Source organism: Hypanus sabinus, chromosome 2 (assembly GCF_030144855.1).
Source record: "Hypanus sabinus isolate sHypSab1 chromosome 2, sHypSab1.hap1, whole genome shotgun sequence".
Classification (NCBI taxonomy): domain Eukaryota; kingdom Metazoa; phylum Chordata; class Chondrichthyes; order Myliobatiformes; family Dasyatidae; genus Hypanus; species Hypanus sabinus.
In genome coordinates, this window is record NC_082707.1 from 6,625,864 (window position 1) to 6,697,952 (window position 72,089).

Genomic DNA, 72,089 nt, shown 5'->3' on the forward strand with positions numbered 1-72,089 from the left:
CCCTCAGCTTCCGGCAATTACATTTACATTGTCAATGAGGACGAGGGAGTTTCTGGAGGATTGAAGGGTTGCCGATGTCGTTCCCTTATTCAAGAAAGGGAGTAGAAATAGCCCAGAAATTTATAGACCAGCGAGTTTTATTACAGTGGTTGGTAAGCTGCTGGAGAAGATCTTTCGAGGCAAGATTAATGCACATATGGAGAGACATACTATGATTAGGAAAAATCAACTTGGCTTTGGCAAAGGTAGATCGTGCCTTACGAGCCTGCCTGGATTTTTCCACGATGTGACTAAGAACACTGATGAAGGTAGAGCAGTTGATAAAGCGTATATGGATTTTAGGAATGCATTTTAATACGGTTCCCCATTCAAGGCTTGTCGGAAATGTAAGAAAGCATGGGATCCAAGGGAACATTGATTTGTGAATCCAGAACTGGCTTGCCCATTGACAGCAAAGAGTGGTTCTACTTAGAAGTTTAGAAATATAGAACACCTACAGCTCAAGACAGGCCTTTTGGCCCACAGCATTGTGCCGAGCATGTCCCAACTATGGAAATTAAGAGGCCTGCTTATAGCCCTCTATTTTTCTAAACTCCATGTGCCTATCCAAAAGGCTCTTAAAACACCCTGTTTTATCTTCCTCCACCACATTTGCCGGCAACCTATTTCACGCACTCACCACTATCTGAGTGAAACAATTTAATGCTGACTCTCCTTTGTACCTATTCCCCACCACCTTAAACCTGTGTCCCCTTGTGGCACCATTTGAGCCTTGGAAAAAAGCCACCGACTATCTACACGATCAACGCCTCTCAACATCTTATACACCTCTATCAGGTCACTTCTCATCCTCCGTCGCTCCAAGGAGAAAAGGCAGAGTTCACTCAACCTATCCTCATAAGGCATGCTCCCCAATACAGGCAACATCCTTGTAAATCACTTCTGCACCCTGTTAATGGCTTCTACATCTTTCCTGAAGTGAGGTAACCAGAACTGAGCGCAGTACTCCTAGTGGGGTCTGCACAGGGCCCTGTATAGCTGCAACATTACCTCTCGAATGCTAAATTCAATTGCACGATTGATGAACGACAATATACCATACGCCTTCTTAACCACAGTGTCAACCTGCGCAGCTTCTTTGAGCGTCCTATGCACTCGGAACCCAAGATCCCTCTGATCCTCCACACTGCCAAGAATCTTAACAATAATACTATATTCTGCCATCATATTTGACCTATCAAAATGAACCACTTGGCACTAATCTCGATCTGCCACTTTTCAGCCCAGGTTTGCATCCTATCCGTGTCACATTGTAAGCTCTGACAGCCCTCCACACTACCCACAACACCTCCAACCTTTGTGTCATCAGCAAACTTACTGGCCCATTCACTCAACTTCCAGAGACATGGCATTTATAAAAATCACAAAAAGTGGGGTTCCAAGAACAGATCCCTGAAGCACACCATTGGCCACCGGCCTTCATTCTGATTATGACTCATTAAGACTTTCTACAAGTTTGTGAAGATCAAGAGGATAAGACGATCGGATCTATCAAGTGTGACAGTGGTAAAACTGAGCAAAAACTTAATGATGTATTTAATGAGTACTTTATTTCAGTATTCGCTATGGTAGGAGTTATCAGTAGGTAGTCACACCAAAAATCCAAGAGGCAGACAGATGGGTGACGGTCCAGAGACGCAGGGGGAGCAGGCAGAGAGAGCAGAGCACCCCTGCGGCCATTCACATTAACAATAATTATACCGTACTGGATACTGTTTATGGGGATGACCTACCAGGGATATGTTGTAGTCGTCCTGCCTCTTGCACAGAGGTTGAACCCTCAACTAGAAAGGGGAGAAGGGAAGAGAAGAGAACGATAGTTTCAGGGGATTCTATAGTCAGGGGGGCAGATAGGAGATATTGTGGGGCAGATCTGGAGTCTCGGATGGTATGTTGCCTCCCTGGTGCCAGGGACCGGGACATCTCAGATCGGGTGCAGGCTATTCTTTCGAACGAGGGTATGAACCCAGATGTAGCGGTCCATGAAGAGATCAACGATGTAGGTAAGGTGAGTGAGGGGATCCTGCTTAGAATGTTCAGGGAGTTAGGAGTGAAGCTGAAAGGCAGGACCTCCAGGGTGACAATCTCGGGATTGCTGCCTGTGCCACGTGCGAGTGAGGCGAAGAATAAAATGATTATGCACATTAATACGAGGCTGAGAACATGGTGCAGGAAGGAAGTGTTCAGGTTTTTGGATAATTGCTCTTTGTTCCAGGGCCATTGAGATCTGTTTCGAAGGGACGTTCTGCATCTGAACTAGAGGGATACTAACATTCTTGCAGGAATGTTTGGCAGTGCTGATCGGCGCGGGGGGGGGGGGGTTAAACTAGATGTGCAGGGGGCAGGGATCCAGGTTACGAAAGAAGATGATATGATGAAGGATAAGGGACAGGTTTCCCAAATATTAATTGTGTAAAGGAGAAAGGTGAGACAGAACATGTGTTGGAAAAGTTACATGTACAGAGGGTTGGTCGGAAGGAGCATGGGGTTAAATGTGTAGAAGGTTTGGGTGATCTTGAGAAGGTCATCAAAATTCAAGGTGCAATTAACCCGACGAAAGTTCAAGGAGCTGGGTTAGGTACAATAGACAGTGTTTTAAGCAAAGAGAGGAGGAATGGGCTAAGAATTCTATACTTGAATGCGCGTTGTGTCAGAAATAAGACAGATGAGCTTGAAGCTCAGATGAAAATGGGGAACTACGATATTGTTGGGATAACGGAGACATGGCTGCAAGGGGATCAGGCCTGGGAATTGAGTGTACCAGGGTATACGTGCTATCGTAGAGACAGAAATAGGGGAAGAGGGAGTGGGGTGGCCCTGTTGGTGAGGAATGAGATTCAGTCCTTAGCAAGAGGTGACTTGGGAACAGGGGAAGTAGAGTCTGTGTGGATTGAGCTGAGGAACAGTAAGGGTAAAAAGACCCTAATGGGTGTTGTGTACATGCCCCCAAACAGTAGAGTGGATATTGGGTACAAGTTGATTAGGGAGTTAACATTGGCATGTGCTAAAGGTAATGCGGTCGTTATGGGAGATTTCAACATGCAGGTGAACTGGGAGAATCAGGTTGGTGCTGGACCCCAGGTTAGGGAGTTTGTGGAGTGTCTAAGGGATGCATTTTTGGAACAGCTTGTGCTTGAGCCAACCAGGAACGAGGCTATTTTGGACTTGGTGATGTGTCATGAACAGGAATTGATAAGTGATCTTGAAGTAAAGGAGCCATTAGGAAGTAGTGATATTAGCATGATAAGTTTTTATCTACAGTTTGAGAGGGATAAGGGCAGATCAGAGGTGTCAGTGTTGCAATCAAATAAAGGAGACTACGGAGCCATGAGGGAAGAGCTGGCCAAAGTTAAATGGGCGGATGCCCTGGCAGGAAAGACAGTGGATTAGCAGTGGCAGATATTCTTGGGGATAATACAAAAGATGCAAAAGCAGTTCATTCCAATGAGAAAGAAGGATTCAAAGAGGGGCAAGGGGCCACAGTGGTTGACAAAGGAAGTCAGAGATTGTATAGCATTAAAGAAAAAGAAATATGACAGGGCTAAGATGAGTGGGAATACAGATGATTGGGAAAGTTTTAAGGAACAGCAGATCTTAACTAAAAAAAAAGCAATACGGAGAGAAAAAATCAGATATGAGCTCAGTCTAGACAGGAATATAAAAGGGGATAGCAAAAGCTTTTTTAGCTATGTGAAGAGAAAGAACATAGTTAAGAACAATTTGGCCCCTTGAAGAAAGAATTGGGAGAAATTGTTATGGGAAACAGGGAATTGGCAACAGAATTTAATGCGTACTTTAGATCTGTCTTCACCAGGGAGGACACAAGCAATCTCCCAGATGTATACATGGGCCAGGGTCATAAGATATCAGAGGAATTGAGACAGATTGACATTTGGAAATAAACTGTGATGAGTAGACTGGTAGGACTGAAGGCTAATAAATCCCCGGGTCCAGATGGTCTGCATCCGACGGTTCTAAAGGAGGTGACTCAGGAAATTGCGGATGCATTGGTAATCATTTTCCAATGTTCCTTAGATTCAGGATCAGTTCCTGAAGATTGGAGAGTGGCTGCTGTTATCCCACTTTTCAAGAATGGAGGGAAGGAGAAAACGGAAAACTATCGCCTTGTTAGCCTAACATCAGTCGTGGGGAAGATGCTTGAGTCCATTATTAAGGACGAAATAGTGGTATATCTTGATGGCATTAATAGGATTACGCCGCGCCAGCATGGATTTGCCAAGGGCAAATCATGCTTGACTAATCTGTTGGAGTTTTCTGAGACTGTAACAAGGATTTTAGACGAGGGTAAGCCAGTGGATGTTGTGTACTTAGATTGTCAGAAGGCATTCGATAAAGTGCCACATAGGAGATTGGTGAGTAAAATCAGAACTCATGGCATTGGGGGCAGGGTTTCAACATGGATAGAAAGCTGGTTGGCAGATAGAAAGCAAAGTGTAGCAGTGAATGGGTGTTTCTCGGACTGGCTGGCGGTGACTAGTGGGGTACCACAGGGCTCTCTATTGGGACCACAGCTCTTTACGATTTATGTCAAAGATTTAGATGAGGGCACTGGAAACTATATCAGCAAGTTTGCTGACGATACTAAACTGGGTGGCAGTGTGACATGCGAAGAGGACGTTAGGAGAATTCAGGGAGACTTGGATAGGCTGGGTGAGTGGGCAGATACTTGGCAGATGTCATTCAATGTGAATAAATATGAGGTTATTCACTTTGGAAGCAGGAACAACAGGGCAGGGTATTGACTGAACGGTGTAGAGTTAGGTAAGGGAGAAATGTAAAGAGTCCTAGGAGCCCTAGTTCATCGGTCAATGAAGGCGAATGAGCAAGTGCAACAGGCAGTGAAGAGATCAAATGGAATGTTGGCCTTTATTACAAGGGGAATTGAGTACAAGAGCAAGGATGTCCTTTTGCATTTGTACAGGGCCCTGGTGAAACCACACCTGGAATATTGTGTACAGTTTTGTTCTCCAGGTTTAAGGAAGGACATTCTGGCAATTGAGGAAGTGCAGCGTAGATTCACTAGGTTGATTCCTGGAATGGCAGGGCTATCTTACGCAGAGAGATTAGAGACATTGGGCTTGTACACACTGGAATTGAGGAGACTGTGAGGGGATCTGATTGAAATGTTTAAGATAATTAAAGGATTTGATAGGATTGAAGCAGGAAATATGTTCCAGATGTTGGGAGAGTCCAGTACCAGAGGGCATGGATTCAGAATAAGAGGTCAGTTATTTAAAACAGAGTTGAGGAAGAACTTCTTCTCCCAGAGAGTTGTGGATGTGTGGAATGCAGTGCATCGGAAGACGGTGGAGACCAATTCTCTGAATGCTTTCAAGAATGAGCTAGATAAATATCTGATGGATAGGGGAATCAAGGAATATGGGGACAAGGCAGGGACTGGGTTTTGATAGTGAATGATCAGCCATGATCTCAGAATGGCGGTGCAGACTCGAGGGGCCGAATGGTCTACTTCTGCACCTATTGTCTATTGTCTATTGGAAAAGGGTCTTAATAATTGTTGTGATGAATGCAGCAGACTGAAAAACCAGAGCAAGTAGATATTAAGAAAGTGGATGTGCTGGAGCTTTTGGAAAGCATCAAGTTGGAGAAGTCGCCGGGACCGGACGAAATGTACGCCAGGCTACTGTGGGAGCAACTGAGGAGATTGCTGAGGCTCTGGAAATGATCTTGCATGCTGCAAGTGGCAGATGGAAGTCACCCAGATAAGTGTGAGGTGGTGACATGAGGTGACATTTTGGTAAGTCAAATATGATTGCAGAATATAGCATTTATGGTAAGACTCTTGGCAGTATGCAGGAACAGAGTAATCTTGGGGTCAGAGACCATTGGACACTCAAATCTGCTACGCAGGGTGACTATCTGGTTAAGAAGGCATATGGTGCATTGTCCTTCTTCAATCGTAGGATTGTGTTTAAGAGCCGAGAGGTAATGTTGCAACTATAAAGGACCCTGGTCAGAGCCCACTAGGAGTTCTGTGCTCAATTCTGTTCGCCTCACTATAAAAAGCACGTGCAAACTATAGAAAGGGTGCAGAGGAGATTTACAAGAATGTTGCTGGGATGGGGGCGCATGCTTTCTGAGAATTGGTTGAGTGAAATCGGCCGTTTTTCTTTGTAGCGACAGAAGATCAGAGGGTACTTGATAGAGGTGTACAAGATAATGAGAGGCATTGATTGAGTATAAGGTCAGAGGCTTTTCCCCAGGGCTGAAATGGCTAGCACGAGAGGGTATACTTTTACGGTGCTTGCGAGTAGGTATGGAGGAGATGTTAGTGTCTTATAAGAGACTCTTGGATGAGTAGATAAAGCTTAGAAATATAGAGGGTTATGGATACAGGTAGTTCTAAGGAAGGGACGTGTTCAGCACTGCTTTGTAGGCCAAAGGGCCTGCTTTCTTTTGTATGTTCTTTTTTATGTTTCTATGTTTCTAAGACCGGCAACGGGGTTGAGGAGGAAATAAAGAAAAATGATCAAACGATTGAATGGCGGAGCAGTCCCAATGGGCCAATTGGGCCAAAGTTTGACCTATCTGTATTTGAATGAAGTAAATTAAGTTGCAGTGGCATGAGAGCAGAATTTTGCTCCTATGTCCTATAGTCTTATGGTCTTAGGTCTTCCACCTTTTATAGCGGTTTCTGTCTCGTAATAGTAACTGCACACACGTCTCTTCCTCCGCACACTACACTTCTGACACACTGCTACTGTCATTCACAGTAAGGACTGATGCCAAATATTCATTTTGTTCAACTGCGAACACATTGTCTCTCGAAATTATTTATCCTGAATAATTTTATATTGGTCCTATATCCATTCTCTTCACCCCTCTGATTTTGCATACTTCAGAATGCTTTTACGATCCAGTTTGATATTGTTTGCTTTCATGCTTTTTATAACATCCTTTTCAGTTCTAATCATTCTGTTAGTTGCTCTCTGTAGGTTTTTAAAATCGTCCCAATCTAATATCTTCACGCTAATTTCTGCTTTAGTCTGTGCACTCTCTTTTGGTTTTGCTTTAGCTTCTAATGCCCTTGTTAGCCACGGTTGTACTATTTTGCCTTTTGAGTATCGATTCTTTATTAGAGTATATCTGCCTGCTCCTTCCTCATTTTTCCCAGAAACTCACGTGAATGCTGGTCTGCTGTGATCCTTGCCGGAAATTCCTTCTGATGTAATTTGGGTAAATCCTCTCTCACGTCACTGCAATTTGATGTACTCCATTCAAATACTGATAGATCGTAATATAGTTGTTCCCTATCAAATTTTATGTTGAACTCAACCATATACTTAACATTGGTTCCTAATGGCTGTTTACCTCAAGCTCCCTGTCAGCTGCAGTTCATTAAATAGCACCCAATCCAGAATTGCTGATCATCTGGTAGGTTCAACGACAAACTGTATAAAATGCCATCTTGTAGGCATTCGACAAACTTACTAACTGCAGATCCATTCCAATCCGATTTTCGCAATTGACCTGAATGTTAAAATCTTCCATGACTATAATATCATTGTCCTTTTGCTACCTTTTCTGCGTTCTGTTTTAACCTGTTTTCCAGGTCTCAGCTACAGTTGAGAGGCCTGTATATAACTGCCATCAGAGTCAATTTACCCTTGTAGTATTGCATCTCCACCTACGGCTTCAATTTCTTCTGAACTCGATGGGCTGATTGGTCTACTAATGCTCCTATAGCATATGGTCTTACGATCCTATGTCAGATCTTTACACACACTTGATGCAATTCTTTACCAGCAGAGCCACACCAGCCTCTCTGGCTAACTTCCAATTACTGCGATATAACGTGTAGACTTTGACTTTCAGCTCCCAACTACAACAATCCTTCAGCCATGATTTAGTGGCGGCCACACAATCCTTAATCGTGCAAGAAAATCGTCCACTTAATTTCGTAAACTCTGTACATTGAGACATAACACTTTGAGGGCTTTTTTTAAGTTTGTCTTTTTCCTTTTTGATTGTGCACTTATACTCTTCCGGCTGCACTTTTTTCTCATCATCTTCCTGCCCTTCCAGACAGTCAGACTGCACGCTGTCCGTCCTCTCCTCAGTCCCTTCATTCCGGTCCACAACCCCCACACCCCGATATATTACGTTAAACACTCCCCAGCTCCAACAAAGCAGACCGCGAAAATATTGATTCTTCTCGCGTTCAAGTGCAACCAATCCCGTTTGTACAGCACATTGATCCCCGAGAAGTGATTCTAAAGATCCAAGAACCTGAAGAAATGTCCCCAAACCTCCTTCTCAACCAGGCATTTATCTGCCAAATCATCCTCTTTCTACCTTCGCTAGTTCATACCCATTATGCTAAGAGGTAAAGTACCCCCATTAAATTCATCTGCCTTTTCTTAGTTACCCATTAATGCTTCACCAGCATCATTTCCAGTGGTCCAATATCAACTTTCAACTCAATTTTACTCTTTATATAACTGATAAAAAAGAAACATATAAATACAGAACATTTGCAGTACAATACAGGCATTTCAGCCAACAGGGTTTTGCCGATCAGGTCCCTACCCTAGAAATTACTCGGCTCACATATAGCCCTCTAATTATCTAAGCTCCATGCACCTATCCAAGAGTTTCTTAAAATAACCTATCGTATCTTTGATACGACAAACAACTTTGCCGGCAGCCCATTTCACGCAATCACCACTCTGTTTAAAAAGAAAACTTTCCCCTAACATCTCCTCTGTACCTACTCACAAGCACCGTAAAATGGTGTCCTCATGAGGCAACCATTTCAGCCCTGACAAAAAGCCTCGGACTATCCATACGATCAAAGCCTCTCAACATCTTATACATCTCTATCAGGTCACCTCTCTTCCTCCATGGCAACAAGGGGAAAAGGCCGAGTTCACTCAACTTATCCTCATAAGACATGCTCCCCGATGCAGGCAACGACTTTCTAAATCTCCTATGCATCTTTTCTAAGGCTTCCACATCCTCCCTGTAGTGAAGCGACCAAACCTGAGCACAGTACTCCAAGTCGGGTATGACTCGGTTCCTATATAGCTGCACCATTACCTCTTGGCTGCCAAATTCAGTTCCATGATAGATGAACGCCAATACAGGGTCCGCCTTCTTAACCACTGAGTGAACCTGCGCAGCTGATTTGAGGGTCCTATGGACTCGGATACAAAGATCCCACTGCTCCTCCACACTGACAAGAGTTTCACCATTAATACTATATTCTGTCATTATATTTGACCTACCAAAATGAACAACCTCACACTTATCTGGGTTGAACTCCTTCTGCCTCTTCTCAACCATGTTTTGTATTATATCAATGTCCCGCTATAACCTCTAACAACCCTTCACATTATCCACAACACCTCTCACCTTAGTGCCGTCTGTAAACTTACGAACACACCCCTCTACTTCCTCATCCAGTTCATTTATAAAGGTCACGATGAGTAGGGGTCCCAGAACAGATTCCTGAGGCACTCCACTGGTCACCGACGTCCATGCAGAATATGATCCGTCTGCAACCACTCTTTACCTTCTGTGGGCAAGACAACGAAGATCCACGAAGTCATGTTCTCTTGGATCCTCCTTACCTTCTCAATAAGCCTTGCAGAAAACCTTATATATTATATCTAATACTCTCCCTTTATCAATATGTTCAGTCCCATCCTCAAAAAATTCATACAGGCCCGGAAGGCACGACCTGCCCTTGGCAAAGCCGTGCTGACTATTCCTATCATATTATACCTCTCCAAATGTTCATAAATCCTACCTCTCGGGATCTTCTTCATCACCTTAACAAACACTGAGGTAACACTCACTGGTCTATAATTACTTGTTCTATCTCTACTCTCTTTCTTGAACATCATTCGCAACTCTCCAATCCTCTGGAAACTCTCCCTTCCCGATTGCTAATACAAAGACCATCGCCAGAGGTTCAGCAATCTCCTCCCTCGCCTTCCACAGTAAACTGGCGTACATCTCATCCGGGCCCGGCGACTTATACAACTTGATGCTTTCCAAAGGCTCCAGCATATCCTATTCCTTAATATCCACATGCTCAAGCTTTTCACTCTGCTACAAGTCGTCGCTATTATCACCATGAAAACAGAAGTAATGTATTCATGAAGTACCTCTTCTATTTCCTCCGATGCCGTACAAACCTTCCCACAGTCGGATTTTATAGGTTCCATTCTTTCAGGTTTTATCCTCCTGCTCTTCATATACTTGTAGAATGCCTTGAGGATTTCCATAATTCTGCCCACCGAGGCCTCTTCTATCTCTCCTAATATCCTTCTTAAGCCCCTCCCTGTTAGCATTAAAATCTTCCAGATATCTAACATTACCTCGCGCTCTAAATCTTTTGGAGGCTTTTATTTCTTCTTGACCAGATTTATTGCAGCCTTCGTACCACACGTTACCTGCACAGAACCGTAACTACCCTGTCCCATTGAAACGTACCTACACAGAACTTCACTCTAATATTCCATGAACATTTGCCGCCTTTCTTCCGTACGTTTCCTTGCGACCATCCGTTCCCAACTTAAGAATCCAATTTCCTGCTAGAGAGCTTCATAATTCCACTTACTCCAACTATATAACCATATAACCACATAACAATTACAACACGGAAACAGGTCATCTCGGCCCATTTAGTCCGTCCGAACGCTTACTCTCATCTACTCACACCGACCTGCACTCAGCCCATAACCCTCTATTCCTTACCTGTTCATATACCTTTCCAATTTCTTTTTAAATGACAATATCAAACTTGCCTCTACCACTTCAGCTGGAAGCTCGGTCCACACAGCTACCACTCTCTGAGTGAAAAAGAACCCCTTCGCGTTACCCCTAAACATTTGCCTCTTAACTCCGAACTTATGTCCTCTTGTTTGAATCTCGCCAACTTTCATTGCAAAAAGCCTATCCACGTCCACTCTATCTATCCCCCTCATAATTGTAAACACCTCTATCAGGTACACCCTTCTTCGCTCCAAAGAATAAAGACCTAACTTGTTCAACGTTATTTTATAACGTAAGTGCTGAAACTCTGGTAGCATACTAATAAATCACCTATGTACTCTCTTTATTTTGTTGACATCTTTCCTATAATTCGGTTTCCAGAACTGTACACAATACTCCCAATTTGGCCTCACCAATGCCTTGTACAATTTTAACATTACATCCCCACTCCTATACTGAATGCTCTGATTTATAAAGTCCAGCATACCAAAAGCTTTCTTCACCACGCTAACCACATGAGATTCCACATTCAGTGAATCATCACCAATATTCCTATATCACTCTGTTCTACTGCATTTCTCAATGACCTACCATTTATCATGTATGTCCTATTTTGATTAGTCCTACCAAAATGTAGCACCTCACACTTATCAGCATTAAACTCCATCTGCCATCTTTCAGTCCTCTCTTCTAACTGGGCTAAATATCTCTGTAAGCTTTGAAAACCTACTTCATTACCCACAACGCCACAGATCTTAGTGCCATCTGCATACTTCCTAATCTAATTTACCACCCCATCATCCAGATCATCAAGGTATATGACAAACAACATTGGACACAGTACAGTTCCTTGAGGCACACCACTGGTCACCGGCCTCCTACGTGACAAAGAGTTATCCACCACTACTCTCTGGCATCTCCCATCCAACCACTGTTGAATCCATTTTACTACTTTAATATTAATACCTAACGATTCTGGCCTGGTTCCGGAGGACTGGAAGATTGCAAATGTCACTCCGTTATTTAAGAAGGGGGCAGGGAAGCAAAAAACAAATTATAGACCTGTTAGCTTGACATCGGTGGTTGGGAAGCTGTTGGAGTCGATTTTCAAGGATGAGGTTACGGAGTACCTGTGAGCATATGACAAGATAGTCAGAATTCAGCATGGTTTCCTTAAAGGGAAATCCTGCCTGACAAACCTAGTGCTATTTTTTTAGGAAATTACCAGTAGACTAGACAAGGGAGATGTAGTAGATGTTGTGTATTTGGATTATCCTTCTCCTTAGTTAATACTGAAGAAAAGGAATTGTTCAAACTCTCCCCTATCTCTTTTGGCTCCACACATAGCTGTCCACTCTGACTCTTAAGGGACCGATTTTATCCCTCCCTATCCTTTTTTATTAATATAACTGTAGAAACACTTTGGATTTGTTTTCACCTCACTTGCCAAAGCAACCTCATATCTTCTTTTAGCTGTTCTATTTTTCTTTTCTTAAGATTATTTTGACATTCTTTATATTCCTAGAGCACCTCGTTTACTCCATGCTGCTTGTAATTAAACGTTTTAATAACTTGTCTGTTCATATCTCTCCCCAATTCTATTGTGAAGGAGATAGAATTATGATCGCTATCTCCAAAGTGCTTTCCCATTCAGAGATCTAACACCTCACCAAGTTGATTTCCCAATGCCAAATCAGGTGCAGCCTCTCCTCTTGTAGGTTTATATACATATTGTGTCAACAAATTTCCCTTAACACAGCTAAAAAGCTGTACCCCAACTAAACACCTAGTTCCAGAGAGATGTCAATCGATATTAGTGAAATTAAAATCTCCCATCACGACAACTCTGTTATTATAACACCTTTCCTGGATCGGTTTCTCTATCTGCTGCTCGATATCCTTGTTACTACTGGTCGCCCTATAAAAAACACTCAGTAAATTTATTGACCCCTTCCTGTTCCTAATCGCCACCGACATAGACTCCGTAGACAATCCCCTAATGACGTCCACGTTTTCTGCAGCCATGACGTTACCCCTGTTCAACAGTGCCACGCCCCCACCTGCTTTGCCTACCTCCCTGTCCTTTCTGAAACATCTAAAACCGGGCACTTGAAGTAATCATTCCTGTCCCCTTACCCATCCAAGCCTCTGTAATGGCCACCATATCATATATCCAAGTAGTAATGAACGCCCTAAGTTCATGTGCTTTGCTCGCAATACTCCTTGCGTTAAAATAGATACATCTCAAACCGTCCGTCTCAGGCCATCCCTTCTCTATAACCTGCCTGTCATCCCTCACACGTTGTCTCCTATCTTTCTCTACTTGAGAGCTCAACGCCCTTCCCCTGTCTCTTCAGTTTGGTACCTGAGAACTTTTATATCACATACAAACCTTTGATATCTGTCCGCACCAGATGTCCTCGCATGACCTTTATCGTCCTCCACCTCACAATCTGCTCTAACACTCTGGTTCCAATCCCCTTGCAAATCTATGTTAAACACCCCGGCAAGGCACTAGCTAAACTACCCGCAAGGATCTAAGTCCCCTTCCAGTTCGGGTGCAAACTGTGCCGTCGGAACAGGTCCCACTTTCCCTGGAACAAAACACAATTGTCCAGAAACATGAAGCCCTCCATCCTGCACCATATCCTTAGCCACGTATTTATCTGCATTATTTTCCTGTTTCTAGCCCCGCTAGCACATGGCACGGGGAGCAATCCTGAGATTGCAAACCTGGAGGTCCTGCCCTTCAACTTTGCACCTTACTCCCTACACTCTGTTTGCAGAACCTCCTCCTTCTGCCTATCCACGTCATTGGTCCCTACATGGACCACGATATATCGTTGCTCACCATCCGTCCTGAGAATACTTTTGAATCATTTACATTACTGGATAGTATGCCCTCATATTGCAACTTTTACCTTCTTATTGATTTGTTGTTGCCTTTTGTTAGATCTTCCAAATCATCTGTCTTCCCACTGATCTCCGCAATCTTATATCCCGTTTTCTTGGCTTTCATGCAGTCTAACAGCCAGTGATTACCTTTTGATTGCAAGACACTGTTGAATATAGTTAATGTAGAATACTGCAAATCTGATTCACCAAGTCATTGGTGGACAGAGTGGGAGTTGGGTGGCCTTGGTTATTGAGAAGACAAGAGCCTAAGCTGCAGCATTGTCTATTTAGCTCTGCACAAGAAAGAGATGTCGGAGTCAGTGCGCTCCACCGGAAGCAATATGACGCGGCCGATGTTGGTGCTTCCCAACAACCACCTCACCTCCACCACCCCCCGCCGTGTTTGCTCAGCAGAAAACAAGACTTATTCTGTTGTACTGCAGATTGCCACAATGTTCATGGGACTTGGTCTTGGATTATATTTTTCCATGACTCTATTTTACTGATACCTTATATGTGCTCTATCTGACTTGTACTGTGCATTACCTTTAAGCCAACTGGGCTCCAAACAGTCCTTCAACAGGAGAGGCAGCACTCGGTCATCTAGTATATCCGATGCTTCCGTTGTGTCCTCCTACAATGGTCAGACCCAGCACAAGTTGGAACACCGCCTAATCGAGCACCTCCACTCCCTCCGTGAAAAGCAGAAATACCCATTGGCCAAAAATTTTAATTTATTTCCCCATTCCCATTGAAAAATGTTGGTTCATGACCTCCTCTTCTGCCACGATGAGGTCACTCTCCAGATGGAAGAGCAACACCTCATATTCCATCTAAGTCGCCTAAAACCTGATGCCATGAATATTGAATTTTCCTTCCTGTAAAATAAAAACTTCCCCATTCCCTCTTCTATACCTAGGTCTCTAGCCCTTTACCTCTTTTCACCTTCCTATCATCTTCCAGGGGGTCCCTTCCTTTTTCCTCTTTTCCTATAGCCCACTCGGCATTTGATGAGGCATTTGATAAGGTTCCACACGGTAGGCTTAAGGCATGGGAACCAGGTAAGTTTGGCCAGGTGGATTCAGAATTGGATTGCCTGCAGAAGGCAGAGGGTTGTGGTGGAGGGAGTGCACAAAGATTGGGTGGTTGTGACTAGTGGTGTCCCACAAAGATCTGTTCTAGGACATTTACGTTTTGTGATTTTTATTAACGACATTGATGTGGTGGTAGAAGGGTGGGTTGGCAAGATTGCAGATGATACAAAGTTTGGTGGTGTTGTAGATAGCGTAGCGCATTGCCGAAGATTGCAGAGAGACATTGATAGGCTGAGAAGTGGCAGAGGGAGATCAACCCGGAGAAGTGAGAGGTAGTACACTTTGGAAGGACAAACTCCAAGACAGAGTACAAACTAAGTGGGTACATGTCCACAGATCCCTGAAAGTTGCCTCACAGGTGTATAGGTTAGATAAGGAAGCTTATGGGTTATTCTCTTTCATAAGTCGTGGGATAGAGTTTAAGAGACCCGATGTAATGACGCAACTCTATAAAACTCTAGTTAGGCCACACTTGGATTATTGTGTCCAGTTCTGGTTGCCTCACTACAGGAAGGATGTGGAAGCATTCGAAAAGGTACAGCGGAGATTTAACAGGACGCTGCCTGGTTTAGAGAGTATGGATTGTGATTAGAGATTAAGGGAGCTAGGTCTTTACTCTTTGGAGTAAAGGAGGATGAGAGGAGACATGATAGAGGTGTACAAGAAATTAAGAGGAATACGCAGAGTGGACAGCCAGCGCCTCTTCCCCAGGTCACCACTGTTCAGTACAAGAGGACATGGCTTTAAGGTAAGGGGAGAGAAGTTCATGGGGGCTAGTAGAGAAAGGTTTTGCAATCAAAGAGTGATCTCTGGGTGGCATACACTGCCTGAGTCAGTGGTGGATGCAGATACACTAGTGAAGTTTAAGATACTACTAGATAGGTATATGGAGGAATTGAAGGTGGAGATTATATGGGAGGTAGGGTTTGTGGGCCGGCACAACATTGGGGGCCGAAGGGTCTGTAATGTGCTATACTATTCTATATTCTATGTTCTATACAGTCCTTGACATCCACGGTTGCCTTCTCCGGCCATTTGAGAACTTCTTCCTCTGTGGGACGTAACTTTCCTGCGCTTTGTGAACTATTTCCAGAAACTTAAGTCATCTCTGCTCTGCCGCCAACCACCAGTATCCGTCTCCAATCCGTCTACTCTCTTTTGTTTCTGCCTGTTCCTATATTCCATTGCGACACTGATTCATATGTACTTTGCTTCGCTCCATCAGATTGCAATATTAGGTATGAATCGAATCATATTATGATCACAACATCTCAAGGGTTATTCACATTAAGCTCCCTAAAAGTTCTGGGCTATTGCAGAGCAACAAATCTAAGACAGCCTTTCCGTGACTGAGCTGAAGCACAAATTGCTCTGAATAGCTAGTTCGTGGGCACTGAACAAGTTTCCTCCCTTGCGATGCTTCAACAACCTGATTTTCCCAGTCCCCTTGTACATTGAAATTCCTGATAATAATTGTGTCATTGTACTTATATGCATGCAGTGACCCTCTCCATTTACAACCTCAAACCTATACCATGCCCATTATTTGAGGGCTGTATCTGCTTGCCATTCTGTTTTACATTTCACCCATGCAGTTTCTTAACTCCAGCCACAAAGATTCAACATTCTCTGACCCTATGTCAATAAAGATATAATTCCATCCCTTACCAACAAAGCCATTCTACCGCCTATGGCTTTCTACCTATTCCTTTGTACAAAATATATTATTTGATGTTCTGATCCCAAACATGGACTTTTCTTAGACACGACTCAGTGATGCTAACAACGTCATACCGACCAATCTTTAACTGCGCCACCAGTTAGTCCACCTTATTGCGAACGTTATACGCATATAATACTGCATTATCAGTCATCCATGCATTACTTTTTGGAATATCGCTTCTCTAGTGCAATCCACATCATTGCTCTGTCTGGATTTGTACACAATCCTTACATATATGTTACATCCACTATCCGCTTGCAAACCTTATATATTCTTCCTAATATAAAACATGTCCAGCATGCGTGATCACATAGATAACTTCGGTTGGAAAACGGTATTTAATCTCGTTAAATCTGCTCAACATAGCACATTTTACTGAAGATCATTTACCTTGTGCCAATAATCCGCAGGACACAGAGAGCCCAGACTGGTTGATGGCTACGACAACTGTTCTGGAAGACTAGAAGTACAACATGGAGAGACTTGGGGAACGGTGTGTGATTCGCATTTCGATTTGCAGGACGCGCTTGTGGTGTGCAGATCGTTGAAATGCGGCGACGCGACACGAGTAATCGGAGGGGCATATTTTGGAGAGGGCAGTGCTCCCATGTGGCAGGATTCCTATGAATGTCAAGGCAATGAGACGTTTTTATGGGATTGTGCTACCACGCGAAGGAATGAACCCAATTGTTCACGTAAAAGGGCTGTCAGCGTCATTTGTTCAGGTAGGCGCTTCTTTCGTTTGTTTTTAACCTGGATTTAGGTGGCGGTAACAGGCAACAGCAAGAGTAAAATTGCTTATATATGCGGCATAGTATGTGATCTTTTTGACAAATCAAAATATCAGCTTGGAACTTTAAACCATAATATTTGTAAAGAGAAGAATTTACCCATCAAAAGATACAGACTGCATAATCAATCTTATATGTAGGGTATAAAAAAAAGCTGTAATCTATTGCCTTGAAACAGTTTTATTAATTCGATCGGTGGAGAAATTTGAGTCTTTGGAGTAGCACAATCGTTTTGTCCAAAAGCAATGGAATTCAAAGCAATAACATCGCACCTGTAACACTGGTAGTCTACCAGTTTCGTTCATCTGGCGAAAATTAACCTTATATCAAGTATCTTCCATTTCAAGCTGATTTGCTGTTCTGCGGGATGTTTGTAAAACCTGTTATTTTAGCTTTTTGGGAAGTTCTCCTCACTTTTTAAAGTACATTGTTTGTTTGATTGCACTATCTTTTTGTGCTGCATAGTGCCTTTAATTTTCAGGACCCTCTGTGTTACTTATCCCCAGCAATCCTTTCTCACCAGTCCTTTACCATACCTACGGACCTGGATTCACCTGTCACCTTCTCGGTTGTACTATGTCCCTGGTTCCCACCTCTTGATTCTAGCGTCTTTCTTTCCAGACCTGATGGAGGATCTCGGCCCGAAGCGTTGACGTCAGATTTTACTCCATTCTATGAGTGTGCTTGACCTGCTGAGTTCCTCCAGCAGATTGTCAGTGTTGCAACGATGATCTGGCTTCTCACAGTGCATTCCCCTAGAAGCAAAAAAGACGCAATGTTTTCCAGTTTCGAACGAATTCCCCCTACAAATGAAGTAGCTCGTGGCTGGCCGAAAAATAGCTTATACTACACTCGTGTATGGACTGATAATTACATAGTTAACTGAACACAAAACTGCCAAAGACAGTGTAACGAGAATTTTTTTTTTATTGTAAGATTTATGTGAACGCAGAGCTCCACCGCCCAGAAGCTCGCATAGTTAATACTGGCCTAACCACAGACTACTTACAATGACGAATTAAAGTAATAAACTGTAGGTATTGGAGTGGGGGGGGGACAAACTGGAACATGCGACGGAAAACCACGCACTCACAACGGTCTTACAGACAGCATCGGAATCGAGCTCCGAACTCCGCAATTTCTCTCGCTGTAATCACTTTACGCTAACCGCGCTAAAGGGCACATATGGGGTATAATGGAACATTTACATACACTGATGCAGATTTGATATTACCGGTAACCAACTTCCGTTTGCGTTCAAACATTAGTGACCTCTGGTGTTCGTGTTTTCCTTTCACTTTACTTCTCTGATGACTAAATGTGGTTTTACATTTATCCTCTATCTATTCAGATTGCATAAGCGTTTCAATGGCAACTAACTAACATTGGCAACATTTCCGAAGCTGGCTGTGCTGAGGATTTTCGGGATTATCTGATTCTATTCCATCTTAAGCTGTAGCTGAACAGTTTTGATTTTTATCTATTTGCAAACTACCACCTGGTGAGCTATAAGTTCCGTTATTCATAATATTCAGGCCATTCTGCACATTGCAGCATGAACTGTCTTGTTCACCTTTCTCTTGCATTTCGCAGTATCATTTTTGTTTGCATTTGCGCTGTAGAATGTTGTTCCTCATGAATGCATTTGAGAAGTGCAAGGCTTATTTGAGGTTGAACTCATCTAAAGACGATGTAGAAATATGACTTCTGAAGTTCAAGTTCAATATTGTTTAAAATCATTTCTTTTGGTGAGTGAATGTGTGGAGGTGTTCACCAGCCTTACGTCTTAGGGGAAGTAACTGCTTTTGAGTCGGCCTGTTCCGGCGTGAATGCTACGTCAACCTCTCCCTGATGGGGAGATCAAAAACAGTCCACGAGCAGGACGGCTGGAGCCTGTAATTTCTGCAAGCGAAAGACAGTTTGCCATTGTAACAAATCATTGTTTTCGTTGTTACTACACTTAAGGTCAAAAAGGGCCGCGACTGGTTGGTGGCAAGAACGCCTGTTCAGGTAGAGTGGAAGTGCTACGGGGAGACACCTGGGGAACAGTCTGCGATGCTTACTGGGATTTGAAGGACGCGGCCGTGGTCTGCAATCATCTCCATTGTGGAAAAGCCTTATCAGCGCCTGTTGGAGCATTCTTTGGTCCGGGTACTGGAATGATATGGAATGATATAAACGAATGTCGTGGCAATGAGATGCGGTTGAATGAATGCCTCATTGCGTCATGGGGCCAACATCAGTGCACGCACGATCGGGACGCCAGTGTGATCTGTTCCGGTAGGTGATACACCTTTCACTCTCAGACATGCTTAAACACTTATGCGCTTTAGTCTTAAATGTGGAAACGATTCTTGTTAACAATCTTCATTTTAAAATTGTACCGATATTGGCACCTGCTCTGTTAGTGGGTCAATGAAGAAAATCTTAAATATTGTAAATCGTCATACAGAAATTCAATTCAGCCTCTTAACAAGGGTGACAAACTTCCAGTTTGAAGTTTGGCCAATACAGTAGTTTGTAATTCGTGTCAACATGTAAATAAAATTGTTTAAAGAACGTTAGTGGGAATTACATTACAGCCACGTGATGGGCTGTGATAATTTTTAAATCGAAGTTATGAAGTGACAGGTAAAATATAATAAAGGAATCTCTGCGCTGTTAATGTAAGTACACTGTTGGAAAGAGTTACAGATAGATTGAAGCTAAAAACCAAATGACCGTAATAGCTGAATACTTCTCGATCCTGCAGAATTATTCGTCCTATTATCAATGCCCTATCCAAAATAGCTATGGAGGTAAAGAGCGCATTATGGACTTATGACGTGTTCCATGCTTCGTACCAGTTCCAAGAAGTTAAGGTTATAATTTCTCACCAGAATATCTGTCGATATTCGACGTACCCCTGCTTTTTTGCTGCATCATTTATTTTTTTCATTCGTCAGTTTGTTTAGTTTTTACTGATTTATTAATTTATTTAGAGTTACGGCACGCTTCCGATCCTCTCAGACACATAGCCAGTAATCCCTACCAATCGATAGCCTTATCACAGGACAATCTACAATGACCAATTTAGCTTCCAACAAATACCTCGTTGGACTATTGGAGGAAACTGGAGGAAGTCCAAGCGTTCCACGGTCAGAACATACAAACTCCTTAAAGATAATGTCCATATTGAACTGCGAACTCCCAGACCCCGAGCTATAATACCGTCGGAATCACCGCTACGCTTCTGTAGCACTTCATATCCAATATCATATAACTCCTAAATAATCCCTACATTTTGCGTTGAGCAAGATATCATAATAAACAACCAAGATGATAAGAAGGATCGACACAATGCACTGACCACTATTACCCACACCGCCAGGACAAAATTACTAAAGGGGGGATCATAATTTTCGGATCATTGGATTAAAGTATAGGAAAAGTATTAGATTTGTTACTTTCTGAAATCGACGCTATAGAATAGTTGAAAAGGCTTCTATTTGATTATTTTCGGCCAACGTATACTTCCCAGTTATGTGCACGTGCATTTTTTTCACAAATTACTGAATTGAAACCTTAAATTATATGGATTAAACAATTGTAATTTTACAGAAGACCACTGGCAGTTGCGACTAGTTGGTGGAGAGGGCAGATGCGATGGTCGAGTGGAGGTGTATCACAGAGGTGTCTGGGGCAGAGCAATTGATACTCTGTGGGATTTCAAAGAGGCAGATGTGGTATGCAGACAGTTGAACTGTGGCTCCGCAGTAAATACTTACAAGCACTGGAAGCATGGAATCGGGAAAGGAAATGTGTTGATGAGCAACGTCAGTTGCAATGGGAGTGAAACTTACCTTTGGAACTGTAGTTTCACACAACCAGACAACTTAATTATCGGTGATGACGTTAGCGTATATTGTTCTGGTAAGAACTTTTAGTCCTTCATAAAATTCACAGTGACGGTGCATATTACAGTGATTAAGACTATTGTCGATCATCTGACTTTGTTGAAAATGTGAAATACAGCATAAACTTTGGATATTTTCAGCGTTTCCGGAGACACGTGGAAAGATATGCCAAGCTTAACATACAGGGGAAAACTGCATTATTTATCTATTCTACATTTCTTTATCCATCTGTGTATCTATCTATATGTATATCTAATTGTGTGTTTGTTTGTTTATTTATCTGTCCATTTATTTATTTATTTACAGATATAGCGCGGAAAATACACTTTGGGCCCACGATCTGCACCACCCAACGTCTCACTTACAGTACTTAACGCTAGTTGAATCCCAGGACAACTTACTAGGACCAATTAATATCCTAACCATCCGACTTTGGACTGTGCGAGGAAGCCAGGGCCCCTGCAGAAACACGTGTGGTTGCGGGAAGACCGTCCAAATTCCTGATAGGAAAGATTAGAACAGACCTCTGACCGCAGACACTCCGATCTCAATTGTTTTGTGCTTATCGCTATATTGCCATCGACCCTACACAATAAATCGTTTTATCTCCAGCAGCTGTTCTGCAGTCATTCTAAATATCACTACTCAGTCTAATGGACATGCCACTTAGCTGCTCGTCAAACTTCCCACCTTCCCCTTAACCTCTGTCCCCATCTCTGTTCAAAGTGCATGAAGCTCTGTTCTGAGGATATGACCTCTGGTGTGAAAGTTTCCCACTATCGAAGACAGGTTTGCCACATCCACGTTATCTTCCCCTTTCAATATTCGATGGATATTTATGAATGTACAGCACCTGAAAGGCCCTCTCCCCATTTTTCTCAACTCCAACTAGTTCAGGTCCAAAGCTTCTTGGGATCACACTTGTGTAATTCCTCTGGGCTTTCTGCAAAGTTGGTACATCTTTTCTGGTATAAGTGGCCTCGAGCTGCTCACAATACTGATTGGAAGTGTTAATCAAGATGCTTTCAAATCATTTAATTCATATCATTTCGTGTTGCAGATAACATTCCCGTAAGGCTGATGAATGGCGGAAGTCGTTGTGCCGGAAGGGTAGAAGTTTATTACAATGGATCGTGGGGGACTGTATGCGATGACATGTGGGATTTAACAGATGCTCATGTTGTTTGCAAAGAAATGAATTGTGGGTTTGCTGTTAATGCCACTGTTTCCAGTTGGTTTGGCCAAGGTGCAGGCCCTATTTGGATGGATAACCTGAACTGTTCAACCAGCACTTCCGCCTTGTGGAAATGTCCGTCGAGACCATGGGGTGACAACAATTGCATTCACAAAGAAGATGCAGGAGTTATCTGTTCGGGTAAGGAATGACTTCAGACATGCATGGGTTATCACAACAGTTGAAGGCCAAGCTCCAACATGCATGTGAAGAAGAGATCAGGCCATGTTCATCATTGGATTTCATTTTATGATAGTGGAACCTTTGCAGGGTCATAAATTGTACAGCTGTTTATAAGTGAATAAGCCATGCATTTTTTGACGTTAGGAAAGGGCTGCATGGTAAACGATAGTTAGTTCTATTCGTGATAATGGACTATTTGATTTTGATCTATTGTTAGTGCAAACGACCCAATAAAGTCTGAATTAATATACATATATACAAAATATAAAAATATATTGTGAGCGAATATTGAATTGAACCCTATCCGGTTTGCCTCAACGGATCGCGTCCTTGCATGCGTATTTCATATACAGTAAGATCATGCCCCAAGCCAGCGATTTCAACAGAGCGGTCATATCCAAACTTAATGCTTTCTTACCTTTGGATAGTCTGCTTTGGGATGAGCCATACTGCACTTACTCTACCATTCCTTTTAGTTAGTTGAAAAAAATATCCTTTGTCCTATTTTGCAGACTCTATGATGAATGCAGTACGAGTCGAAATTTATTCAGCAAAGAGGAAAGTGAGAGGATCTTATGCAGTTAAGGTTTAGGTCTTCGATCCTCCTCAATTTCGAGATGGACAGACTTCTGCAAAACTGCTACTCCTATTCAAAATCGAGTTCTTAGAATGTCATCAGTATTTCAACATCTGTTAAAATTACATTTTAAAAGACAATTTCAGAATCAGAATCAATACTATGTTCAAAATCTTGGGCATATGTCGTGCAACTTGTATTTCCCAATTTCCCACACATTTACCATGTGTGTCCCAGGGTCGTCTGATAGTGCCTGTGGAGAAATTGATTCTTAAACATTAAACCTTTGAAACATCATAACTCTCTGCCTTTTTAAATCATATCTTTCGAAGATCTCCTCTATGCTGGTCAAACTAACGTCCAGTGCAGCAGGCAGAGAGAGAGAGAGAAATATTAATTGTTTATACACTCCATTATGTTAGAATTTAAAGCAATATTTTTATTATTCTTTTTCTTCAGAACATAGGGACATAAGGTTGGTTAATGGGAAGAATCCCTGCCAGGGCAGACTTGAAGTTCTCTTTAACGGAACATGGGGAACAGTTTGCTCTGATTTATTTGGCATTGAGAATGCACAAGTCATTTGTTCCCAGCTCAACTGCGGCTCAGCAATATCAGTCGTAGACAAAGGCACATTTGGAGAGGGGACTGGACCGATCTGGTTGGATGACATTAGATGTCGTTTTGAAGATTCATTTTTATGGCAATGCCCATCCTCAACTTGGGGCCAACACAACTGCAGACACCAAGAGGATGTCGGGATCATTTGTTCAGGTAATTATCTGCAAACCTATTGACCTGTATCTGGAACATATCACTCAGATGATGATGCCAATTCGTTTTGCAGAATTATGGCCGCCGAAACACAGAATTGACTGGGCCAATGTGAAAGAAGTATTCGACCCATTTCCCGAAGATTCCGGTAATTATAATCATATAGCCATATAACAATTACACCAGGGAAACTGTCTATCTCGGCCCTTCTAGACCGTGCCGAACGCTTACTCTCACATAGTCCCACCTACCTGCACTCAGCCCATAACCCTCCATTCCTTTCCTGTCCATATACTTATCCATTCATTAAAAATGACAAAATCGAACCTGCCTGTACCACTTCTACTGGAAGCTCGTTCCACACAACTACCACTCTCTGAGTAACGAAATTCCCGATCGTGTCACCCCTAAACTTTTGCCCATTAACTACTCAACGTTTGTCCTCTCGTTTGAATCTCCCCTACTCTCAATGGAAACAACATTTATAAAGGCCAGCATACCAAAAGCTTTATTCAACACCCTATCGATATGAGATTCCACCTTCAGCGAACTGTGCATCATTATTCCTAGATCACAGTGATCTACTGCATTCCCCAATGCCCTACCATTTACCATGTGTGTCCTATTTTGATTATTCCTGCAGAAATGTAGCACCTCATACGTATCAGTATTAAACTCCATCTGTCATCTTTCATCCCACTCTTCTAACTGACCTAAATCGATCTGCAAGCTTTGAAACCCTCCTTCATTATCCACAAAGCAACGTAACTTAGTATCATCTGCTTCCCTACTCATCCAATTTCCCACCCTATCACCCAGATCATTTGTGTATATGATACACAACATTGGACCCAGTACAGATCCCTGAGGCACACCACTAGTCGCCGTCCTCAAAGCTGACAAACAGTTATTCACCACTACTCTCTGGCATCTCCCATCCAGTGCCTAACAATTGAACATTCCTAACTAACATTCTGTGTGGAACATTGTCAAAGTCCTTATTGAAGTCCAGAATTACAACCTCCACTACCTTACCCTCGTCAACTTTCCTAGTAACCTCTTCAAAAAATTCAATAAGATTTGTCAAACATGACCTTCCATGGACAAATCCATGTTCACTGCTCCTAATCAGACTCTGTCTATCCAGATAATTATATACACCATCTCTAAGAATACTCTCCTTTAATTTCCCTACCACTGACGTCAAACTTACAGGCCGAAAATTGCTAGATTTATCTTAGAACCCTTTTAAAACAATGGAACCTCGTGAGCAATACGCCAATCTCCGGCACCTCCCCGCTTTTAATTACAATAGGCAATAGGCAATAGGTTCAGAAGTAGACCATTCGGCCCTTCCAGCCTGCTCCGCCATTCTGAGATCATGGCTGATCATATACTATCAATTCTCTGTTCCTGCCTTGTCCCTATATCTCTTGATTCCCCTGTCCATAAGATAGCTATCTAGTTCCTTCTTGAAAGCATCCAGAGAATTGGCCTCCACTACCTTCCGAGGCCGTGCATTCCAAACACCCTGAACTCTCTGGTAGAAGAAGTTTTTCCTTAACTCTGTCCTAAATGACCTACCCCTTATTCTCAAACCATACCTTCTGGTACTGGACTCTCCCAGCATCTGGAAAATTATGTCCTGCCTCTTTATTGTCCAATCCCTTAATAACCCTATATGTTGCAATCATATCCCCTCGCAATCTCCTTAATTTCAGCGTGTACCAGCACTGCCTCTCTAACCTCTCTGCGTAAGACAGTCCGGACATCCCAGGGAGTAACCTCGTGCATCTATGCTGCACTTCCTCTACAGCCAGGATGTCCTTCCTTAACCCTGGAGACCAAAACTGTACACAATACTCCAGGAGTGGTCTCACCAGGGCCCTGTACAAATGCAAAAGTATTTCCTTGCTCTTGTACTCATTTCCCTTTGTAATAAAGGCCAACATTTCATTGGCATTCTTCACTGCATGCTGCACTTGCTGATTCACCTTCAGTGTCTGATGAACAAGGACTCCTAGATCTCTTTGTATTTCTCCCTTACCTTACTCTACACCGTTCAGATAATAATCTGCCTTCCTGTTCTTACTCCCAAAGTGGATAACCTCACACTTATTCACATTAAACGTCATCTGCCAAGTATCTGCCCACTCACTCAGCCTATCCAAGTTACCCTGAATTCTCCTAAAATCCTCATCACATGTCACACTGCCACCCAGCTTAGTATCATCAGCAAACTTGATGATGTTATTCTCAATGCCTTCATCTAAATCGCTGATGTAAATCGTAAACAGCCGAGGTCCCAATACCGAGCCCTGTGGCACCCCACTAGTCACCACCTGCCATTCCGAGAAACACCCATTCACCGCTACCCTTTGCGTTCTATCTGCCAACCTGCTTTCTATCCATGTCAATATCTTCCCCCCAACGCCATGAGCTCTGATTTTACCCACCAATCTCCAATGTGGGACCTTATCAAATGCCTTCTGAAAATCGAGGTACACTACATCCACTGGATCTCCCTTGTCTAACCTCCTGGTTACATCCTCGAAAAACTCCAATAGATTAGTCAAGCATGATTTGCCCTTGGTAGATCCATGCTAGCTCGGCCCAATCCTATCATTGCTATCTAGATATGTTACTATTTCATCTTTAATAATGGACTCTAGCGTCTCCCCAGTACTGATGTTAGGCTGACAGGACGATAGTGCTCTGTTTTCTCCCTACCTCCTTTCTTAAAAAGTGGGATAACATTAGCCATTCTCCAATCCTCAGGAACTAATCCTTAATGTAAGAAATATTGGGAAATGATTACTAACGCATCCGTAATTTCCAGGGCCACCTCCCTTAGTACCCGAGGATGCAGACCAAATGACCTGGAGATGTGTCAGTCTTCAGTCCCATCAGTCTACGCATCACCGTTTCCTTCCTAATGTCAATCTGTTTCATTTCCACTGTTACCCTATGTCCTTGGCCCATCCATACATCTGGCAGATCGCTTTTGTCTTCCCTAGTGAAGACAGATATAAAGTACTTATTAAATTCTTCTGCCATTTCTCTGTTCCCCATAACAATTTCACCCAAGTCATTCTTCAAGGGCCCAACATTGTTCTTAACTATCTTCTTTCTCTTCACATACCTAAAAAAGCTTTTGCCATCCTCCTTTATATTCCTGTCTAGCTTGCGTTCGTGCCTTATTTTTTCTCCCCGTATTGTCTTTTTAGTTAAGTTCTGTTGTTCCTTAAAAATGACCCAATCATCTGTCCTCCCATTCTCCTTAGCTCTGTTATACTTCCTTTTTTTTAATGCTATGCAATCTCTGACTTCCATTATCAACCACTGTGGCCCTTTCCCCCCTTTGAAACCTTCCTTCTCCGGGGAATGAACTGATTTTGCACCTTGTGCATTATTCCCAAGAATACCTGCCATTGCTGTTCCACTATCTTTTCTGCGAGGATATCCGTCCAGTTAACTTTGGCCAGTTCCTCCCTCATGGCTCTATAGTCTCCTTTGTTCAACTGCAACACTTGCACCTCCGATCTTCCCTTATCTTTCTCAAATTGCAGATAAAATCATATTATGGTCACTACCTCCTAATGGCTCCTTTACTTCAAGATCGCTTATCAAATCTTGTGCGTTACACAACACTAAATCCAGTATAGCCTAGTCCCTGGTTGGCTCTCGTACAAGCTGTTCCAAGAATGCATCCCGTAGGCACTCTACAAGCTCCCTATCCTGGGGTCCAGCACCAACCTGATTCTCCCAGATCATCTGCATGTTGAAATCCCCCATAAATACTGCGACATTACCTTTGCCACATGCCAATGTTAACTCTCTGTTCAACTTGTACCCAATATCCATGCTACTGTTTGGTGGCCTGGAGACAACACCCATTAGGGTCTTTTTGCTGTTACTGTTCCTCAGTTCTATCCACACAGACTCTACTTCTCCTGACCCTATGTCACCCCTTGCAAAGGACTGAATCTCATTCATCACCAGCAGGGCCACTCCACCCCCTCTGCCCATATTTCTGTCCCTACGATAGCACATATACCTTTTTACATTCATTTCGCAGGTCTGATTTCCCTGCAGCCATGTGTCCGTTATCCCAACAACATCATAGTTACCCATTCACACTTGAGCTTCAAGCTCATCCTCCTTATTCCTGACACTTCGCGAATTATAATATAGAATTTTGAGCCCAGTTCTCCTCTCTCTGTTTAAATCTCTGCCTTTTCTGCTTAACCCAGCTCCCCGAAAACCCTTCAGGGTATACGCCACTTGAATTTTGTTGTCCTTTCTAAATTTACTTATTATTTCAGCACATTTAACTCCATGTTCCGTCAGAACATCTCTCTGTACATCTGTCCTCCTTATAAATTGTTCCGCCTCCCTTTTCTCTACTACACCCTTAATATTCCGGAACCGTGGTCTCCCCACCTTTCCTTTATTCTTAATCTCACTATCCTCTCTCGCATTCTGGATCCCAGCCCCCTGCAAATTTAGTTAAAACCACCTCCCCCCCCCCCCCACCCCGAGAAGCACTAGCAAACATTCCTGCAAGAATGTTATTACCGCTCCAGTTCAGGTGTAAACCGTCCCGACGGAACAGATCCCAACTTCCCTGGAAGAAAGCCCAATTATCTAAAAAACTGAAGCCCTCCCTACTGCACCATCCTCTCAGCCACGTATTCATCTGTGTAATCCTTCTGTTCCCTGCCTCACTCGCGCGTGGTACTGGTAGCAATCCTGAGATTGTTACCCTGGAGGTCCTGCCCTTCGGTTCGCACCTAACTCCCCGAACTCACTACGCAGGACCCCCTCACTCATTCTACCCACGTCGTTGGTCCCTGCATGGACCACATCATCTGGGTTCTTGCCCTCCCTCTCGAGAATAACCTGCACACGATCTGAGATATCCCGGACCCCGGTACCAAAGAGGTAACATACCATCCGAGACTCCCAATCTTCCCCACAAAATATCCTATCCGCCCCCCTGACTACAGAATCCCCTATCACGACCGATCTCTTCTCTTCTCTCTGCCCCTTCCTAGTCGAGGGTCAAACCTCAGTGCCAGAGACAGGACCACTGCAACTTATTCCTGGTAGGTCATCCCCACCAAAAGTATCCAAAACGGTATACTTATTATTGATGGGAACGGCCACAGGGGTGCTCTGCTCTCTCTGTCTGTTCCGCCTGCCTCCCTTGATTGTCACCCATTTGCCTATCTCCTGACTTTTCGGTGTAACTACCTCCCGATAACTCTTATCTATCTCTGCCTCTGCCTCCCGAATGATCCGTAGCTCATCCAGCTCTTGCTCCAATTCCCTAACTCGGTCTGATAGGAGCTGCAGTTGGATGCACCTTTTGCAGGTGTGGTCATCAGGGACAACTGTGTTGACCCTGACCTCCTACATACTGCATACGAAGCACACCACTGCTGTAACTGTCTCCCCCATTACTTGATCCCAGATTAGTCAGAATAAATGAAAAAAGTACCTACTGACCTTACCGTTTTTGCCTCAGCGAGCACGCACTCAGGCTCACTGATTTCCCCTCACCGAAGTCCCCTGACACCGAAGCCCGCTGAGCCAAAGCCAAGAACTCTGCTCCCACGCGCTCTGCTGTCCGCACCGACGCTGCGCGCTCCGAAAAGTGGTCCTCTTTTTAAACCCCGCGCTCACCGCTGACGTCACCCGCGCCTGCGCAGTTTACCTTCTTCCTCAGGTACACTCCAGGTAGGTCCGAAGGGCTCGGCCTACCTGCAACGGCTGATCATCCGATCCTCCGATCTGCAGTCGTCTGTCGAACTCGAGCACTCCTTGCTCCCGCTCCGCTGCCCGCACCTACACTTGAAATACATTTGAAATATTTCTGTCAGCATTCCTGCTATTTCTACACTAGCTTCCTTCAAGGTCCTAGGGAATAGCCTGTCAGGACACGGAAGCTTATGCACGTTTATATTCTTTAAAAGCTCTAATACTTCCTCTTGTTTAATCATCATAGTTACCATAAGTACCCTACTTGTTTCCCTTACCTTACACTATTCAATATACTTCTCCTCAGAGAATACCGATTAGAAGAAATTGTTCAAAATCTCCCCCATCTCTTTTGGCTCCGAACATAGCTGTAAGCTGATTCTCTAAGGAAATAATTTTATCCCTCACTATCCTTTTGCTATTAATTTAACTGTAGAAACTCTTGGGATTTATTTTCACCTTACGTGCCAAGGCAACCTCATATCTTCAATATCTTCACTATCAATTACTGATATTTTAATTGTTCAATGTACCTAAATATTTATTTTCGTTTTCATGCACCTTATTATGAGGTGCTTTCCCCATTCGTGGTCTCAGAAAGATGAAAAATATTCCTCGGTCACTTGCCTTCTTGGGGCGTCTCTGCAAGGTAACATTTGAGTGCAAAGCATGTCATGCAGTGGTCCTCCACTGCTTCGGATGAAACAATGGTAAGTGTTACTGATGGCATTGAATCAGAAGTTGCTGAAGGGCGAAATTCTGAAAGAATTGGCAGGCTTAACTGCTGAACGACAGTCAAGTGTGCGCCAGGCAATACCATTGCCTCATGTGAATTCATGGTTAAATAAAAGAGAAAAATGATGCAAGTACAAATCCTGCTGCGTACAAGAGTTAGATCTGAATTCCGGAGTGATAGGGTTACTTTTCACCTTTGCAATGCAGGATATTACTTACCGCAATGCAGTTTGCCTTTGCTTAACATCGACCTGAATTCTAAATCGCATCTAAATTTTGACAAACACATGGAATGATGATAACTCCCACAGAACATGTTGATCCCATACTGTTTTGACCAAATATAAACGGAGAAGTTTGGATTTACAGATATGTTTCATCACAAATAGTTTGTATGGTACATTAACTGATCCAGTACTAGTGACAATTTCCAAATATGAATGTGTGCCACATTTCTTTCAGATCTTCGGCTCGTGGCGGGGTTCGATAATTGCTCAGGAAGAGTTGAAGTTTTCTTTCGTGAGACGTGGGGAACGGTGTGTGACGATTCCTGGGACAGTCCCGATGCCGTTGTAGTCTGTAGACAATTAAACTGTGGAGATCCAGTCTTGTCTTCTGGAGGGATGATGTTCCCCCAAGGAAACGGCACTATTTGGATGGACGAGGTTAAATGCAAAGGAAGCGAGAGCTTCCTGTGGGATTGCCAATCTTCTGAAAAGGGTCACCATAACTGTGGACACAGAGAAGATGTTGGGGTGATATGTTCTGGTCAGTAAACTAACTACGCTGATCATTTTATCAACTTTACCCATTGTCTCGAAATATCTCTGCACCACAACCCTACAAGAGACCCCGATGTCTTTTAATGGGTGTTTTCCACTCACCTTTGCAGAATTGTCTGTCCCACTCCTCGGTTGCTTTTCCATTTCTACGGATATGCTTAATTCGATATTCTTCCTCTGCTAGGTTGTTTTCTTCTTTGGGAGTTATCTCTTTGAAGCCCACCTTTTTACATCCAGCTAATAACAATTGAAAATCTGCAGATTCTGAATTTCGGAGCAACAAATACAAAATGAAGAAGCTTGTCGGAGATTCGTATTTACATAACACTAACTTAATGTGTGGCCACTGGGAGATCCTGCTTTCTCTAGCGGACCGAGCATAGGTGTTCAGTGAAACGGTCTCCCAGTCTGCGCCTGGGGAAAAAAGAAAAAGCAGGATCTCCCAGTGGCCACACATTTTAATTCCACGTCCCATTCCCATTCTGATATGTCTATCCATGGCCTCCTCTACTGTCAAGATGAATCCACACTCAGGTAGGAGGAACAACAGCTTATATACCGGCTGGGTAACCTCCAACCTGATGGCATGAACATTGACTTCTCTAACTTCCGTTAATGCACCTTCTTACCCCGCTAATTGCGTTCTTACCCCATCTCTGACATATTTAGTTGTTTGTTTTTTTTTTCCTCTTTCTCGCTGCCCATCACACGGTCTGTTCTCCACCTCCGGTGCTACCCCCTCCCCCTTTCTTTCTCCCGGCCTCCCGTCCCATGATCCTTTCCCTTCTCCAGCTTTGTATCACTTTCGCCAATCACCTTTCCAGCTCTTAGCTTCATCCCACCCCCTCCGGTCTTCTTCTAGCATTTCGCAATTCACCCCCACTACTTTCAAATCTCTTAGTATCTCCCTTTTCAGTTAGCCCTGACGAAGGGTCTCGGCCCGAAACATCGACAGTACTTCTCCCTATAGATGCTGCCTGGCCTGCTGTGTTTTACCAGCATTTAGTGTGTGTTGTTTGAATTTCCTGCATCTGCAGATTTCCTCGTGTTTGCTCTCTGAATAAAGATCTGGCCTCCATTCTGAATACAGTAACAAATTCCACCGACTCACCAATCTCTGGCTTAAGAAATTCCTCATTATCTTCCCATTATAAGGACGCCCCTCTGTTTTGAATGTATGCACTCTGGTTAGACACCCTCAGCATAGGAATAATCCTTTGAGCATCCACTTGATGAATGTCGTTCACCGTATGATAAGTTTCAATTAGGTCACTACACATTGTTATAAGTTAGAGAGAATATAGGTCCAGAGTCATCCAACTGTCTTCATAAGACAAGCGGTTTATTCCAGTAATCAATTTCGTGAACCTCCTTTCACCCTCTCCAGTTCCATGTAACTTACCTCACAGTTCAACCCATAATTCCTCATTAAACGAGTGTTCTATTCTGTCCTGAATGAGCACTGCGTAACGTTTTCGCCGATTAGTATTAACACCCTTCTTTCTTTTTAAGTCAACGTTAAAATAAATGAATCATGGAATGTTGTGCTGTCTCCCCTGCAACTGTGTCTCACTAACTGTTAGAACATCATAAATCATATTTTGATCAATGTCCTGAGCTTATCTGCGTTGTATTGAAGTAGACACAGCTCAGGGCACTCAACACACCACGCTCAAACTTTTGATTCATTACTTTGACTGAGGTGTTAATAGCACCTGACTCCACAAACTCTCCATTTCTTCTTCAGACACGCAGGTTCCCGTACCCTTACAACGCTAGTTTAATTCCCACAAGCAAACCTTCCCGCTGGGATATTAGCCCCTTACAGTTCGTGTGCAAATCCTCTCTTCTGTGAAGGTTCCACAATCCCTGGAAGAGAACTCAATCAGCCAAATATATATTCCCCTCCCTCCTGGACCAACTCCTCAGCTATGTGTAAAAATGTCCAATCTTCGCAGTCCTCATGAAGGGTCTCGGCCCAAAAAATCGACTGGTTATTCATTTCTATAGATGCTATCTGGCCTGCTCAGATCCTCCAGCATTCTTTGCATGTACTCTTCTTTGCTCTGGCCTCCGTCATACGTGGAACCTATAGCAAACCTGAGATCACAATCCTAATGGACCAGAACTTGAAACAAACATCTATCTCCCTGAACGCGCTTTGCAGAATCCTGTCAGTCTTTCCACCTATATCATTGCTCTCCACATGGACCATGACCTCTGACTCCTCATCCACCCACTTAATAAAGAACATGTTCAACATTACACTGAGCAGAATTCGAAACAATTTCGTGTTACTTAATGTAGTCCGGTCATTTTTTTTTTCTTTTTTTGCCGCATCCATGCTTCAAGGAACGAAAGGCTTTGCTCAGTGCTATTTATATTTAATGGAAATAAGGCACAGAAGCCTGTTTTACGACTCAGCAAATCTGCGGCGCCCAATTACATCCGTGGCCAATTAACCTACTATCCCGAATATCTTCAGAATGTGGGAGGGAAAACAAGTGCATCCGAACGAAACTCAGTAAAAGGAAGAAACTACAAACGTACAATATTTTTACAGACAGCGGCGGGAATTGAGCGCTGGTCGCTAGCGTTATTACACCGTTGTGCTTACCATTATCCCTCCGTGACACGTCTAACACAATACATCTGTATTTTGTTTATCGTCTTTATCCCAGGTTATCTGCCGAAAGCTGCTCCTTTCAGTTATCTCAGGGCCTTCATTTACGTTATACCTTGCATTATTGGTTCTCTTTCGGTCATCGTTTCTCTCTACCTGGTCAAAGTACTACGAAGACACTTCTGGGATGGTTGGTAAATCTTTTATTATAAGTCCTTCTGAAAAGTGGTGAGCTAATTTGGCATTCATCTTATAGATTTCTTATAATATGGTAGGTTCAATGAATTGGCAGTCTACAAACTCGTAAGTAGACTACAAATAGTCTATTTAGTCTTGCAGAGTGGTCTTGGCTTTTAGGTGTAGCTTGCAAATGCATTTTTCTCTGGCACACTGAGCTAGAAAATCCAAGCTGGTATAGCAACGCAGCTTGGAATGTGCTGTTTAATGTACGGTGCTCACGTCCAGATGTTTCTAGAAATCCATCTGTTGGCCAAGGTGAACGAAGTACAGAGTTCAGGGAAGTAACATTAAGGTTATTCGAGAAAAGAATACGTTAGGCTGTGTGGCTGATATTACATGTTGAAAATATAACAGAGAACGTTCCATCACAGTATAAGCCCCTCGGTCCACAATGTTGTGCCGAACATTTTAGTTACATTATCATGATCGAACATGTCGGTACTACACATCCCTACACATGGGGGTAGAAGGGTGGGCTAGCAAGTTTGCAGACGACACAAAGGTTGGTGATGTTGTAGATAGTGTTGAGGATTGTCGAAGATAACAGAGAGACATTGATCGGATGCAGAAGTGAGCTGAGAAGTGGCAGATGGAGTTCAACCGGAGAAGTGTGAGGTGGTACACTATGGAAGGACAAACTCCAAGGCAGAGTACAAAGTAAATGGCAGAATACTTGGTAGTGTGGAGGAGCAGAGAGATCTGGGGGTACATGCCCACAGATCCCTGAAAGTTACCTCACAGGTAGATAGGGTAGTTAAGAAAGCTTATGGGGTGTTAGCTTTCAGAAGTCGAGGGATAGAGTTTAAGAGACACGATGTAACAATGCAGCTCTATAAAACTCTAGTTTGGCCACATTTGGAGTATGTTACCAGTTCTGGTCGCCTCACTATAGGAAGGATGTGGAAGCATTGGAAAGGGTACAGAGGAGATTTACCAGGATGCTGCCTGGTTTAGAGAGTCTGGATTATGATCAGAGATTAAGGGAGCTAGGCCTTTACTCTCTGGAGAGAAGGAGGATGAGAGGAGACCTGATTGAGGTGTGCAAGATATTAAGAGGAATAGACTGAGTGCGCAGCCAGCCCCTCTTCCCCAGGGCACCACTGCTCGGTACAAGAGGACACGGCTTTAATTTAAGGGGATGGAAATTCAAGGGAAATATTAGAGGAAAGTTTTTTCACTCAGAGAGTGCTTGGTGTGTGGAATGCACTGCCTGAGTCAGTGGTGGGGTCAGACACACTACTGAAGTTAGAGAGACTACGAGACAAGTATATGTAGGAATTTAAAGTGGGGAGTTATTCGTGAGGCAGGGTTTGAGGGTCAGCACCACATTGTGGGCCGTAGAGCCTGTAATGTGCTGTACTATTCTATGTTCTATGTTCTGTTCTACCTTATTATTTGTCATCAATCTATCTATTAAATGCCACTGTATATCTGCCACTACAATTATCTCAAGCAAGGCGTTTCTTGCACTCATCACATACCGCCGATATTAGCCTTACACCTTCCTAAAGTCACTTTAAAATTACGGTCCCTCTTGTTTACCTTTTCCCCCTGGATAAAGTCCCTTGCTCTCCACTCTATCTGTGATCATTATAATTTTTCAACTAATGCAGATGGATTCCGTGAAGATATGGAATGCCTAGCTGCTTTATTTTTAATTTCCATACACAAAAAATAGGTCCAAACTGCATTTTCAAAACAACGTGAAAAATTCATAAAATAGAATTATATTAAAGCAGTCAAAGGCTATTTGTCAACTGGGTTATTAAGTGCGGAAACGTGCAGTTGTGCAATTCGTTAATGGTAACACCTTCTATTCCGCCCTGCTGTTCTCCAGCCTGATGGCATTAATCTTGATTTCTCCATCCATGACACATTTTGCACCCTCCCTCACTTCCTCTATACCCATTATGAACTTTTGCATTCTCCTCACCTGCCCCGTGTTTCGTTCTTTTTCCCTTTCTTCTATGCTCCACTCTGCTCTCCTGTCAGGTTCTGTCTTCTGCACCCATTGAGCTTTCACGCCCCATTTGGCTCCACCGATCACTTCCTCTATCCTTGTATTCTGGCATCTTCCATCTGCCATCCCAGGACTGAAGAGGGCCTCGCCCGAAACGTCTTCTGTTTATTTTTTTTCAACAGATACTGCCAGAACTGTTGAGTTCCTCAGTGTTTTCTGTGTTTGAATTGGATTCCCAGCATCTAAAGGCTTCCTCATTTGAGAGTGTCATCTTACTTTTTTTAAATGTGGAGAATTTGGATATGATGTGCAGACAGAAATGCTAGTCTAACTGGAGTTCGCACGTTCTACTTTTGAAATAGCGAATGATGCTGCAAATCCAGAGAAACAAACTCAATGTTTGATGAACACACCAGGCAAAGCAGCATCTATTGAGAGAAATAAACAGTCTGTGTTTCGTCGGAGATCATTCATCTGCAATGGAAAAGAAAATAGAAATAATGTAAGGGCTATGGGAAGGTTTACAGTTTGTCAGGTGACTGATGAGAACAGATGAAGCGGAAGATAAGTCGGCGGGACAGGGCTAAAAATGCGAAACTGTGATTTATCAATTTTTTGTTTGTTGTGAGTCCCGAAGCTTATTCACCTTTATATCAAATATCAAGACCATATTGAACACTCGGCAGGATAGCAATAACAGACATTTAGAGATGTACTTCCTGTTTGAAACATTAATATAACCAGAACATAGAGGCATGTGTTCGTTCTGTCATTCCACTGGATATATTGAGTAAATATTTTATACAGAAAAGCAGAACGGCTGTACAGTTCCATTATAAACAGTCAAATAAGCATCAAAAGTTTTCAAGAGGTGCATTTAAAGTCCCATTTAATATACATTTAGGTACATTTCTTCGCAATCATCCACGAAGAGAGGAGTGCCCCAAAGTATGAATTAGAGTTAAATCTTAGATCCCAAAAGCCTATGTTGCTGTAGGTAATGAAAAAGAAAGCTTTACAGGTGACATTTCTATCGGCTTTGATTCAGCTGGTAATTTAACTGATTTCATATTTCAGGCAGTAGGAAGTTACATCCTTCTATAACTGAGGCTCCTGGGCCGTTTTATGAGGAGATCGGCTTTAAGGAAACTGGACCAGGACTCGGTAATTGTATTTAAACTGGATGCATGAGACACCATTCAACGTAAGTAAATTATTTTATATTAAGTCAAGGTTTTTCTTTCAACAGATTCGCCATCCCAAATCACGGCACAAAGTGTGGAGTATGATGTGGACGATTATGTGAATGCTCAGAAATATGAAAACGAGGAAGGTAACCTCGGAAAAATTTTACTCGATAATATTTTTATTTGAATAATGAAAAAGATTCATGGTCTTGTACTCATGACGATGTGGCAAATACGCTTGGAACTATGATGCTGTGGCCATTACGGGACTTGGATGGTTCAGGGGCAGGAATGGTTACTTCGAGTGCCAGGCCTTAGGTGTTTCAGAGAGAACAGGGATGGAGTTAACAGAGGTGGGGACGTCACACTGTTCATCAGAGATAGTGTCACGGCTGCAGTGAAGGAGGAAGTTCTGGCGGCATTGTCTACGCAGTCTCTGTGTTTGGAAGTTAAGAGCAGGAAGGGGACAATAACTCCACTGAGTGTTTTTTATAGAGCACCCAAGAGTAACAGGGACATCGAGGAGCAGATGGGAAGACAGATTCTGGATAGGTCTAATAATAACAGGGTTGTTGTGGTGGAAGATTTTAATTCCCCAATATGCATTGGCATCTTCCTCGAGCTAGGGATTTAGATGGAGTGGAGCTTGTTAAATGTGCAATCAGCAAAGTTTCACGACACAATATATAGATAAGCCTACAAGACGAGAGGCTGTACTTGATTTGGTATTGGGAAATGAAACTGGTCAGTTGTCAGATCACTCAGTGGGAGAACATTTTGGAAATAATGATCACAATTATATCCCCTTTACTATATCATTGAAGAGGGATATGATCAGGGATGTTAGGAAAGCGTTTAAGTAGAGTAAAGGAAATAAGACTATCAAGAAGCATAAATTGGAAACAGAAGTTCTCAACGAAATGGACGGAAGAAACGTGTCAAATGTTCAAGGGATATTTGCGCAGAGATCTGCATAGATACAGTGACATGCAAAAGTTGGTGCACCCCGGTCAAAATATCTGTTACAGTGAATTGTTAAGTGAGTAGAAGATGAACTGATCTCCAAAAGTCATAAAGTTAAAGATGAAATATTTTTCTACATTTTAAGCAAGATTAGTGTTTTAATTTTGCTTTGTACGATCTTAGAGTGAAAAAAAAAAGAAAAGAATGACCATGTACCCGAAGGGATTTGAGCTCTCAGATAACTTTTACCAAGTTTTCAGACATTTATTAGCTTGTTAGGGGTTAGGCCTATTCGCAGCCATTGTTAGGAAAGGCCTGGTGATGCAAATTTCAAAGTTTTATAAATACCCCGACTCCTCAAACCTTGTCCCAATAATCAACAGTCATGGGCTCTTCTAAGCATCTGCCTAGCACTCTGAAAATTAAAATAAATGATGCCCACAAAGCAGGAGAAGGCTACATGAAGATAACAAAGCATGTTCCGTTCGCCATTTCCTCAGTTCCGAACGTAATTAAGAAATGGCAGATAACAGGAACGGTGGAGGTCAAGTTGAGGACTGGAAGACCAAGAAAACTTTCCGACCGATCTGCTCGTAGGATTGTTGTAAAGGCAAATCAAAACCACCGTTTGACTGCAAAAGACCTTCACGAAGATTTAGCTGACTCTGGTGTGTTGGTGTAATGTTCTACTGTGCAGCGACACCTGCACAAATATGACCTTCATGGAAGAGTCAACAGAAAAAAAAAAACACCCTTCCTGCGTTCTCACCACAATGTTCGACATCAGAAGTTTGCAAAGGAGCATCTAAACAAGCATGATGCATTTAGGAAACAAGTACTGTGGACTGATGAAGTTAAACTAGAACTTTTTGGCTGCAATGAGAAAGGTATGTTCAGAGAAGAAAGGGTGTAGAATGTCATGAAAATAACAGCTCTCCAACAGTTAACCACGTGGGTGGATCGATCTTGCTTTTGGCTTTTGTTGAATCCAGTGGCACAGGTCATTCACTGGTAGAGTGTAGAATTAATTCAATCAAATACCAGCAAATTCTGGAAGCAAACAAAACATCGTCTGTAAAAAAAAGCTGAATATGAAAAAAGTATGACTTCTACAACAGGATAATGATCCTATACACATCTCATATCCGCATTGGACTACCTCAAGAGGAGCAAGCTGAGGGTTATGACATGGCCCTCACAGTCCCCCGACCTAAACATCATCGAAAATCCGCGGATTGACCTCAACAGAGCAGAGCATGGAAGACGGCCCAAAAATCTCACAAAACTAGAAGCCTCTTGCAAAGAAGAATTGGCGAAAATCCCCCAAGTAAGAATTGAAAGACCTTTGGCTGACTACAGAAAGCGTTTACAAGTTGTGATAATTACCAGAGGGGGCGTTACTAATTACTGACCATGCAGGGTGCCCAAACATTTGCTTCGGGCACTCTTTATTTTTGGTAATTTTGAAACAGTAAAATATGGATTTTTAAAAATATAATAATATTGCTGAAATTATTAAAGAAATGTGTCATCCTTAAATTAATGCCACTTGGAAATCAGGAAATCTTTCACTCGCTTAGCGATTCACAGTAACAGAAATTTTGGCCAGTGGTGCCCAAAAGTTTACATGCCACTGTACCTAACAATGAGATAGTGGAAGGATGGCAGTGTGCAGGAACCGTGGTGTACGAAGGCTATTGTAAATCTAATCAAGAAGAAAAGAAGAGTTTACGAAATGTTCAAAAATCTAGGTAATCATAATGATCTAGATTCTGAGGCCAGCAGGAAGGAATTTAAGAATGAAATTAAGAAAGGCCATGAGATGGTCTCGGTGGACAGGGTAAAGGAAACCCGAAGGTATTCTACAAGTATATGAAGAGCAAGAGGGAACTACGTGAAATAGAGGACCAATCAAGTGAGACAGTGGAAAAGTGTATTTAACCGTAGTAGAGCAGAGATACTTAATGAGTACTTTGCTTCAGTATTTACTGCAGAAAAGGATCTTGGCAATTGTAGGGATGATCTGTAGCTGACTGAAAAGGTTGAGCATGTAGATATTAATAGACAGTAGACAATAGGTGCAGAAGTAGACCAATCGGCCCCTCGAGTCTGCACCGAGATTCTGAGATCATGGCTGATCATTCACTAACAATACCCAGTCCCTACCTTGTCCCCATATCCCTTGATTCCCCTATCCATCAGATATCTATCTTCCTCCTTCTTGAAAGCATCCAGAGAATTGGCCTCCACCGTCTTCCGAGGCAGTGCATTCCACACCTCCGCAACTCTCTGGGAGAAGAAGTTCTTCCTCAACTCTGTTTTAAATAACTGACCTCTTATTCTCAATCCATGCCCTCTGGTACTGGACTCTCCCAACATCTGGAACATATTTCCTGCCTCAATCATATCAAATCCTTTAATTATCTTAAACGTTTCAATCAGATCCCCTCTCCATCTCCTCAATTCCAGTGTGTACAAGCCCAGTCTCTCCAATCCACAATCTCCAATTAAGGAAGAGGATGTGCTGGATAAGTCACGGGGACCAGACGAGATATACCCCATGCTGCTGTGGGAACGATGGAGGAGACTGCCGAGACTCTGGCGATGATCGATGCAAGATTAGTGGGAACGGGATAGGTAGCGGAGGACTGGACGTCGCTCCAAAGAGAAAACAAAGAGTTCACTCAACTTTTTGTCAGGAGGCATGCTCATCAATCCAGGCAGCATCCTTCTAACATCTCCTCTGCACCCTATCTAAAGTTTCCACATCCTTCCTGTAGTGAGGCAACCGGAACTGGGCAAGTACTCCATTTCGGGGTCCAAAAATGCTGCAGCCTTACCAGCTGAGCAGAATTAGGCCATTCAGCTCATCGGGTATGCCTCCAGGAGCTGTAAGCCAAATACCGACGAACCCAATTAGCAATAAACATCTACAGAAACAAATAAGAAGCACAACTATACAAACAGAAGCTAAGATAATATTTCGGGTCGATTCACTTCAATTCAGATTATCTCAGTCGAAATACATACTCTTTCTGTTACGTACTGATCTCGTTAGAATAGGTACAATGTACAGAACGTGCAATGCGTCCCGTTTTCTTAAAATATTGCGCGATTTACTGTTACCCACATTGAGATATTTTTGTCACTGGTATCTTAATGTGGACTTTGAAGTAACATTTAACTCCTCGAACTCCCCAACTCGGAAAAATATATGTGCGTTACTATAACACGAGTTGTTGATAGATTTAAATGCTGGGCCAAGAAAATTCTCTCTTCATCACCTGGCAACTGCAAATGTCTCAGAGTTTAACCTCGTCACGCAGACATCTATGGAAATGAACGCTTCATGCCGAGGCTCTTCTGCAGGATTGGAGAGGAAGAGGGAAGAATGGCTGAAGTGCAGGAAGATAGATAGAAAGTGATAGGAGCTGTGATATCCCTAACCTATTTATCCCTAACTTTATCTCAAGACCGTTTTAACCAGCTATCGAACCTACAAAAGAATATTTATTTTGAATGTGTGACGAAACTGGAGCCCCGAAGTAAACCAATGCAGACACCAGGGAGAACGAACAAAATCCTTGAAAACAGCAGCAGATATGGAACTAATTTCGCTAGCTCTGTGATGTCGTAATGCTAAAGTCTATGCTACTTTGCTGAATATTCTGGGGATTAGCAATTTAAGAGGTTAATTTTGTTCCTGTCTAGTCAATTGCTGTCAAGCCTGCCGATGATTACCAGACATGCCGAAAGGTCTCGGACCGAAACATCGACAGCACATTATTTCTTTCTTTAGATGCCACTTGCACTGCTGAATTCCTCCAGTATTTTCTGTGTGTTGCTTTTATTTCCAGTACCTGCAGAAGTTCTCTTTTTCGTGTCCAGCTTTTCGTTCCTTATTTCCAATTCCTAATATATTCATAGTTTAGATCGCTTGAGGTAATGAACTATTTTGTCCAGACTACGTCGAATTCATGTTCAATCTCTAGCTTAATGACAGTTAACCACCCTGTGTATTATCCTGTGCCAGCTTTTTCCGCAATGTACTCATGAATTGTCTGTCATTTTTCAGAATTCCCTTTGACGCTTGAAGAATATTCCAGTGAAGAATACGACGATACTGCATAATTCTGCTTGATGATCTTATAATTATAATGACTTGGGTTAATCTTCTTCTGGTGTGTTGTAACCATAGTTCCTCGTACCTCCATGTTTTGAAATTCATTTGCTGGTAATATTGTAAATAATAATCAAACTCATCTGTGTTTTGCAGTGAGATTCTTGCGTGAGAGTGAAGCAAAACATAACTCCTGAATGACTCCTGTCTTTGAGGAGATTCTTAGATATGTACATGGAGCTATGCGGTAGTGAAATTCCAGGCAGTTCTAGAGTAGGTTAAATGGTTAGCGCAACATTGTATGTCGGAGGTCCTGTAATGTGCTGTGCATTTACGTGTTTTATGTTCTATCTTCCATGAATAGTTTGATAAATGCAGTGGCACAAAATGTGAACAGCGTTCGAATGAGTTTAATAGTTGCTAAATTTTGGCTTTTGACGCACCAAGTTGTACTTGGCCGGATTTATAAATGGAACGATGACAATTTTCTTCTTATTCCTCCTTGAACGTATCAAGGCTTCGATTAAATACATTTGCCGCAATATTGTTTGTAATTTTCACCCATTGCCTTTTTATTGAATGCTTAACTGTTATAACGCACTGACCTAATGACATAAATATGTGAAGATATAGGTTTGACCTATCTGAAGTATTGATTAATGAAGACAATCGTTAAATGTATCTGGGAAATAATTAATGATAAATTCGTCATTCCTTCATTGTTGGTTTGCTTACATCGTTGCCAAATATACACAGCAAGGTATTTCCAATGATTATGAGTTATATGCAAGTAATAAGTTTCTGAGAACTGTACTCAGATGTTTATCTCTTTTTAAGTTGTACTAGTTTGCCCTTGAGATCCATACAGGTGGACACATCTGAAACTGGTTTTCATAAATCCAAAATAAAAATAAGTAGCTGGACATTCTGTTGGTTCTGCTTTCCTTCAAAGATCTCTGCATGTTTCAAATGTATCACAAGCTATATGCACAAGGAATTGGTTGTTCTTGCACATAATTAACTGAGCTGAAATAAAACCCAACATAAGAGAAATGATAATCGTTGAATCTTTGAACATTTCACATTAAAACTTTTCTAATGAGGGAGCAATTTTAAAAATGTTAGCCCATCATTAACTTCAGTCAATAAGATCTTACAATATTTGTAAAATCTGTGAAAGTTGCCCAAGAAAGTTTCCTTCATGAATAAGTTAAGGAACATATACACGACAGTACTCCATCTTCTCCTTGAAAAATGGCGGAAGTACCTGCCATACAGTATAACACATTGGGTGGAACAGGAACAAATGTCTTCGTTTCAAATTAATTATAGTGAAATTTTCAATTGGTTTATAAATTCATGTTCTGAAGTGGCAAATTAAATTTTGAATCCTGAAGAAAGGATAGTGTCGTTAACCAATTGGCGAGGTTCTTTGCCGGATTGCAGCGATTGCCAAGTATGAAATCTTTCAAAGCTTCTAATTCGACTGCTTCTTCTAAGCTGTTTGAGAGGGTGTGCCTGACCGTGTAGTATCTGAAATATTCCCGCGCAAATAGCTTTTGTGGCCGCGAAACTGGAATTGGATGCAACTAGAAAAAAAAGTTGACAAAAGGTTGCAAAATGTTCTTTGTCGTACTCTATTTCAGTGTATTCTTCAATTTATAAATAAACTCAAAAGTGTGTGATTTTTTTAAATTTTATTTTAAATATTCAAAGTATGAATATAACAAAAAAAACCTTATAATTCAGCTCAGATTTTATGCAATGTGAAAATTTCCGGCGCAGAGGAATGGTTGGTCCGGGAGATGTAAAAAATAGAGTAGATCAATCTATCAGCGGAATTAGACGTACTATTCTCTCTTTGCTTCCTTGGTCCCCATTATATCTAAAAACTGCCTCGCCTCTTTATCAGGCATCTCTTGGAACTCTTAGACCTAATAAAGTGACAATTAAGCGTATGTGGGTGGTTTTCTGCTGCTCTGCTGCAGCCCAACTATTTCAAGCATCGACGAGCTGTTCGTTCTGTCATGCTATTTTGCTCACCGCTGTTGGAATACATGGTTAGCTCAGTTATTGTTGACCTCCGATCAGCTTGAATCAGTCTGGCCATTCTCCTCTAAACTCTGTCACTTACAAGGCATTTTCACTAACTCACAGGGACCGGCTTTCGTTTGCTTTTATCATCATTCACTCCAAACTCTAGACACTGGTCTGAGAGAAAATCTCTGGGTATCAGCAGTTTCTGAGACGGTCAGGCCACCCCGGCTGGCACCACCAATTATTCCATGGTAAAAAGTAACTTCTGTCATATTTCTTCCACATTCGGATATTTAATCTGAGAAATAAATGAGCCACTGAAACAGTATTTTATGAATTGTGCAGCTGCCGCGTCTGGCTGATTAGATATTTGCATTAACGTGAAGGCGCACATGTGCAACTCATAAAACGGCCACTGTGCGCATCTATGCCTAATCAACGGGCACAAGGGGAAAGGAAATATCTCAGAGGACAAGAAGAGTGGAAAGCAGGAATTTGAAGGGAGTGTTTAGTAGCAGAGTTCTATAGCAACCTTATCACCGGAACAACAGGTACACGAAGAAGCAGAACAGTATACAGAATGTGGAAATGTGCACACTAGCAGGATTGTCATGGGATACGTCATCTTCCGTATTGATTGGTGCGTCCTTGGTGCGAGACGTTTCGATGGGGCAGAGATTGTTAAGCATGTCCGGGAAGGATTACTGACAAAATATGCTGACAAGCTTGTTAGTGGAGAAGCCATACTGGCCCAAGTACTCGGTAATGATCCTGGATGGATGACATATAACTTTGTAGGCAAGCATTCCGGAGACAGTGACCATAATTCCTCAATCTAGGTGTGAATAAGAACAGATAGTTTGCAAAGTATTTTAATAGGGGAAGGCGAATTATGATGCTATTAAGCAGGAACTTGGGTATTGTGGAATAGTAGTTCTGAGGAGATTGTACAATAAAAATGTAGAGTTCGTTTAGGGAAACTTTCAGGATGTCATGGACTGTATTGTCCCATCGAAATAGGAAAAGGATGATAGGGCGAAGTGACATAGCGAAGAAGACTGATGAAGTATTGTTTTTTTGGAAGGTGAAAGGGTTATACTTCAGATTTTGGAATCAAAGTTCAGACAGGACTTTGGAAATTAATTATGTACCAGGGAAAGATGACGAAACGGGATCAGGGGGAGCTGGAAACGGAGTGTCGGCGTCCGGTCCGGTCCGGAGCCCGCTTTCCGGGTCTTGATCCAGTCCGCAGACTCGGTCTCCGGGACTTGCAACTGGCCCTCTCGTCACCCTTGATCCTCCTGGCTTAAGCAAGCACACCTGTGGCGAATTCAGCTATAGGTGTTTATAAGGGGCCTTGGGACTGTGACCAGGCGGGTGGTCGTTTTGTTCCGCATCCTGCTATGTCTCCTGCTCTCTGCCGTCTCCGTACTCTGCTCCTGTTTACCCTGCCCGGGTTCTGATCTGCTCCATATCCTGTTTACCCTGCCCAGGGTCGGACCTGCTCTGTATTTGTTCTGATCAGGTTGGTCTTGTTCCCCAGCTTTTTCACGCATGCGCTGGTCCCGCTGCTCCGCCCGTTTTGCCTTGCTCGCGCTGTCGCGCTCTCTGCCTGCCTCTCCCGAGTTATCTGGGGATCACGGCTGTCTTGCTGGTCACCTTGGACCTAGTCCCCGTTCTACCCCATTGCCTCCGTCGGGCATGACCGGCCGGACTGCAGCTGCCCGTCGGAGTGTTCTGCTCCTTCACCACCCACCCCCACCCCTGCTTCCTATGGGATAGTGCCCCGCAACCACCTTGGATTCCGCGTCTTGCCCAGGCCTCCTTGTTACCGCCTGGGAGGCGACCTTACCCTGGACATACGCGGCCCATACGGGGGGGAGGGGGGGGGTGCTCTCCTCCAGACAAGCCATGTACCTCAAGAACCCGCCTTCTGCCTGAACTCTGGGATCCTGCTCTGCCTGCCTGAACTCTGGAATCCTGCTCTGCCTGCCTGAACACTGGGATCCTGCTCTACCTGCCCGACTAAGACTCACTGTCTGTCTGAACCCCAGCATTACCTCTTGCATGCTATGGCATCCCCCTCCTATCCTACCCCTAGTACTTCAGTGCCTGCGTCCTGAACTTGGTTCCATTCCTGCCCCCGTTCCCGACACGGACATAAGAACGGCTTGACGAGGAGGAATAGGAAAAGCCTAAGGAGTTCTGCACATACGCAAATGACAGGAGGATGAATAGAATGAGGATGGAAGCAATCGGGACAGAGAGTTGAAGCATGTGTTATAGTCGGACGAAATATGGCAGGACATCATGCATATTTTGCTTCATTTTCACTAGTGTAATGAGCCTTGCGAATTTCAGTGCCTTCAGGGCAAGAGTGGGCACTTGACTCCGGTGACAAGAATTGTGCTGAAATCCGTTGAGGGTGGGGGCGAAAGTTTCAGGTTAGGAGCCAACATCACAATCAGTCTGTTCTGGTCTAAAAACTTTGACACGAAAACCGAGAATGGGATCACCAGGGCCCTCGGGAAACTAAAAATAATTGGCCTATATACGCTGTCCATCATATTTTTTGTCAATATACTACCGAATCCGGATGCATCACTGCTGGCTATAGAACAACTTTTCCCCTTACTCGAGAAACATGCAGAGAACTGAGCACAGCAGCTCGTCATCTCTCTACGTACGCCTAAATTCCAGGGCAGCCTCGATTGTGCTATCATACGACCACTGAAAGATTTCCTAGTAGAATAATTTGGATACTTGACCTTGCATCCTTACACTGAGTGAGTCTCTGTACTACATATCTGCAACTATGCACTGTATTTTTATTTAATCTAGCACTGGCTCTGTGTGTTGCCGTAATTGATTGTTCCCATAGAAGGGAACTTTTTAGAACGCAAAGCTGACATGAAAAATATACAATAGGAAGTTTAACTCAAAATCCCAAGATATACAATACGGTTGTATTAAAAAAAAGAGCGGCTGGGTAGAGTTTCATCTGTTGATTCGATAATGTTCTTTAATACGTTCCGTTCGATCTCGGCAACACTGAGCCGCCGAAGCAACTTGGGTCATCTCTGAGGCAAAAGTACGCAGGTGTTTCCAACGAGTGCACATTCGCAAAGCTGCGGGACCGGACGACATCCCAGGACGCGGCACAACTGACAGGTGCGTTAGCAGGCATTTCAATCTCCCCTTCTCCCAGTGTACATTGACCCCTGCTTCAAAACATCCACCATTGTCCCTATACCTAAAAGACCAACGTAACACGTCTGAACGACTGGCATTCTATAGCACACGCCTCAGTGATAAGCAAATAATTTCAGAGTTTAATGAAGGACAACATCTGCGGCTGTTGCAAGGGAGTGGCTGGGGACGAACGCACGAGCTGAACACAGACACGGAGAAAGGCTCGAAAGGTGCGAGCACATTTGCGAACATGTAACAGATAACCAGCGGAGTTTTGTAGAATATCTAGAGAAAGCAGCAGAGCTTAGAACTTTCAGTCCTAAGGGATCAGGAAACCAGTTTAACACTCCCTGGAATCGACCAACGAACTGGCGAACCATGGCTCTGACGTAGCATATTATTTGAGGGGAACCAGGTATGCTGTAATTAATTGAACTAGCAGCGATTGGGAATCAAACGACGGGAATTAAGACACAATCAAGGAGACAGGAGCGAGATGGGGAGTAGCAAGACGGGACCGTGACAGTAACAATCCCGCTCCCCCCCCCCCCCCGCATCCCCCAACGGGAGCTTCCAGGCGAACCTCCTGGCTTGTTTGGATGATTCCGATGGATCAGAGAAAGGTCCAGGATGAAGGAGCGGGGAATCCAGGAACGTTCTTCCGGACCGTACCTTGTACTAGAGACAACTGCCCCGATTGCGGGCATCCAATATCCGCAGGACGGTGTACGCCGGATGGTAGCAGATGATGCGAAGAGGGGGAGAGGGTTCGGTCGGAGGGAACAAGGGGCTGACAGAAACAGGTTTTAACTGGGACACGTGCAATGTAGCACGGATCTTCATAGAGGTAGGTGGATTGAACCGGATTGCCGTGGGATTGATAATGCTCTCAATCTTGAAAGGCCCCACGAATCTGGGGGCGAGCTTCTTCACTCGTTCTTGAAGGGAATGTCTCTAGACGAGAGCCACACCATCAGCCCAGGTCGATATTCAGGATCAGTGGTACGATGGCAGTCGGCAATTTTACGGTTACGGTTGGCTGAGCGAAGCAGGGCCGTGCTTGTGTCTTCTCAGATTTTTCGGCAGATGTGTATAAGGACCTGGAGTGACGGCACCGCAATCTCCTCGTCCTGGGCAGGAAACGGCGGGAGTTGATAACCAATACAGCTTTCAAAAGGAGATGTTCCATTAGCGCTGCTCACCAGAGAGTTGTTGACGTATTCTACCCAAACGAGATGGTTGCTCCAGGTAGACGGGTTGTCGGCTGTTATGCAACGTAACGCCGCCTCCAAATCCTGGTTGACCTGCTCCGTTTGCCCGTTCGTCTGTGGGTGAAACCCGGATGACAGGCTAACTGAGGCACCAAGGTCTCGGCAAAACAAGATCTCCAGACTTGCGAATTGAATTGAGGTCGTGGGTCAAGGACAATATCCGAAGGGTTTCCTTGAAATCGGAAAACGTGGGTGACGGGAAGGTCTGCGGCCTCCTGCACAGATAGTAGTTTAGGGAGAGCCACAAAATGAACAGGCTTGGAGAAACGGTCCACCACAGTAGGTACCACAGTGTTTCCATGTGATGGTGGTAGACCGGTGACGAAGTCTAGAGCGTTGTGTCACCAGGAACGACCAGGGACAGGTAGGAGACGAAGTAATCCCGCAGGCGGCCGATGGCAGGCTTCTTGACGGGCGCAGACAGAACATGCAAAGACATAGGAACGGGTGTCAGTGTCCATGGAGGCCCACCAGAAATGTCTCTTCAGTGGGGTCAGAGTCCGATCGATTCCGGGATTGCAGGCGGACCGAGATGTGAGATGTGTGCCACCACTGGAGAACCTGCGATTGGACAGAATCAGGTACAAAGTGCCGATTCGGAGGTCCGATGCCTGGTACAGGTTGAGTCCTTTGGGCCTCTTTGACTCTGGACTCGATCTCCCAGGTGCGGACAGCCACTACACAGGATGGTGGAAGGATGGTCTCGGGGTTAGGAAGGTCATCCTCGGAACCGTATTAACAGGAGAGAGCAACGGACTTCCCGTCCTTGGACCCCGGCAGATGGGTGAGGGTGTAACCTGAACTGGCCAAAAAATAATGCCCACTAGTCCAGGCGGGAATTCAGGCGTTTAGCGGTCTGGATATATTCAAGATTCTTGTGGTCTGTCCAGACGATGAAATGGTGTTCCGCCCCTCCAAATAGTGCCTCCATTCTTACAACGCCAGTTTGAGCTCCGGTAGCTCCCGGTTCACCACGTCGTAATTCCTTTCAGTGGGAGAGAGTTGGCGAGAGCAGAAGGCCCAGGGATGTAGTTTCTGATCCGGGCCCTAACGCTGAGACACTACCGCTCCCACCCCGGAGTCGGAGGGTTCAAACTCCAGAATGAATTGACAAGAGGGGTCCGGTTGAATCAGAACGGGGTCAGACGTGAAACTCCTCTTATGTTCGGCAAATGCTGAGTCCGCCTCGGAGTTTCAAAAGAAAGGTGTGGCAGGTCAATTAAGTCGGTTACGGGGACCCGCCACCCGACTTTAGTTTCTGATGAACCGGCGATAGAAGTTCGCAAACCCCAGGAACCGTTGGATTTGCTTGCGGTCCGTGTGATTGGGCCATTCCGCCTCAGCCCGAATCTTCTTGGGATCAGCTCTCACCTGTCCGCTCTCGATGATGTAACCTAGGAAGATGACCGAGGGGAAGTACAATTCGCATTTCACGGCCTTTCCGAATAGTTTATTCTCCCCTAGCATCTGCAGGACTTGACGGACACGATTAACGTTTTACTGGGGACTGCTGGAAAAGATTAGGATGTCATCCAGGTAGACAAACACAAAGCGGTTAATAAAGTCTCTTCGTACGTCATTAATCAAGGCTTAAAAAACTGCGGAAGATTTGGTGAGGCCAGAAGGTATGACCAAGTACTCGAAGTGACCTAAAGGGGTATTGAATGTCGTCTTCCACTCGTCCTCCTCCCTTCTGCGGACCAAATGGTAAGCGCTTCGTAAGTCCAACTTCGAGTAGATGGTGGCTCTGTGTACTGGTCCGAACGCAGAACATATAAGAGGCAGTGGGTACTTGTTCTTTGCAGTTATATGATTTAGGCCTCGGTAGTCGATGCAAGGACAGAGCGAAACATCCTTCTTCCTTGCAGAAACGAAATCTGCGCCCACCAGTAAGGATGAGGGTCGGATAGTGCCCGCCGCGAGAGATTCTCTGATGTAACCCTCCATTGCTTCCCGCTTTGGCAGGGACATTTTATACAGCCGACTGGTGGGTAGAGGAGATCTGGGGAGAAGGCAGATAGCACAATCGTATGGTCGGTGCGGAGGCAGGGAAAAAGAGCGTTGTTTACTAAACACTTGTCCCAGGTCGTTGTTCTCCACTGGGACCCTAGACCAGTCGGGGGGTTTAACGGCAGATGTGGTCGTAGATGTTCTTAGAGTGAAAAGGGCCGACTGCGGACGTGGAGTGACCAAGCGGACTCCAGCTGGCTTTCATCCCGGTGGACCAATCAATGTAAGGATTATGGCGGTTTACCCAGGGGTAAGCCAAGAACTGTCGGTAGTTGAGGAGAGGAAATAAGCTTAAGTTGTGCCTTTCCCCACGGTTCCCAGAGAGAACCAAATCTAGTGGAGGTGGGCAGTGAAAGACACGGGCCAGAGGTGTTCCGTCCAGTATCCTGGCTTCCAGAAGGGTATTCAACGGCTCCCGAGCAATTCTGGCCTGGGAAGCTATGTTTTCATCCAACGGATTCTCCTCAGCTCCGGAGTCTATCAAGTCAGACAAGGGGAGGGGCTGTTGGTTGTAGCTGGCAGAAGCTTGGACCTGTATCCGGGATTGGGGGACTGAAGGGAATGTTGTCTGACTCAACAGGGTTCCCTTACTACTGGTGAGCCCTGCCTTTCGGCCGAAGGAAACAAGTAGCACCAAGATGGCCAGAGTGACCACCTGTAGGAGAAAGACGGATCTGTCCCTGTTGCATTGGTTCCTCTCCCGGGCGGTGGAAACGGCCGGGCCAGGTTCTGTTCTAGGAACAGGAGGAGAAGAGAAGCTAGGTTGGCAAGTAGATGGCAAAGCGTGCCGTGGGGTGGCTAAAGGAATAGGACGTCCAGTTCTCTCTCTCTGACGTTCTCGGAGTCAGACGTCCAGCCTGGTGGCTCGGGAAATCACCGAATCCAGGCTGTTAGTGTCATTCCTAGCCGCCAACTCGTACTTTATCTTGTCACAGAGCTCTTCCCAGAATACCTCCTGGTGTGCCTCATCATTCCAGCCCGAGTCGGCCGCTAGCGTCCGGAACTCCACCAAGTATTCGGCAACACTGCGTGAGTCTAGACAGAGGGTGAGGACACGCTTAGCGGCATATTTACCGCTGACGGGATGATCAAAAATCCTCCTTATTTCTGAGATGAAGGTGGAGATGGAAGAGTGGTTCACTGTCTGATTATCCCAAATCACGGTGGCTCATGCTAAGGCATTTCCTCGCAACAACCCCATAATGTAAGCTATTTTTGATCTGTCGGTGGATGACGTCGATAGCTGCTGATCGAAGACCAAGGAGTATTGCAGTCGAAAAGACCGGCACTTTCCCAGGCCTCCGGCGTATGGTTGTGGTTCTGGTACGTGCGACTCTCTCAGCCTTCGGGTTGTTCACCCGTCGGGTGACACCACTACAGGCTGTCTCGGCTGGTCAGGCAGAGTTCCCGGAGTTGACGGAGTAAGATGGGTGGACACCTGGTCGGCCTGTTCACTGACCATTCTTACGTTCACTGACAGGGAACGGAGGCTCCCCATGACATCCCGGAGCGGCTGATCATGCAAGCCCAGCAGGGACCCCGGCAGGTGAGGGCTTGTTTCAGTGGATTCGTGTCCGCAGGGTTCATTATGGCCAGTTTGTTCTGTTTTTCGGGGCGACTGAGATGAACCGAAGTGCAGGACACAGGCACGACGATTGAGATGGGGATGCTGGCGCAGACGTGAACGTAGAACAGTAAACCGGGGAGATCTTGACAAGGAGACTGGATTTACAGGGACTATCTAGAAACTGGAGCTGAACTTAGAACCAACGTGTCTAATCGGAGAAGGGAACGAAATATCACAGGAGAATAGACCAGCAAACAGGCAACATGTGATAGTGACGCCATTGTACATACTTCACAATCTCTGATGAAAATCAGATATACAGTAATTAAGTAAACGTGCAGCAATTGGAAATCCAATGACTGAAATTAGGGCATAATCAGGGAGAAAGGACCGTTAAAGGGGAACAGCCAATTGGGACGACGATATTAACAGGAAACTTGCTGAAACAAAATCGTATGTGTTGTCTATATAGTCCTTATCAAGGCATTTGACAAGTTATGTATGGAGTGGAGTCAAGGAAGTTCAGTCACTCGGCAATCAAGACGAGGTTGTAAACAAGATTGTGCATTGGTTTTGTAGGGGAAGCCAGGGTCCATTGCTGCTCTGTTTCAAGGCCTTTGATTAGTGCCGTTGTCAATGCTGTGTTTGTTGTTGGTTGTGATCTATAATTTGGATGACAATGTAATTTTACCAGCAAACTTCTTGATGGCACTGAGATTTGGGTTGCAGTGCACAGCAAGGGAGATCCTGAGAGCTGGCAATGGGATCTGATCGAACAAGAAAAAAATGGCTAAAGATCGCAGAAAAAAATGTTAGCGGTAACAAGCGCGAGATTACACTTCGGTAGGACCAGCCAGGGTAGATCTTACACAGTGAAGGATTGGGCAGTTAAGAGTGTTGTAGAACAGGGGAATCTGAGAATAAAGAATATACATTTATTGAATGTGGCGTCACAGGTAGTTAGGTTCAAAATGAAAGCTTTTCACATTTTAAGCAACACGAGTGAATCTGCAGATGCTGGAAATGAATAAAAACACAAAATGCTGGCAGAACTCAGCAGGCCAGCAAGTAGTGAGGACGTTCCAGTCCGAAACCCTTCATCAATAATGAATTAACATCGGATGGTCGAGGGGTATAAGAAGTGGGGAGAGGGATGAAGTAGAGACCAGGGAAGTGATAGGCTGAAGGGAAATCGGCTAGAGGGAAGGTGGAGAATTATGGGAAATAAAAGAGAAAGAAAGGTAGGTTTGGGGGATTTATACTAAAGGGGGAAAGAGGGTGAAAGAGAAGCAGAATAAAATTATAGATAGAGATGGGTTAAGGGGGGGCAGGCGTACCAACGGAGGTCTGTGAGTTGAACGTTCATGCCAGCAGGTTGGAGGCTACTTAGGGGTGAGATAAGGTATTGCTCCATCAACCTACATGTGGTCTCATCTTGACGATAGAGGAGGCCATGGACAGACATATCGGAATGGGAGTGGTTTGTGGAATTGAAGTTTGTGGCCACATGGAGATCCCACCACTGCTGGAGGACTGAGTCCCGGTGTTCGGTGAAACGGCCTCCCAGTCTATGGCGGGTCTCCCAAATGGAAAAAGGGCCACATCGGGAGCACTGGATACAGTATATCACCCCAGCTGACTCGCAGGTGAAGTGGTGCCTCAACTGAAAGGACTGTCTGGAGTCTAGGATGGTGTTGAGGGAAGAGGTGTGGGGGCAGGGTGTATCCGTTTGCGGTGTTAAGTGCCTGGAGGGATGGAGGGGATCATTGGAAAGGGAGTCGCGTAGGGAGCGATCCCTGCGGAAAGCCGAGAGTGGAGGGGGGGGGAAGATGTGTCCGGTGGTGGGATCCCGTAGGAGGTGACGGATGTTACGGAGGATTATACATTGTATCTGTAGGCCGGTAGGGTGAAAGGTGAGGACTGCGGGGACTCTATCTTTGGTGGGCTGGCGGGGGTATGGGCAGAGGTGCGTGAAATACGAGACAGGCGACGGAGGGAAGAGTTGATAGTGCACGAAGGGAACGAAGGGAAAAAGCCATCTTCTTTTTCGTAGAATGAAAGGCCTCATCCGGTAAGTAGATATTCTATATTCCTCCTCCCAACCTGTCTCCTACAAAAATGCTATCGCTTTCTCTCAATTCCTCCGCATCGCCGTATCTGCTCTCAGGATGAGGCCTTTCATTCTAGCGAGTTCGGACCAGAGGCCCCAGGTTCGGAAGAAACTCCAGCAGTGGTATTAATGAGGCTGTGGGACAAGGCAGTGACCTTGGCAACAGTCCCGACCTCCAGGACTCTTAAAAGTTTGGGCTGCATTCTTGAAACCAAAAGGCATCCTCAGGAATTCGAATGAACCGAACGGGGGGATAAGGGCTGACATGGGCAAGTCGTCAGGATGCACTGGGATCTGATTGTATCCCTTGATCAGGTCGATTTTCGAGAGGATGGTCGCTCGGTGCAGGTTCGCCGTGAAGTCCAGAATGTGCGGAACCGGGTATCTGTCGGCGGTTGTGGCGTCATTCACCCTTCTGCAGTCACCGCAGGGCCTCCATCCTCCTGCGGACTTGGACACTATGAGCAGCGGGGATACCCACGGGCTGTCTAAGCGACGTAAGGTTCCCATTTCTTCATCGTACTGAACTACTCCTTGGCGAGGTGGAGCTTCTCGGGTGGAAGCCTGCGAGCTCGGGCGTGCAGCAGCGGTCCGTGCGTGAGGATGTGGTGCTGCACGCCGTGCTAGGGGTCGGCGGTGGAGAACTGCGGGATGACAATGGAGGGGAATTCAACCAACATACCGGAGAATTCCTGACCTGGAAGGGTCACAGAATCCAGGTAGGGCGCCGGTAGCTTGGCTTCTTCGAGCAGGAAAGTCTGGAACGTCTCGGCGTGGACCAAACCCCGGCCTTTTAAGTCGACCATGAGGCTGATGTCTCGTAGGAAATCTACCCCTAGTATTGGCTGTGACACCACTGCCAACGTGAAAGTCCAAGTGAAACGGCTGGACCCGAAATGCAGTGAGATTGTTCGCGCGCCGTAAGTCCGAATACTGGTGCCATTTGCACCGGTGAGTTCGGGGCCTGGGACCGCGCTACGAGTTTCCATGTTCGAGGAGAGGAGAGTACACTGACTTCTGCCCCGGTGTATACCAGGAAGCGCCGCCTGGCGTGTCGGTCCCAGAGGTACTAGAGGCTGGCCCTGGCATTTCCCGGAAAAACACATGGTGGACTGCGCGCTCCTGAGCTCCATCTTCGATGATAGAAACACCATTGTTCCGATCTTTCGTCTTTTTCCCCCGTGGGTCTCGAGGGCCTGCGGTTGCGGGGACTGGGATTTTGGGCATACTAGGCCAATGGAGGCTGCTCCACATTGCTTGTTCTGGCAAAGGACGTCTGCTGTATTCGCGACCCTACCTGCGTCTCTGATATCCTCGCTCGCGAGGAGGAGGCTAATGTCCTCTGGCATTTGCTCAAGTAACAACTGTTCAAATAAAAGGCACGGTTTAAGACCGTCCATGAGCTACAGTATATCATTCATGAGCTCCGATGGCGCGCGGTCGCAGAGACCGTCCATGTGTAGGAGATACGCGGCCCGTTCGCGGCGGGAGAGTCCGAAGGTAAGGATCAGGAGAGCCTTAAGCTTAGTGTCGCTGTCCTCCGTTAGTGGCTGGCGTAGTAAGTCGATGATACGGCCTGCAGTCTCCTGTTCGAGTGTGCTGATCACGTAGTAGTACCGCGTGGCGTCGGCTGTGATGTCTCTGATATTGAACTGAACCCCACAGCATGTTCGAACCAAATGTGGAGCTGTGTGGCCCAGAAAGTCGGGAGCTACAGAGACACCGCGCTGTGCGACTTGCTCGAACTCATGGCTGGTCGCTGTGTCGCTGGCTCCAGATGCCGTCTGGAACGTCGCGGTCACCATGCAGTCGCGCACAACGCGCTACTAAAGAAACACACTGAGGCAAAGAGAGCTGAACTCAGAATTTGTCTTTACTGATTCAAACTCGCGCACTTAAATCTCCCCTACCATGGGCCCCTGTGAGCCACGGGGCGTACGTGACGTCAAACTGTCCCCGGAAGGTCTGCCCCGAGCAGATAATTCCAAATGTTCTACCGCGTGTCTGCCCGCGACTCCCGACGGCGGATCGAGAGCCGCGTGTGCAGGCCGGCACAGTAGATTAATTTAAAACCCTGCCGTTCTTTTTTATAAAATGACCTCTTTATTTTATTTGGACCGAAGGATTGTTAATACATTGGAAGCCAGGTATATGAATAAATTGGAATGGAGACTGTATGTTGTAATCCAGTAACTACCTGCTTCGTCTGTATCTGGTGATACCAAACAATGAGGTTTGTGAGATGTTGTTGGATTAAGCTTGGCTTGTGGGATAAATTTATCATGTAGCTCTGCATTCAGGGTGCATAGTATTGCAGGGAAATAATATACAGGGTGATGGTTTGGATACCACAATTTTGAACTGGATTGTTTCGACTTCCATTATAAGGATGGAGCTAACATAACACAGCCACTGTGAATACAGGCTTAAGGCAGAAAAACTTTAAGTGTCAAGACGTGAACGCTTGTGAGACGAAGTGTACATCACCAATCTGTATATTCTGGCAAAGTTAAAAACCCTTGACAGAAATCAGTCTGGGTAATGGTAGAATTTTACAACTTTCCGTTTTCGTGTATAGACTGTTTCTGCGTCTGATTCAATTGCAAGTATCCACCTTATACCTTCAGCAATTTTATGGGTTCGAATTTGACTGGATTTTTACCGTCCTTATAATAGTGGCAAATTGAATGGATATTCCCTTCGATAATCAGTAACCAGGTAATAATTAATTCATGAAGTGGGAGTAGGTTACGTCACTGCACAAAAAAAATATTATTTGAAACACTACGTGGGAAAAGAGATTTTCTCCGCTTCGGAAACGAGAAGATTGTCTTTTTAACTGTTTACCCGCCGCGGATACGGAACTGATGTCCAAAGAGCTGGGTACCTAATATTGGACTAACTTTGGATGTTGCCGGGACTTCAAAAATTGAGTTACAGAGAAAGTTTGAAAAGGTTCGGACATCAATCCCTGTAGTGTAGGAGAATGATGGGTGATTTGATAGAGGTGTACTAAATTATGATGGATATAGCTAGAGTGAATACAAGCAGGCTTTTTTCACTGAGCCCAGGGGAGAAAAAAAAAAGAGGTCATGGGTTAGGGGTGAAGGGGGAAAAGTTTAAAGGGAACATGGGGAGATCTTCTTCAAGCAGAGAGTAATGAGTGTGTGGAATGAGCTGCCAGATGAAGTAGTGAATGTGGGCTCCCTTTTGACTTTGAAAAACACAGTGGACAGTTATATGGACGAGAGGGTTTTAGAGGGATTTGGCCCAGATGCAGGTCAGTGGGACCAGGCAGAAAAATTGACCGGCACAGCCAAGAAGGGCCAAAGGGTCTTTATCTCTGTGCTGTAATCTTCTATGGTTCTGTGGTCATGCTGCTGTTAGATCTGCTGCAGATCAGGAAACAGCGGGTAATCTGACGGAAGAGGATTACTGAGCGGACGACGTGGCGTGAGTCTGATATTTGTGCGATAACTTTTAGTCCCTGTACCATAATAAATGTTTAAGATTGAAGTAAGTTGAGCGTTTATTGAAAATAACTCAGCTTCGGAAGGGGCAGGTAGAGGAGTTTATAGGATATTCAGGTGGTCTTGTGTTTACAAATTAACTTCCAGAACATTCATGTGAGTGTTTGGAAACGGAGATTACAAAGAAAACTTTAAGGCGGTGTGATACATATCGGATTTAAATACAGATGTGTTTTCACGCGAGTGTGCGTGTACCTGTTTGTGTGTGTGTGTGTGTGTGTGTGTGTGTGTGTGTGTGTGTGTGTGTGTGTGAGTGTGTGTGTGTGTGTGTGTGTGTGTGTGTGAGTGTGTGTGTGTGTGTGTGTGTGAGTGTGTGTGTGTGTGTGTGTGAGTGGGGGAGGGGTGTCTAAGCAGAAGAGGCAGGATAGCTGCCAGATGCGGATGAACCTACAGTCAGATCATCCTGGACAAATGTTAGGCCATCTAGTTTAAATGCTGCTGAATGTAATGACAAAGAGAGTAACGACCGCTGCAAGTACCCTCTGCTTTTGTTCTCCTGATATTTTTTGTATGTTTCAGCAATCGAATTGAGGTGAAGTCGGAGCATTCTACACTTGCATTTCCTGAGACAATTTTTGAAAAAATCGCCATGCATCAGATTAGGCTCGGAGTCATTTAAGAATAATGATTTGGAAGCATGAGCCACCTTTCAATGGAATTGATTTATTTTATATTAAGTCAAGATTTAAAACGTGGTGCATCGCGGCAGTTTCTCTGAGTTAGGCTACGACCAAGCATTGTGATATGGGAGAATAAGGAGGTGATAGATATGGAGCTACAGGGATGTCCGGAACCCTAGGTCTCAGGGCCGTGGTAACTGGCTGAATATCAGCAGAAAGAAGTGAAATGCACAGCCAGTGCAGTGTCCACTTGTGGTACTTACACTCAGTAACAAGTTAAGAATCTCGATACTATTTATGGGAGCGAACAACCTGGGGGAGCCACAGCCACCTGGCCTTCGGGTATAGGTGTAGTGCTGTCGCTCATCAGATCAGGCAGGTGAGGAGCTCTGCAGTTTCCAGAGGCTACTCTAGTACTTGGAACAAAGTTCATACTCTGTGGGCATGATTGAGATAACTCTATTGTATGTCACCACTCGCTAGTGAGAGTAAACTAGGATTAATTGGCAGGTGAAACTGTTGCTGAAAGACTAGTTTAGGGGACGTGGCTTCAACTTTATGAATTATGAGGTACCTCTGGGAAAGTGCGATTTGTACAAACGGCACAGAGCAGAGATTTACTAGAATGTTACCTTCGTTTCAGGACGTAAGTTACAGGGAAAGACTGAACAGGTTAGGTCTTTATTCTTTGTAGCGTAGAAGGTTGAGAGGGTTCTTGATTGAGGTATTTAAAATAATGAGGGGGATAGATCGAGTTGACGTGGATAGGCTTTTTTTCCATTGAGAGCAGGGGAGATTCAAACAAGAGGACATGATTTGAGAGATAGGGGGCAAAAGTTTAAGGGTAAGACGAGGGGGACTTTCTTTACTCAGAGAGTGGCAGCTGAGTGGAATGAGCTTCCAGTAGAAGTTGTAGAAGCAGGTTCGGTTTCCTCATTTAAAGTACAATTGGATAGGTACATGGACAGGAAAGGAATGGAGGGTTATGGGCTGAGTGCGGGTCAGTGGGACTTGGTGAGTGGAAGCGTCGGCACGGACTAAAAGGGCCGTGATGGCTCGTTTCCGTGTTGTAATTGTTATATGGTTATATGGATTGCAGTTGAATCCAAGTGGGTCCAGTAGCCTTGTTGACAGGTTTTATTGATTTGTTCAGGAAATTTTAGCTTTTACATGCTGTTCAGATTTTATGCCTTCCCAGTATGTTCAGGGTCAATTTTGACCCTGGCCAAAGAATACCCAGTAAAACAAGTGTCTATACCAAATTTGGAGCCACTGATCTATTTACAATGTCAAAATACCATATACGACATTAATAAATGTATGATGAATCATTAATTAATGTATCAGAGATAAGGGACACTGTAATTATTACGATTTACACCACTGGTCGTTGGAGAACAAGCATACAGTGTCACTCAACGTAATGTCATATTTTACCTAAGACATGAAAACATAACAAACATAAAGAATTAAATATATTTTATTGTAACTGAAAATGGCAAGAGCATTCTGAAACTGTGGAGTTTATAATCTAACCATTATTAATTAACCATTTGTAACTATTACAACAAGCAAACACTATCCTTACTGCGATATCATAAAATAATCCTACTATCTACTATCTAATCATAACTATTATTAGCTATTAATTCAACATTAAATAACATTTAACCAACAAACTAAAACAAAAAAAAAACTGTTGCTATTTACAAACTAGTCTTTGCATTCAAAGCAGCAGTGGGAAACATTGTGTGTGTCGCCCTTGCATATGAGACTACCACATTTACTGCAAGCAGTCGATGTTTTGCAGTCCTTTCTTGCAGGGCAGAAGTTGCATCTCCTCTTTTTTTCCCATGATTTGGTCTCTTGTGGGACTATTTGAGCAGCCAGGTTCACATTGCAGAACTGCCCTTACCAATGCTGCTGAGAATGCTGCGAAGGGAATGTGTTCTCGAGTTTGCATAGAACGAGTCACACGGACTCCTCCAAAAAGAACCTTCTCCACTTCCACTTGCTTGCCCTCCTGGTAAGGCTCAGATTACTCCAGATAACAAAGCATTGTATTTGGGAAAGCAAGTTCTAATAAGAAATAGAGCGAGAGGCCAGCGGGCTCTTCTCCTCTTTCAGTTGTATGTGCTTGTCACTTTGTCAAGTTTCTCAACACTCCTCCCCCCCCCCCACCTTTGTTGGCATTGTAGTTCAGGATGAGGGCTGGTTTTCTGTCCCCCTGATCGCTTATCTCTGCAGCCTTACGTAAAGTGAGCATGAGGATCACATACTTTCGCTTTTTTTGCTATATACCACACAGTTGTGGTGTCATGGGTGAACGCATACTTGGAAAACAAGACGACTCTCCCCCTTCTTTCAGTCACAACTGTTGGCAACTCCGGCTTGTTCCGCCTCGCAGTATCCGCCATTGTGAGTTTCTTCTTCAGGAGAGCCTGACCAAGCTCCTGAAACGTGAAGAATTTCTCGCAGGTCACGTTGTATCCTTTCAGCCCTTCCGTCATGCCCAATACGACGTGCATGCATTGTTTTCTCTCCGGGTCTCCCACAGCTGGCTTGGTAGTACACTCTTGCATATTCCAAGCACACCTAGAACGCGCTTCACAGGCTCCCGATGTCTTCATCCTATATTTCCCTGACTTGCTAACGGTACGGGTAAAATTTAACCCAGAACAGCCTTCGTTTTGCAAAAATTGTAGCATCTGTACATTTTTTTAAAGTGATTTCATTTTTGCGTATTTGGGTCACATAAGAAACATTCTTAAAATTTCGGTTGGATAAAACGTCGTTTAGAGCGTTTCCACCGCGGACAAAGGTCAAAAAGTGTCAAAATTCACCCAAACATTATGTGTTAAACTAATTTTGTCCGGTAATGTGAAACGAAGTGTTAGTTTTAAGGACAAGGGATTAGTTAGCAAACGAAGGGAATATGCTGTGGGTTTTCTAAAAACAGAACGTAGCTGCTGGGGCAAAATTGATGTCAACAAGATTAGTTGCAATAGAAAAGGCAGTCAAAATAATAAGGGTATCTTGTTTTGAATGCACGCTGTGTACGCAATAAGATCAATGAACTTGTAGCACTGTTAACTGATTGGCATGCATGATGCCGGTAAATCGCTGCTGTTACGTATTCAGGCAACAATAAATATATGAGTTCGGCAAAGGTTTCTTATAACAAACAACACGTTTATTAAACACCGAAAACAAACCCCCCTGTAAACAAACACTACCGTACCGGAAACAGCTGCTGAGCGGCAGCCCAAACAGTTCTTAATGAGATATTGCAAAAACAGTTCTTAAAATGATATTGCAAAAACAGTTCTTAAAAGTGGCATTGCCAAAAACAGTTCTTTAAAGTGGTATTGCCAAAATTTCGATATGCTCACGGTCCATTTAAAAGGAGAGACTTTATAGGACGATTTAGGTTCTCTTTCACGTCGCTTGCTTTGATCCCCGACGTCGAACTTCCCACAAAGAATTTACGAAACAGAACGGCTTAAAGGCACTGACCTTTCCTTCTCCACACTGTCCTCTATCCTTTCTGGTAAACCCAGGGATTAACACGAAGATAGTCAACGAAATCCTTCCGTAAAAGGATCAAACAAACGGTCGAAACCCGTTTCACCGTAGAAAGCAATTCTCCTCAATCTGTAACTTCCGAACTTCCAATCTTCACTCTCCACTTATTCGCGAACTAGCGGAATCGTAAAGAACCTGCTGGCAATGACCTTTTAAACTTTAGGCATTAAATAAAAACTTCATCCTTCAACTAAACTGCGTCAGCACTTAAAACACGCAGTGGCATGAAGTCAACCTGGCAAATCCAGCCGCGAACTGCCCCTCCTCACAGGATGGGGTCTACCTTTAATAACGCGTAAAAAAAAACCGTCATATGATCTCTATTGGCGGGAAAATGACGTCATTCCACCATCACAAGACCATCACCTCAAGTCCAGTACAGCTTCAACCCCAGTCACATGACAAGGGCACCACTGTCATGTGTCACGATTACGTAACACCTCCCTCCAAAAGAACATTTTTGGTCTGACAGGAACAAAAGTTTTTAACAATTGCTTACAAGAAAAACAAAGGTATAAATTTTATAATATACACAATATACAATACCATCATATAACAGCTTATAACTCACAATACAGTAGGAGTGTTACAAGTGAAAAAAATACCACTCCATAAAAAAATACAGTGTACATTCAACATCGAGATAGACAATCAGCAACCACATTATCTTTACCTTTAATATGAGTTATCACAATATTGTACTCTTGTAACATCAAACTCCAATTTAATAATCTTCTGTTTTAGTTTTTCATCTTAATCAGAAAAACTAACGGATTATGATCAGTGTAAACAATAAGTGGTTTTTAAGTGGTACCAACATATACCAAAGCTAAAACAAGAGATAACAATTATTTCTCTATTGTCGAATAGTTTCTTTGATGCTTATTAAATTTCTTAAAAAGTAAGCTACTGGATGATCAACCTCATCACCCTCATTCCTTTGCATTAGTACTGTTCCTGCAGCCTCATCACTAGCATCCACAGCCAATGAAAAAGGTTTTCCAAAGTCAGGTGACTTAGGCACAGGTTGTTGACATATCATTGTTTTCAATTTTTCAAATGCTTCTTGACAAGGCACCGTCCATACAAACTTCTCATTCTTCTGCAGAAGGTTAGTTAATGGAAGGACAGCATTAGCAAAATTCTTACAAAATTTCCGATAATATCCTACCATTCCCAAAAACCTTCTGAGAGTCTTTTTCCCCGTTGGAGTGGGTATCTCTAAAGTTGCCTGAACTTTTGCCTGAACAGGAGCTACCTTACCTTGACCCACAACATAACCAAGGTAAGTCACTGTGTCATGTCCAAATTCACTCTTAGCTAAATTAATAGTTAAGTTAGCTTTTGAAAGCCTTTGAAACAATTTCTCCATCGCAATAATGTGTGTTTCCCAAGTATCATTTCCTGTCACTAAATCATCAATATAAGAATCAGTATCTTTCAATCCCTGAATCACAAAATTAATCATCCTGTGGAAAGTACCTGGGGCATTCTTCATCCCAAATGGAAGAACATTATACTCATTTAACCCAGGTGGAGTTCCAAATGCAGAAGTCTCTCTACCTCTGTCCGTTAGTGGAACACACCAATACCCTTTCAATAAATCAATCTTTGTAAGGAACTTTGCTTTTCCAACTTTATCTACACAATCATCTACTCTAGGAATTGGATATGCATCTGTTTTCGTTACAGCATTCACCTTCCTATAATCCGTACAAAACCTAATACTACCATGTGGTTTTGGCACCATAACACATGGCGAACTCCAATTCGAGTTAGAATGTCTAATGATATTATTCTCTAACATATATTCGATTTCATTCTCAGCAAGTTCACATGTTTCCATGTTCATCCTATATGGATGTTGTTTAATAGGTTTGGCATCTCCAACATCTACATCATGTGAAGCTATAGTAGTCCTTCTCGGAACATCTGGAAACAACTCCCTATACTTAAAAATCAACTTCTTCATCTGTTGCCTCTGCCCTAACTGTAAATGTGCTAATTTTTCATCAATATTTTCCAGAATGGTTGAATTTGGTAACCTAACAGAAACAATGTTGGATTTAGAATGAAAGTCAGATGAATCATCTATCATGTTCCTAGTTAAATCAAACTCACTCTCACTAACCACAACAGTCACAGTATCAGATTGTTTCTCAAAATATGGTTTCAACATATTTATATGGCAAAGTTGTGTTGACCTTCTACGATCTGGAGTTTTTACCACGTAATCCACATCATTGATTTTAGACACAATTTCATAAGGACCATGACATCTAGCTTGTAAAGGATTTGTCTGCACAGGGAAAAAAACCAACACCTTATCTCCAGGCTTAAATATCCTCATCATAGCTTCTTTATCATACCAAGTCTTCATTTTCTCCTGAGCCAACTTTAAATTTTCCTTAGCTAAGCTACAAGCTTTATGTAACCTCTCCTTAAATTTCAACACATAGTCCAACAAATTAGTGTGTACTTCCTTACTAATCCACTGTTCTTTCAATAAAGCTAAAGGTCCTCTAACTCTATGCCCAAACACAAATTCAAATGGACTAAAACCTAAAGATTCCTGTACCGATTCCCTTACTGCAAATAAAAGTAAGTTTATACCCTCACTCCAGTCACTTTCATTTTCCACACAAAATGTCCTAATAATTTTCTTGAGGGTAGAATGAAACCTCTCCAAGGCACCCTGCGATTCTGGATGGTATGCAGACGAAGTGATTTGCTTAGCTCCCAATTTATAAACTATCTGTTGAAACAGTCCAGACATAAAATTACTGCCTTGATCAGTTTGTATCTCCTTAGGTAATCCAAAATAAGTAAAAAAAATTATAAGGGCCTTTGTCACAGTTTTAGCTTTTATATTCCTAAGTGGTACTGCCTCTGGAAACCTAGATGAAGTACACATGATAGTCAACAAATACTGATAACCAGTTTTTGTCTTTGGTAATGGACCAACACAATCTACAATAACTTTAGAAAATGGTTCATCAAATGCTGGGATAGGCTGTAATGGAGCTACTGGTGTAACCTGATTTGGTTTACCCACAATTTGACAAGTATGGCACGTTTTACAAAACATCGCCACATCTTTTCTTAGACCAGGCCAGTAAAAATGATTTAAAATCTTGTCCACAGTTTTCCTTACCCCTTGATGTCCACGTAAAGGCACACTATGAGCTAAAGTCAAAATCTCATTTCGATAAACTTTCAGAACAACTACCTGGTAAACAACATTCCAATCCCCACTTGCAGGAATTGTAGGCGATCTCCACTTCCTCATCAACACTCCTTTTTCCAAGTAATATCCTACTGACACCTTATCAATTTCACTATCTAGAAAAACCTGCTCTTTTAATTTTATAATCTCAGAGTCTCTATTCTGCTCTGCTATCATCTCCTTCCTAGACAAAGATAAATCTTTATAGTCAGACATACTCCCAGAATCTTGTTCAAACAACGAAGATAAGAAAGTCTCTGACACATCCTCAAAACTCGAATCCTGAGTGGAACAGTCCTGAGTAAAAACCTCATTCTGTGCATCAATCTTTTTAGCCATAGCTCTAGTCACAACACAGGAAGAATCTGTGTTAGAATTCAACTCTGGTTCCTCTGTCTCCATTGTCAAGTGCACTTCAGGAAAAACTTGTCCACCTGCCAAGTCATTACCAAACAATAAAGAAATACCCTTCACAGGTAAGCTATGCTGTAATCCTACTTTAACAAATCCTGTAACTAACCATGACTTTAAATTCACTTTATGTAAATGTAATTCACCTCACCAGTATCAGACTCTTCATTAAACTTCAACACACTGTCTAACATCAGTGATTGAGAAGCACCAGTATCCCTAAGGATTTTTATTGGAACCAGAGTAGATCCTTCTTTCAAGGATACAAACCCTTCAGTTATAAAATGATCATATCCCTTTTTAACTTGGTCAGACTCTAACAAAGCCTCATTTGTGTTTATCAAACCCTGTAACTTTACAGGTGCTTCAGTATGTTGCACACAGGCATCTGGAACTGCTTCCTTCTCTTTCTTTTTCAATTTGAAACAGTTAGCTATTACATGGCCAGGCTTCTTACAATAGTTACAAGTAAGACCAAACTGTCTTTCCTTCACAGGCTTTCCTTTCTCATCAACTTTCTCAATAACCTCTGATTTAAGTTCAGATTTACCTGGAGTCTCCAAGTTATTTTTCCTCTTAAAAATTCTGACCTGAGGAAATTTATTCTTATGGATTAAAACATACTCATCAGCTAATCTAGCACAGTCCTGCAATTTATCAGTATCCTTCTCATTTAAGTAGGTCCTTACTTCAACAGGAATGCTTCTTTTAAATCCCTCCATTAAAATCAGCTCTCTCAATGTATCATAGTCTCCATTTACATTTTTAGAAGAAACCCATCTCTCAAAACACATAGCTTTATCATAGGCAAATTCCACATAAGTTTTTTTTCCACAGACTATTTCAAACTTCTGAATCTTTCCCTATATGCTTCTGGGACTAACTCATATGCGTTTAAAATATGCCTCTTTACAATATCATAATCAAGTGCTTGCGCAGCTGTTAAAGCTGTGTAAACTTGTTGTGCTTTCCCTTTAATTACACTCTGTAACAACACTGACCATTTATCTTTCGGCCACTCTGACATCCGAGCAATAGTTTCAAAATGTTGAAAATACCTTTCCACTTCTGTTTCACTAAATGGAGGGACCATTTTAATTTCTTGACTAGCAACAAACGTTTTTTTTTAAACCAGAAGACTGATTCCCAGACTTTAATTCCTCCATTGCATATGCAAATTCTCTCTTCTTTTGTTCCATCTCCAATTTACACATCTCCAAATCAGCTTCACTTTGTTCCAATTTCATTTGTTCGATTTGCAACTGCATCTCCAGATTACTTATTGGAAACGACTCTAAAATCGATTCATCAAAAACACCCGAGACCACATAGTGTGACGCGATTTTTCTCTGTATCACAGCCTTAGATGTAGTCTGCAAAATCCCTTTAAGTTGCAATCTACTAGCCTTCTCAAACACCTCAGTTTTTTTCGCCTTCGCCAACACCTCCGCAGCTGGCGAAACCAGAAACTCATCAATATTCATTGCTGCCGAATACCACAACAAGCCAAACAAAAGCACCGAGTAATCCCCGTTTCCAAAACACCGATTTAAAAGTTAGCAAGCATTTAAACTCAAATGATTCAAACCAGACGCAGCCCCCATACTTAATGTTACGTATTCAGGCAACAATAAATATATGAGTTCGACGAGGGTTTCTTATAACAAACAACACGTTTATTAAACACCGGAAACAAACCCCCCAAATGTAAACAAATACTACCGTAACCGGAAACAGCTGCTGAGCGGCAGCCCAAACAGTTCTTAAAGTGATATTGCAAACACAGTTCTTAAAATGGTATTGCAAAAACAGTTCTTAAAAGTGGCATTGCCAAAAACAGTTCTTTAAAGTGGTATTGCCAAAAGTTCGAAATGCTCACGGTCCATTTAAAAGGAGAGACTTTATAGGACGATTTAGGTTCTCTTCCACGTCGCTTGATTCGATCCCCGACGTCGAACTTCCCACGAAGAATTTACGAAACAGAACGGCTTAAAGGCACTGACCTTTCCTTCTCCACACTATCCTCAATCCTTTCTGGTAAACCCAGGGATTAACACGAAGATAGTCAACGAAATCCTTCCGTATGAGGATCAAACAAAAGGTCGAAACCCGTTTCACCGTAGAAAGCAATTCACATCAATCTTTAACTTCCGAACTTCCAATCTTCACTCTCCACTGATTCTCGAACTAGCGGAATCGTAAAGAACCTGCTGGCAATGACCTTTTAAACTTTAGGCATTAAATAAATACTTCATCCTTTAACTAAACTGTGTCATCGCTTAAATCACGTAGTGGCATGAAGTCAATCTGGCAAATCCAGCCGCGAACTGCCCCTCCTCACAGGGTGGGGTCTACCTTTTATAACCTGTAAAAAAAACCCGTCACATGATCTCTACTGGCGGGAAAATGACGTCATTCCACCATCACAAGACCATCACCTCAAGTCCAGTATAGCTTCAACCCCAGTCACATGACAAGGGCACCACTGTCATGTGTCACGAGTACGTAACACTGTGTCATAGCTCAAAGAAGTTCAAAGCTTGCAACTTAACATCGAAACATACAACTTGACTCTAAAGGACCGGCAGGACGGCAGATGGCGTGGCTCATCTGGTAAATATAATGGAAGCAAATAATTAGACAGAGGTAACAAGGGTAGTAAGTTGTTGAATCGTTTTGTGCGGCGCTAAGGGACTGGAAAGGTAAATGACACAGGTGGGAGTTATCTATAGACCAGCAGTCAGTAGTAAGGAGGATATTAAGGAGCAAATTACAACGGGAGATAGAAAATTCAACCCAAAAGGGCAATACGAAAATAGTCATCTGTGCAGGTAGATGGGAAAATTGGGTTGCGGCTAGATCCTGGGGCATTGATCATGTGGATAATCAGAGTCTTTTTCCCAGGACTGAAATGGTTGCCACAAGAGGACACGATTTTAAGGTGCTGGGAAATAGGTACAGAGGAAATGTCAGATGTAAGGCTTCTGCTCAGACAGTGGTGAGTGCGTGGAATAGGCTACCGGCAACGGTGCTGTAGGTGGATACGATAGGGTCTTATACGAGACATTTCGATAGGTACTTGGAGCATAGAAAAATAGAGGGCTATAGGTATGCCTAGTAATTTCAAAGGTAAGGATATGTTCGGCACAATTTTGTGGGCCGAATGGCCTGTAATGTGCTGTAATTTTTCTATGTTTCTATTCCAAGTGGTAGTATTTCTAGAATGCCAACGAGGTGACCTTTCAGAGCAGCTCTTGTTGGAACCCACTCAAGAATCACCTGTCCTGGATTTTGTATAATGCTGTAAATCTCAATTGATTATAGAGCTTAAAGTCAACGAACCTTACATGGTGAGTAATAGAATTCAGGCTGAATTTGTAAAATTTTAGAGCGAGAAGTTACAGTCAGATGTATCAGTATTACAATGCAATAAAGGAAATAACAGATAAGAAAAAAGAAGTTGGCGAATGAAAGAAAAAAAATAATAAAGATAATAACCTGGAGTGAAGATCATACAGCAGCAATGGCTGGAATAACTGGAGGGGATTGGAGAGTCACCGGATATATACATCTCAAAGAGTCAGTAGTATCCTAAAGGCAGGATGCCACGACTAAGTCAAAATCAACATAAAAGACGAAGAGATGGGATATAATACACCAAAATTAGAGGGAAGTTAAAGTATTGGGATTCTTTAAAAGTAAGTAACAAAACGTTAATGGAATGCTTATGTAAGCTTGCCAGTGATATTAAAAGTGATACAAGAAGTGTCTCCGAATGGATAAAGTGCAAAGGAAAGGCCAGAGTCCATAATGTACCGCTATAAAATGATGCTGGAGAGATAGAAATGTTGAACAAGGAAATGACAGTCGAACTGTATAGGTACTTGGCATAAGTCATCATAGATAGAAATATAGAAACATTCAGAATCTACAGCAAAATACAGGCCTTTCGGCTCAGGATGCCATACCGAACATGTAAACATATTTTAGAATTTACCTAGGGTTATACCTAGCCATCTATCCAAATTTATGTCTTCGAAATGCTTCAGCACATCCTCAAGCTCGTCACTCTATATGTCTATGTGCTCAAGCTCTTCAATCAGCTGTAAGTCAACCCTACAATGGCCAAAATCTGTTTCCGTATTGAATTCTGAAGCAAAGTATTCATTAATACTGAAGCAAAGTATCCTGCTATCTCTCCTGGTTCATACACACTTTTCCACTGTCACACTTGATTAGTCCTATTCTCTCACATCGTATCCTCTTGCTTTTCACATACTTGTTGAATGTCTTAGGGTTTTCCTTAATTCAGCAGCCAAAGCCTTTTCATATCCGCTTCTGGCTCTCCTTATTTCATTCTTAAGTTCATTCCTCCTGGCCTTATGAATTTCTAGATGCCTATCGTAACTCGTTATTGGAAACTTTCGGAACCTTTTATTTTCGTCCTGAGTAGATTCTCAGCAGACTTTGTACCCCACGGTTCCTGTTTCATACCTTCTTTTCCCTATCCCATTGGAACGAACTGACGGCATTAGTAAGAAATATCCAGGGACACAGCTGTTGATCGGCTGGGGAGTCGGCGTTGAGAAACGGTCTGAAACTTTTTTTTCTATCATGAGATGCGTTTTCCCCCGAAAACATCGCGCAGTTTTCACCCCAAATACCAATTAATATTTATTGATAGTGAAATCCGAATTAATTTTATTATTGCAGCGCATAGACGAGAAACATGCAGTTACAGTAAACCAACGCAACGCATACAAACTGCTGGAACAACGGAGCAGATGAGGCTGCATCTACGGTAAAGGGCCAACTATCGACGTTTCGGTCCAAGAGTCTTCATGCAGACAACTGTTTCTTGTTTTGTTTTGTGCGTTTGTTACAATTCTAAGCATAGATCTCATAAAGTGATAAGGCTAACACGTGTCCTTGGCTTTATTGATACCAGCAGCCTCAGGCATAGCTGTTTCACATCTAACTAAAGCATGGTTTGTATATGTGCGGATAACCACGTAATCTTTTACAAGAGTTGCAATGCAAGCTCAGATAATTTAAGCAGATAAACAAAAAACAAACAAGTCTGTAATATTTGCCTGTGTGTGATTGTGGGAGTGAGAACTTCGCGCACACACATAGGTTTGTGTGTGTGCGTGCGTGTGTGTGCGCGCGCCCTACAGAGGCCATAAGTTCTTTGAGCATTGAAGCAGAATTTGGCCCATCAGCCCTTCTGTGTGTTCCATTTATTATCCCTTCAACACGTGTTTACTTCCTTCTCTTTGCAACCCCCTTAACTAATGGGAACTTTTCAAAGTCTGTCTGAAATAGACTCCACGTTATCCCTTTCATTGTTGCAGCCCAGTTGCAGCATTCTAATCCAATTTATTATGACTATAATTCTTTCCAGCATCTCAGCGATCCAGGCATTGTACTTGGAGAGTTGAAGCGAAAGATAGAGAGAGAGGAGATAAAGGAGGGTGAGAGGTACAGAGTGAGCTGATGATTTTTATCTATAGGTGCATGATTTCCACACTAACACAATGAAAATGCTGGAGGAACTCATCAGGTCGGTGAGCACCGATCCATGTGAATGAAGTGTCGGTGTTCTGTGTCGTTAGAAATAGGGCGGTTCTTCGGTCTGTTAAAGTTTCCATTGAGAAAATGGTAACTTTCAAACGTCCTTGGAACGCTAACAGAGAATTTTCATTTTCAATAGATAATAAAGCATAGAACCAGAAAATCCTCAACACTGGACAGGCCATTTGGCGCACGATATGCAGCTATTAATGCTGAGTTATACTAAATCTTCTCCTTTTGTGTATCATTCATATCGCTCTATTCACTTCATATTTCTGTGTCTATCTAAATCCTCCTAAACACGAAACTGTCTTCTCCCTCTACTATTCCTGATAATTTACTCCCGCCATCCGCATGCCTCTGCACCAGAACCTTGAGCTTTTTCAAATTTTGCCCCTCTAACCTTCTCCTCTGGTATTTGATATTTCGACTCTAGCGAAATATTCTAATCAGCTCTGGCTGTCAGAATTAAAATAAAAACAACAACAGTTTATAACAGTCTTCTCTTTCCAATCTCATTCTTTGTCTCTCTTCCTATCTCAGCCTTAAATACACCAATAACCAGGATACTTAAAACTGTTCTTGGCAAGAG